At 38.3% G+C, this 66,312-nt stretch overlaps 1 protein-coding gene across 1 annotated transcript; it reads left to right on the top strand.

Annotated features, from left to right (window-relative positions):
- Positions 1 to 20,404: 20,404 nt before the first annotated feature.
- Positions 20,405 to 32,117, top strand: TDRD15 (tudor domain containing 15). Its single transcript, XM_071440031.1, has 3 exons — positions 20,405 to 20,587; positions 21,768 to 21,837; positions 23,391 to 32,117. Exon 3 carries the CDS (start codon positions 23,396 to 23,398, stop codon positions 29,270 to 29,272), a length of 5,877 nt encoding a protein of 1,958 aa, XP_071296132.1. The 5' UTR covers positions 20,405 to 20,587; positions 21,768 to 21,837; positions 23,391 to 23,395; the 3' UTR covers positions 29,273 to 32,117.
- The last annotated feature ends 34,195 nt before the right edge of the window (positions 32,118 to 66,312 follow it).

The following is a 66,312-nucleotide window of genomic DNA, read 5'->3' as shown; positions in this document are numbered from 1 at the left end:
GTGATGTTCTCCACTCAACATAAATTACAACTGAGAGAAACTCAGTATTTGCTTGTGTTTGATATCTACAGTATAAAAAAGAGCACTGCTTGAAAGCCTGTGTCACAAGAACATGTAAGAATTTCTAGTGCAGTCTTTGTATGATACATTTCATATGATTATACAAGCTGTTAAAAATAGTTTTCCTGAACTAAAAATCATGTAGCAATGAGTGCAAAGAAATTTTTTTTACTGAGTAGCTGCCTGCCTTGCAAATGCTTTCATTACAGGATGGTGGTGGAAATGATTAGACAAAAGGTGATTACTTCACAGGCTTATCAGAACACTGTTAAAGGTTGTTGCTGCAGCCCCTGGTTAGGGTCACCAGTCTCCAAAGATGGGATTGAAAAAACCAGAAAAAACAGCTTATGTAAAAGACTTCTCCCTCTTGCTCCCCCTCTCTCTCTTTCTAAAGCATGAAATATCTTTTCTGTGGCACTTACAGGCAGGAAGAACAATTTTAAGAATCCTCTTTGATAAGAGACACTGAAAATTAACATGCAAATTCAACTATTGTATAAGACAATTTTCTTATTGGCATCAAATTAATTAGAAGATGTGCTCCTTTGAAGCAGAGAGAAAATGAACAGACCACTGCCCTCAGCCTCAGTTAACACCATACAAGAAAGATGTCCCCAGACCATATATGATTTGGGGTTTTTTTTGGTATAAAGCAGTTAATAGTGGGATACTCATCTCTAACTCAAACATAGACATAAATGCCAGCTATTTTGTAGCATAATATATAATTAATATATTATGGAAAATATATTAATTAAAATACTCATATTCTCTTGTATTTTTCAACTGCAATTTTAAAACTTTGACATTTTCATATGCGCTCTGTTAACTCCAGTTGTTATTTTTCACTTTCTCTTGGAAAAAGGTAGAGTAAGGACTGTAGAAAAGGAATCCAGTTCTCACTTACTTAAACATTAGAAAAAAGCTCGTAATCACTATAAAGTCCTGTGCCATTAGATATATAGCACCACTCTGCCACTTTTTCTTTATTAATTATTTCCTTTTGAATAGCAATCAGTGAATCCAGATGTTTGAACGTGAGAGATCTTAGCTGTGGCATCTGGATCCCTCACAGATTCCAAAAGTAAGTCTGTTATTGGCATTTAAACTGAATCACACTCCATGGAAGTATTTATACTGCCTTTGGCTTGCTGTGTTATTGGGCATTTATTAATAAGCTGGTGTGCTTACATTTGGACCTGGGAATACTCCATGCACTTTGGAAGAAATCCTATCCCCATTGAAGTCAATGGGAGTTTTGCCATCAACTACAAGAGAGCCAGGATTTCATCCTTTGAGTTTTTGTTCACAGAGAGCAATATAGCTCGCCTTAGGAAGGGCCTTCAAGAACCTTTCAGGCCTGTAAGATTTCATTACTTAGCCATTAAAAAAATCTGCTAAGGGAAGAGATTAAGCCAAAAAAATCCCAGTTTCTCCATTTTTGTATTATCAGCACACTCAGAGATCTCTGACTTGGACAAGGGTTGGCACAGAACATGCTCAGATTGAGCCTCTCAAACCAAATAGGTGACAGCAGGTAAAGGCTACTGAAATACAGTTTTTGGCCCAAAGTTACACTCAGGGTCTATTGGGATTACAGCTCTCCTAGAATCCTCTACCTAAAGCAGTTATGTGCCATGCTGCCATGGACCCTCCCAGTGGTGGATTTGCATTTCTGCTCCCTTACAACACTATGCAGGAGCCACAAATATTTAAAGATGCATCACAAAAAAAAAAAAAAAGAGCAAAACCACAAAATGAAACCCAAATTAAAAAACCCACCCAAAAACCCAAAGCAAAACACTAAACTCGTATCTTTTAAACTGAAATTCACCATGTTTTTGATGAGTTTTTAAATACTTTCTAAAGACAGAAAACTTTTCCTAGAAAATTCTCTACAGACTTAAGAAGAATTTCTCATGAAAACATACTAATAGAAAGCAAAGTGTTTTGAGACTGGAACACTTTTTCTTGAATTTTAAACTATTGTTTTCCATGAAAAGGGAATGAAAGGTGCTGGGAAAACTTCTGTGTGTTTTTCAGCGTCCTGGTTATTTTGCCAAAGAAATCTAGGGCAAATTTATTTTAGTTAAACATTTATTTGGTGACCACTGTTTCTACAAAGCTTATTTTGCTATCCTCACCATTAACCATTTGTTTCTATGAGTGCCAGTGAGTACCACATTATTCTATCTACAAAGAGGTGTAAAGGAAGTATTGTCTGTTAAACATAAATTGCAGAACCAGTTCTCATTATTCAAAATCTTGGGGTTTGCAGTTTAATATAGTTTAGGTCATGAACCATTCCCACTGCTCTATAGTGAATCATAAAGCATATAAATCCCTATTATCTTAAAGAAATAATATGCAACACACATGGCTGTAAGGTTTTCTCATATGACTGAATGCTTATCCACTAGGAATAGAATGAAAGTTTGGTTGAAAAGCCAAGTTACCAGAGTAATTCTCCCTGTGCTCACTCCCAGCTTGCAGCAAATGCAACTCAATGTCAGGTTAAGTTCACATCTCCATAGGGTTAAGCATATATATGTCAACAGCAAGATCAGCTTAGCTGACATGAAATAACTTCTACTTCTGAAGCCAGTATATATTGAGTCTTTATCAGAGCTAAAAGCTGAACACTCATATTTAGTTTTTTTGTTTTAATAAATACAGTATTTTGCTCAGGGATTTCTTAGGTGGACCACAATTTGATTACAATCCTTATGCTCTATCTGCACTTTACATCTACTACTCCTAAAAACTGCATAAGTGGTAAAAAATGGTCACCACATTCCTAACAGAAAAAAAAATTATGTGAGGGCACAACAAATACTAAGGATAGAAAGAACTTCATATTAATCTTTCAAAATGTTACTCTTTTGGAACTGAACCTTGGATTTGTCACACATTGACAATCAGGAGAAGCAGGCTCATGTGGTGCCTAACACAAAAGTAGAAAAAGTCCTGAGATTAACCGATCCTATTCAGCCTCCCATTCTTGGACAGTGATCTGACAAATCTTTTGAGATTCAATTATAGACATTAGAAAGATGTACTTTCTTCCTGGGCATTTATCATTCTACTCCTTCACTTGCAAGTGCTGCATACCCAAAGCAGTGACCATGCAGACCAGAACTGCCCATGCTGGGGACTCAGCAGCCATAGCAGGCATGTTTGCAGACTTCAGACCAGTTTTTATCGGGTCTCACAGACAATGCAAGGACTGGAGATCTTAAAGTGCACTCCTGCTTTAATCTCATTTCAAAGGAATCTAATTTGTGCACCCCAAGACAGCTCTGATGTGAATCAAATCAGAGTAAGGGGGGGTTTTCTTTAGGAGCACGTGCTGCTCCAGATTAAGAAGTGAATGTAGTTGCATCTTCAGATCATCTGAAGTTATTTATTCCTTTTTAGAGTATCTACCTGCATCACAATCCATTTCTCATTCCCCTGTCTCTTCCTCATAATAGAGATAGCCAGAACAATAGTTAAAATAAGTGTCTTGTCCTTTTATCCCTTAAACACTGGCAGCTGTCACTGTGGAAGTTTCATTATTCGTGGTTTGGCTATTTTGTTTCCTCTTATTTTCTTTTGTGGTTTTTTTTTTGTTAGTTTGGTTTTGTTTTGTTTTGTTTTGGTTGGTTGTTTTTTTCCCTATTTATTTTGGTTGCTTCTTTTTAATTTCTTTGCTTTTATTTTGCGCACCTAGAAAAGTAAAAGGGCTACAGTGTCTTCTCCACTAAAGAACAAGTAAGATTAAGTATGAAGTAGTATTTTAAGCTAAGGTTAATTCAAAGAATCAGTATGCTATCACTATTATCAACACTTCCTTAGAAATTGAAAAGATGGTGGCAAAAGATAGCCTTCTGCCAATGCTACCTACCTTGGTAAGAAACAAAGCTTAGCCTGGTATTCTTTGCTTGCCTAACTGCTTATCTAGGTAAGAATTTTGACACAGCATGCAATGCTGGGCTATGCTACACCTAATATCTGAATAAAAATAAAATTTTCTTCAGATTCATTTTCTAAATTATTGAGTAAGAGGAGTGGTAACTGGTTTGCATTACATGTTTGCCTAACAGCTAAGGGCTGAGCAGTCACCTGGAAGCTGAGAAAAGTCAGATAGAACATGTATTGACTGAGGAGAGTCTGGAAATCCTAACTCCCATTTCCTGGACAGTTGGTTTAACTCTCTAGACTGTTATACACAAGTCTGATGCTTCCTCCAGCTGTACTCTTGGATGAAACTGTCTGTGACTGCTGTACTTTGTGTTGAAATAAATGCTGTCCATGTGAGTTAGAGGTGTCGGGAGAGCACTGGTTGAACTGACCTCCCAGAGAAGCTGAGGTTGAAATGACTTGTTTGGAAATCATAAACAGCCTGAACAGAGAAGCCAGGACAGGGATGCTTCAGGGAACATAAAGCATTTTGGCACCAAATTAAGTTTTCACTAAAATAACAAGCACTCACAAAACTGTAGGTGAGCAGATAAGATTTATATAAACAACTCTAATGAGCTCTGTTGCTTAAAATCCTACATGCATTCAATATCATGTACCCAATGGTGTTTTTTTTTCCTTGCCCTTTGAGAGCAAATGGATGAAATTCAGGCTTTGGGCAAATCCAATGCACTTCCATAAACAGTATTCTACACAATCTCCCTGTAAAACATGAATGTGAAAAATAACCAGATAAGTTTGAACACTGGGTATTAACAATGTGAATATTTCTGAAATTTACACCTGATTTTTTTTTGTTTTTGTTTTAAAGAATAATGTTTTGCTAATAGCTTGCACTGTTTTTCCAATCTAAAACAACGAAACCAAAGAAAAGAGAACAATGGCTACAGCCAGTTTACAAAAGCATTTAAGAATCTTGTGGTACATAAAGGCACCTAATGGAAACACCAGTTTATGTTTTCCATTTATGCCACTACTTCAAGCAATCCCACTTATTTATGCTGCCTGGATGCCTTAAGGAATTGTCTTCCCAGGGCAGCTCTCTTTAAAATTCCAACTCTTAAAACTATAAAATTAGGTCTGTTTACTTGACTGAAAAATGCAAAGGTGACATTTATTGAAATATCACATGAATTTTCTTTGCTCTTCCCAGGGGCAAAAAAAAAAATTAAGGTGAAAACAGATAAAATACAATTTGAATTATTTATCTGGTTTTAGTTTTCCAAAAAGGGCATCAGTCCAGCATTAGAGTTGGCACATATTAAGTGTTTTTTCTGGGCAAAAGGTCCTTTTTTTATTTATTTGCATTTGACTTTCGTGTCTGAGTAAAATTCAAACATTGCTATAAAGCTCCTATTAATTAACAGTACTGAAATACAAAGACTTTTTTCCTCAATTAATTTCTTTATTCAACAAATTAGACCATATATATTTTCTGTAGAGCAGTGTTTCCTTCTGCATTTAAGTGTTATTGTACATGACTAATTTCAAGTAATGTCTTTGTTTTTCTGTTACTGACTCCCTGAGCTCAGTGCCACGCAGCAGACATATTTATTGTGCCGTGCAAAGGTTGCAGCCAACAGAGATTTGTTATGTGCAAAGTTCAGGTATCTGGCATCTTAGCAATTAAAGCTAAGTAGTATTTCTTGCTTGCTGCTTCTTTATAATCCGAGTGAGTTCAGGTGGAACAGCTTCTTTATAACCTCTGTGATAAGGGCTGGGGTAAACAGGAGGTGCAGGCAGTCCCTGGTTTCAGGCTCACGCTCGTTCACTCATGGACCCAGTTTTAACCTACATGCGCAATCCTGATAAACGGCACCGGAGTCAGCACTGCTGATAAGGCTCCTGCTCCCTGTACAAATACTTCACAGGCCTTGCAGTTGAGAAAAACCACTAGGCTATTTGTCAAAATTATTTTCAGCTAAAAATCTACTACACTGCGCTTGCATCTACAGTATTGACTCTGCCTGGGCATCTCCACATCCATATAACTGAGAGGAAGTACCAGGAGAAAGTGCTGGGAATGTTTTCAAGAAAACTGAATCTGAACCATTGTGTCTAGGGTAATTCCGTTGTCTACCATGAACTAGACACCACAAGTAATCATCTCACCTCATTTTCCACTGGATGATAAAACTAAGAAGAGGGAAAAAAAAAAATCACAGAGGGAATTATAAACTCTAGCCATAAAAGTGAGATAAGCAAGTCAGCAAGTATACACTCATCAACAAGAGTTTAAACGCACTCCTGACTAAGTACAGAAAAGAAATCACTTACGTTCCACTCCCAGATAATGGTCTTAGTGTTACCAGGAACTAGTACAAATTTATCAAAATCTCATTATTATCATGCCCATTTTTCAGTTGTCAGAGCTGCCACTGTGATGGTTGCTATTAACTGCAAGACCATCATACTCTATAAATAACTGATACTGATCAGGCTCCTTAGGATCACATCCAGATGACTTCTGAATAATCTCGAAGGCTGGAGATTTCACAATCTCTCTGGGAAACATGGGCTACCATTTCATCATGCTGAACTTTCTTTTCTGGACATAACTGGAATTTCCCTTGCTGCACTTCATCTCCCTCAGTGTTTCACTGTTTCACCCCTGGGAAGTGGGCAGCTCCACTTCCTCAAAGATGTATCCATGAGGTAGTCGGAGGTAGCAACAAGACCGCTATGTAGTTCTCTTTTTCCAAGGCTGGACAAAAACAGCTGTCCCACATCACACATAACATGCTTCACAGTCCCAACCCTGTTATCAGCTTTCCTCCAGACTCTTCACTTTGTCAGTTCCTCTCTTCTACTTCAGAGCCTCAGGACACTGTATCTCAGATGTAGTTTTAAGAATACTCCATGAAAAGGAATAATAACTCCCCCACACCTGATACCATGATTAAATGCAGCTTTTTTTGTTAGTCTGACTCCTGGAATAAGTATAGGCCAATAAATCTAGTATTTGTAGACTAAATCACATGAACAAAGAGTGCCCATGTATATAATGTCAGGGTCACGATATCAATGTGTAAATTTTTTAGGGCAACATTTATGTTTTTAGCTCCATAATATCTAATTGTTAGTGGTTAAAAAGGCCCAGGAAGGTAATGAATGCATTAATTAACAGCATTGCATGGTAATAATGTACAATCATTAGCAATATAGCAATCTCCAAGATAAATTCAGAATTTCAGATTTCTAGATATGTGAAATTTCTAGTGTGATTCAGCAAAGAGTTACAGCGTGTTTACCACTTGAGGGAAAGTCTTGCAAGTTTTAAGGCGCTGTTGTGTAGACTGAGCAATTTTCATTTGTTCTGCTTTATCATTGGATCAATTATATTGTCAATCTTCAGTGATTTACTTCCTAAAATTACCATGGCTATGACTTATTGATTCCAAGGAAAGGTTATGTGAGAAGTCACATGTATTAACCTAATTTCTCTTTAGCCTATTTTCTGTAGTCCTGTTGGTGAAGTTTGCCTGTAAAAATGTTGAGTTTTTTCCCTTGAAAATTACCAATACATCTTTACCATTCATTTGTTTGCAAGGACCCTTTTCTCAAACCACTGTTTTATTAGTTTTTAGAATACTGTTGAAATGTGGCCTCAGTCCATCTGGGCAAACAGACTAAGTAGCATACATCAGCACCATGAAGGAAGAATAAAATAATCAAATAAATATGTATGTCACAAGCAGCTATGAATTTCTTATCCAGTAAGACTTTCCTAGAGCAGGAACACTTAAGAGATGCCCATCATGAAATCCTCCTCAATTCTGAAGAAACTGGAAACAAAGACATAGAAAATGGATCTGCGCACTCCAAAATTGTTTTTAGTTTGATAGAAAATGACAGGTGCCAGTTTACATGGCGCTAAGTATCACTTGCTTTTAGTTCTACAGGATTTTTTTCTATTTAGGGTGAAATAAAGGTTTTGAGACACAATTTCAACTCAGTTCATGAAGGTGGAAGGCTTGTGAGATGAACTTCTTTTAAGAGAACCATTGGTACCACAGTGCTGCTCTACTCCTTATTTAGCAAGTCAGATTTCCAATTAACTCCAAGTATCATTCAAGTTTTTGGCTAGGTATTAGAACTGTAAATGAAAATAAATTTATCAGAAGTAGCTTGTCTTCAGCTCTGTGATTTCAATGGCATCTATGTGAATGTTCTTATTTTAAGGCAAATAATGTGATAAATGTTAAGTTTGATGTGGCACTGTTAAAGAAATCAAACATTGGTCTGCTTAATAAAAAATGAAAAAAGATATCGTAAAGATAAGTTGGCATTAAAGGTGCGAAATAGGCCGCATTTATTTGCTTAAGGGAGAAACATGGAAAGTCTGTGCAACCTCAAAACCCATTAAGTTGCAAAGTTTTATGTAACTTCAAAACCTGTGTCAGTGTATTACCTACATTATCATCATTTTGGACCAAAATTTTTTGTGTCTCACTCTAAGCATCAAAGCCAAGGAGAAAGGCAGATCAGGACAGAATTCTGAAAGAGTGTCAGAAGTTCAGAGCTATTAATTACTATTCATTGAAAATTTAAAGCTAGGAAAAATTCCTAATAATGATATTTTTATTTTATTTAGCAGAAAATATCCCAAATCTGTTTAAGTTCCTGGAAAGTTCTAGATTTTAAAGAAAATAATGTTTATACTTGTGTCTGATTTTCAGCTTTAATAACTGAATTGATTCAATAAATTAATTGCTCCCAAATTGCTCCAATTAATGTTTTGGTTTGGTTTTTTTCGGGGGGGTTGGAGGAGGAAGTCCCCAAAATGCTAAGACCATTAAGAAAAACAAAAATCTTCAAAACAGTATTTCTCACAGAAACAATCTGGTTCCAACTTTTTTCTTCCCTTTTTTTTTCTTTACACATTTTTTAACTAAAAGGACCTGGTACATAGTTTGACTTTCAGTCCTGCTATTTTTGAGAATTCACAGCAGCTTCTCTCTATGTCTGTTGACACTGCAACCGCATGTGTGACTGCAGGGGAGAATGGTCCAAGGAAGCACGAAATACAGTATTTGAAGATGATGTCAGAGTAGAAGAGGAACCAAAGCATGTGCCTCATGACCCCCATGCACTTGCACAATCCACAGTGAAGCCTGTGCAATCACCTCTTTCCTGTTTACCTATGGTAGCCAGTTCAAAGCTACTGAGCTTATAAGCTTGCTTATATTCAATACATATTTAAATTCTGATTTCTGTTTTGCTGGATATGTGCTCCCAGAGGCATATCATAATTTGATAATGCTATATTTTGTCAATTACTTATTTTTCTGCCTTTTAGGACTTGACTATTCTTGCTACAAAAGATTCCCGATAAGACCTTTTGGAGGTATTGCGCATTGTGCAATTCTTGAAGTGGAGGAGGGTGGAGATGGACAGACATGGAGAATGATAAGAATTAGGCAAAGCAAACACTTCAGGGCTCAGATCAACAGATAATGCTCAATTTCAGACCACACTGACCTGTTCATCTGAAAGATCACCCTGACACAGAGCACATGAAAGAAAACTATTCACTTCCATGAACTGCTATGACCATTTGAATGTATGTAACTCTCAAGCTCCTCCTACTTTTTCCAGTTCCATTATCCCACGGAACAAAGAAAATTGCAAGGAGAATGAGTAATTTCCATTTTCAATAACCCTCCTTTTACATTAGGTGAGTGACAATGTAGTTTTTCTAATGAAATATCTGGAAAAATCTTTCTGTGCCATTTCCAGACAAAAATGAAGGCAGATTCTTGGAGTTTCACAATAGCATTATTTGAGAAAAGAGATATTCAGGATTATTTTGCTGATTAAGATATACTAAGATATATTATATATATACATATATATACATTATATATACAAGTATCTATATCTATATCTATATACACAAGATACATTGCGCTGATTAAGATATATGAATAAGAGTCTCATTAAATATAAAGTATTTGTAATCTGTGGCCTTATAGTATCTATAATAGCATTACAATGTTCCATTCATTCTCAAAACCAGAAAGTGACACAGCAGGCATCGACAACAATTTGATGTAGTGAGACCTGAAAATCTCAACTTGTAATAAACATAGATCTACTTTTCCTACACAGATTAAGTATCATTAGTTTAATTTACTAATGCTAATTTACTAATGCATTGACTAGAATAGAAGAACAATATCTTCTATTAACTGGAAGCCCTTAATAAAGCAGAAAATATATTGCAATCAAACATAGAAAAGGAAAACTTTTCACAAATCTCACCTAAAATCCAGACAGAAAAGGTATACTACAATTATAAATATTATTATATTTTCTCTCTGACAGAGGTAGGTTTTGTAATAGTGCTATAAAAGTGTGAACTTCCTTTAATTGAAAAGTAATTGAAATTAATTTAACTTTATTTGCTGTGTTTTAAACTAAATTGAATTTCATGTTCCATAAATGCAACTATCAAGTAGGGTAAAGATTTCTTATCTCACACCAAAACAAACCATTTGTATCTGAACATTTCAAGAAAAACAGCAGAAGGAAAAAAGTCCTTCAAACCAAATACATTTCATATGAAGTCTGTAGGAACTGAGTCATGTGTAAGACAGCTGGTGGAAGCAAGAGACTGGATTTGATAGACCAGGAGGTTCCTTTCCATGCCATGCCCTTATTTTCAGAAGCATTCATTATCAGTACTATATTTTCTTCATTCCTCAAGTCTGAAAAAAACCTCAATAGAGTATAAATGCAGTTTGCAGATGAGTTTTTTTTTTTATTCAGCTCATGTTTACCTCCATATGCCATAGATACAGCAATAGCGATCTTAGCAGATCATCATCATTTACTACTTAAAACCACACTGACTATCTTAAATGCCGGCCTCAGCACATGAAGGATTTCAAATTGATATGTTCAGCAGCATGTGGGAATTAGAGAGTGGTTTAATTTTATGCACACAGGGGTTGTACATGAGCTGTGGATAATTGCACCTTGGAAATGCACTCATTTTGAAGATGAGCGGCTGCCTCAGTACTTGGAATCCTACAAGTGAAACACTTTGTTAACAACACCCAGTAATTCCTTTGGACTTCTTAGTTTAGAACAATTCCCTGTTACTGTATAAAGAAATTTATACAGAAAAATAACTATAGTTATAAAAATTAACATGGAAATCCATGGGGTAATATTTGGAATGTTTGTTTGTTCAGCCTTTTTTAGGTAACCCTCACAGCACGTCTATGTAGAGCATAAGGGGACTTGGTTTTACACGGAGGCAGTTGAGCTGGTGAAACTTATTGTGTACAAGGTCTGAATGTGTTTTACATGGCTTAGACTGCAAGGAAAAGTAAAGTGTTTTGAAGCAGAAATCTCCACCTGCCCAGAAATACCATTTTACATGACAGAGAAGGGAAAACTTAAGAGTAGACTGAATGCTGGGAAAAGAGCTTAGCAGAAAACCTGGATGGGGAGGTGCAATTTACATAATCTTCTGGATGTGGCCAAGCCCTGGGTCAAGTGTGAGTGAGTTTCCAAAGAAAAATTATGCTACTGAATACATTCTGTCTTTCAACTCTGGCACTATCATCTTTGGAGTGTTGATCCCACAAACAATTTCACAGCTGAAAATTTCAATGAGATGCTGACAGGCACATGGATGCCCTTGTATAAGTCTGCCTGTGCAAGCAGACACCCAAAGTGAAAACTTTCTTGCTCTGGGGACTTGAGGATCAAAATCAATCTGCAGCACAAACAATGAAGAGACAGACAGACAGTGAAAGTGTCTGCTTTTTACTATTCATGCAGTATTATTAACACATGTAATACTTTTCTTGTTGTTTAAATGCATGGAGTGAAATCCATGCCTCAGTGGATTCAGTGGGAGTTCTGCCACAGACTTCAATAAGGACAAAAATTTCTCCCAGGGCTGGTGTGATTTTCAGCCAGTCTTTTTCCCTTTAATACATGTGATGACAAAATCCTGTACTTCCATTCCAAGGATGGATCAGCACCCCACAGTAATTAAAACTGCTGTAGTATATCATACTCACCCAGTATATTGTCTGAAAGACCATAGTGGAGAAAAATTTTTTACTTTATGTGCTATAAATAACTAAAATTTACCAGAAAAGATTCTCAAACCCAAACAGTTTTGAGACATTTTAACTTAAAATCTACTTCTAAAGGAATCTCTAAATGGACGAAAATATGTATGCAGGTATGCAGTATGCAGGGTGCTTCCTCTGCCTATCTGAAGGTAGGATTTGATCACTCATTAAAAAGAGAACTAATGCTAAAATCCATCCATACACATATATGAACATCTCAAATGCTAACATGAAAGAACAGGTTGTGCTGAAAGCATGAAAAGCAAGTGTATGTTGTCATGAACATTGCTGAGATTTGCAGGGAAAGGGGAACCTCAACCCATTCCATTCTTATCAGTCAATGGATCAGTCCCATCAAGAGATGCCAAGAGGCTGGAGAGCAATCACAGGTCAGCTGCAGAAGAGCAGCTGAAGAGCAGCACAAAGGAATTCCTGCCACTCCAGCCAGTAGATCTGCTTCACCAGGGTCTCATTTTAAAGGCCTCTATGAAAATGCATATAGGGCAGGAGGAGTAAATAAACAGGAGGAGTTAGAGATGTACACACAACTGCAGGCCTGTGACCTCATTGGCATCATGGAGACATGGTGGGACAGGCCCCGGGACTGGAGTGTTGGAATGGAAGGACAGGCAGGGGACATGAGGAGGAGCTGTCACCCTCTATGCCAGTGACCAGCTGGAGTGCACAGAGCTCAGCCATGAGCCTCAGCTGAGGAGCCATCCAAGAACTCAGGGGTCAGGATCAAAGGGAAGGCAGGGACAGGTGACATTATTGTGGGGGTTTGCTACAGGCCACCAGACCAGGAAGAGTGAGTGGATAAGGTACTCTACAGACAGGAGCAGCTTCCCATTCACAAACCTTGGTCCTCATGGAGAACTTCAACCACCCCATCATCTGCTGGAAGGACAGCCAGCAGGGCTTAAGCAATGCAGGGGGCTCCTGAAATTCATTGATGACAACTTCCTTCTCCATGTGACAGAGGAGCTAACAAGGAGAGGTGCTATTCTGGACTTCATTCTCACCAACAAGGAGAGATGGGTGAGAAATGTGAAGCTCAAGCACAACTGGGCTGCAGTGACCAAGAAATGGTGGGATTTGAGCCTCTTAGGGCAGTGAAGAAGGTGTTCAGCAAACTCAGTACCCTGGATTTCAGGAGAGCAGACTTTTTCAGGGAAACTATCCACTCTCATGAGACCCCACCTGGGGTTCTGCATTCAGTTCTGAGGCCCTCAACATAAGGATGTGGAACTGTTGGAGTGAGTATAGAGGAGGGCACAAAGATGATCACAGGGATGGAGCACCTCTGCTACGGAAACAGGCTGGGAGAGTTGAGGTTATTCAGTTTGGAGAAGAGAAAGCATTAGAGAAACCTTATTGTGGCCTTCCTTATTATATACTTGAACAGGGCCTATGAGAATGAGGAGGACAAACTTTTCAGCAGGGCTTGTTGTGACTGAACAAGGGTTAACAGCTTTGAACTGAAAGACAGAAGGTTTAGATTAGATATAAGGAAGAAACTCATTACTGTGAGGGTGGTGAGCCACTGGAACAGGTTGCCCAGATAAGCTGTGGATGCCCTACCCCTGTAAACAACCAAGGTCATAATGGACAGGGCTCTGAGCGACCTGATCTAGCTGAAGATGTCCTTGTTCATTACAGGGGGGTTGGACTAGCTGACCTCTAAAAGTCCCTTCCAACCCAACCTATTCTATGATTTTGTGATCTTTAAGGTCCCTTCTAACACAAACCATTCCATGATCTTATTCTTTGCACTATGATTTCAGATTTCATACAAATGGCCAATGATAAATATCAGAAAAGAGTTTTAGAGAACTCATGCTGTTTGTAAACAGTGACAAGATGTAAAATATTTAACAAGCTGGATATAATGATTAACATTGCAGTCTAATATTGTAAGGCTTTTGAGAAAAAGCTAATACTGGACTAGCTTAAATCATGGCTCTAAATCGAAAAGATTTTGACCCATGCTACAGTAGGAAATTGAGATGTTCAACATTCCTAAACAGAAAGGCCTTTTCTTAGATTATAGACCTGCACTCTGAGATGGAGAAACTTAAAAATAACAGAGTCTTCTTATTTTCTGACTTATGCTTTCACGTTTAAATAGAAAACTGAGTATAGAGATTCCAGGTAAAACTATGTTCCTTAAACATTATGTGTCCAGTGCACAGATGCATGGGCAGTGTCCTGAGCAAAAAAATATTCTTTTCTTGAGAGGGTGGTAAGTTTGATTTTCCTTTAATGTCTAAAATTCATAAATAGATTTAGTAAGATTTTAAGGGAGTAGGAATTAGAACCACTTACATGCTGTCAGATCTGCATAATCCAAAATGTGTACCTGCACAGACATCCAGAGTGTTCATTAAAGTCTGTAAGAGGCTCTGGCTTTTTCTTCACACAATATCCTGCAGGTTTGGGGCTGGAAGTTAATTAGCTGATATGATCCATAGAAAGGAATACTGTTAGAAACCTGTAAGATCATTCAGTTTGTCTCTTCAGAGAGAACTAGATGATTTAGCAGCTTTTGTTTCCATCTCTCAGCTCTTACTAAACAACCAAACTTTTTGATCTATAGAGCTTCACAAATAAAGTATTTAGAACAAAAAATGGAACTATATGAACTTGAATAATTGAAATTACTATAGTTCTATTCTGAAGAGGGTTACTACTTTTTCCTGTATGATCATTCTATTGCTCTATTAGCTCTATTCCTGCACTGCCATGCTGAAGGAAGGAGAATTTACCCATGGAGTGCCTAAGTCTAAGCTTCCCTCTGAGGTGCTTTTACATTAGTTTTACTTTAGAACAGGAGGTGAATCTCCCTACCATTCCCACTTAGCCAGCTTTGGTCAGCACTGCAGCACACAAATTCTTTGGAATTAAACTATCTCAAAAGCTAGCAGACATGCAGGCCATGTGACTACACTAGAGCTAGTCTTAAATAATCCTCCCTCCCTTCAAATCTGTTGACATCTCAGGACTCTGCACTATGGACCTAAATGATGTTTTAGATGACAGAGTGATGTGAACTTATCCCACAGCCCCATCCATACAAACTGCACAGCAGAGAAACTCAATCTCACCACTAATGTGGGTCTGTATTTGCACAGCAGTACTGGTGTGCTATAATCTCTATGGCAAACTCATCTATTTTAGAAGGCCCTTACTAACAATTTCTACCATTTACTTTGTCCCACTATCTGACAACTCTCACTTTGTTCTTTCATCTGTGAAATGGCCACATCTTCTGATGTAAAGGGCAAACCTCTCTGCTCTGACACTTACTGTGACTGAAATGTGCAATGTCTATTTTAAGAAGCAACAATAAGTACTTAAAGGTGTCCCTGCCTATGACAGGCGGGTGAAACTCGATGAACTCCACGTTTCCTTCCAACCCAAACCATTCTATGATTCAATCATCTGCTACTGAAAGTATTTTGTAAAAGTTGTTTCTACACTCTGCTTTCTGACACATAAGCTGCTGAATTACTGGCCAATTTCATGTAAGTGATGATATTAACACAGTTTAAAAGATGTGGAGGTGGTAAAACTGACCTGTGATTTAGTAAACTATCTGAGATGAAATTCTGACTGTTTATTGAGTAAAGAGGCCTTGTAAATAGATTGAAAATATTTCAAGAGTTACTTTAGGTTACCTAAAAACACTGAAAATATATCAACACTGACCGTGTGATAAATGTGATGACTCCTCTGGTGAAACTCTCCAGACATGCACCCACATATCTCATTGTGGGTCACCCTGAATTATCATTCCTGTGCTCCTTCCTTCTACCATGGAGTACAAGTGGATTTCCAAGCATCCGGCTGAACTTGTGGCTGTTCCTGCCACCTCGTGGCAACTGTTCAGCTTAACAGAAACACAAACTAAGAATGCATCCAGGACACACTTTCAAAGGCAAATTAGGAAAACAGGTGCAAACTTTTGTTTTGAGATGACTGTTTAGAGTCCCCTCTTTTTTTCAAGTTTGTTGAACTTTTCAAGTTTGTTGACTACTACAAAGAAACAGCAAAATTGTCAGACTAACTTCAGAAAAAAAAAATAAAGTGTCATACAGGTTCTTGTTATATGTTTCAGAAGACGCTGAATTTTCCAGGAAAACATAATAGAACAATATGATTATTTTTGCATCCCTAATTTCTAACTATAAATTATAATGTTTAAACAATTAAACTGGGGTGATCTGGATAAAACAACCCATTTATGGTGAGATTTATCTTAGGCAGAGGTGCCTTTACTCTTCATTTTCAGAACGCTGAAATGTTATGAATTTCTGCTGTCACCACTCACTCAGAACCCTGTTACCTACATCTTCCCTTTCAAGGCTATTTATTTAAAAGATAAACATAAATGCTATGACAAGGAATGCTGCAGTGCCTTTTCGAAAAGCAAATGGTTATATACAATAAAAAATGTTTCTGGCAATCAGGAATCACTGATGTATTTGTAGGTTTGCACAAGAATTAAGCTGAGAGGAATGGAACTGAGGCATGGAGTGTTTCCTCTTCTTGTACACTTTAGCATGTCATGAACCAACCCAGTCCCACAGGAGACAGTTTCAAAGTACTTTGTTATGACAGATGGTCCTTCCTAAAAATAAGGAAGTGTAAGTTATCTATTTGAGAAACTATTTTGATTTTAATATTCAGAAACAATCTTAGCAAAACTAAGGACAGATCCCAGAATAGTTGTTGGTTTTTAAAAGTAGGATATTGGTGTAGCTTAATTCTCTCCCTGTGGGGAATGAAAGCAGTTATGATCCCTACATAATTATTTGTGAAGGTCAGGTGCTGCAAATGGGATTCATTCCAGTCAGCACACAGAACCAGTTCCATGAATGTTCAGCTCCTTAGTCACCCCAGGAGTCATTAAGGAGAAGATTAAGATCCAAACCTTCTCCTATTTCTACATTGGGGAGACACTCTCATCCTCTTGTAGTTTGTGCCTCCTGCCTTCCTTGGAAACAGGTGGTTACCTGATTTTGTTTTTTTGGTTTTTTTTTTTTCCCACATGGAATTCAGTAAGACTCACTTTTAAAACAAAACCCTAACAGAAGAGGCTGATAATTCCCCTCCTCCTTTTTATATGGTATCCTACAGCTTGCAGCCTTTATCTGCCATTTTTCTACTGCTCAAAGCAAACACATATTTACCACCAATCAAGAACAATTTAAGAAGTCTGCAGACTACTTTAAGTGTTTGGACTGGGTGATGAATGTCTACATTATCCAAAACCCATCCTTTGGGTACTATTTTTCAGTATGCTCCTCAGTTTTTGCAACAAATAAAAACTTTGCCTTATGTTCCCTTCCCTCAAAACCAGTTTTCCAAGATGTTGGAAATTAGCTAGAATGGTGATCAGGTATTATCTGAGCTCAAAAAGGTGCTCACTCATGCAGTACTATGTTCTACATCCTGGCAGGCAGCTGGCAGCAGAGCTTCATTTATGATATCCTGAAGAAAATTTTTACTTTCTTAATACTACACTTCATTCTTCCATAAGCACAGAAGGCTTTTTTAATTTAGGGTTTTATTAGCTATTTTAAAGCATTTACAGAATCACAGCAGAATTTTCCTGGTAAGAAAGTATTTCTGAGTGGACACAGATATATTTTGGAACACATCCTGTTCAGTAGTTTGATACAGACAAAGAACAACCTGAGGTTCACTTCTGAGGTTTTGTCTTAGTCAAGATTTGTTAAGAGAGTAGAGCCTCACATGACAAAATTACGTTTCAATTGCATTTTATTTTTATGAATGAAATATAAAAATTCCTTACTAAAGTTTGTTAACCTTCCAAACTGGATAAAACAGCAAAAATACTTAATGAGTTCCTCACAATAATGACAAGGAAGGAAAACATTGGGAATAGCAACATAAAATTTTCAAAGTTCAAGAAAGTGAAAAAGATGAAAACTCAGAGTTAGCCCCATTATTTTCATAGTACACAGCACTGGGAAAGCCCCTGAGATCTAGTATTAATCAATGTGGATTGTGTAGTTGCAGCAGCATTTTAAAACATCTGCAATTCAAATGTAAACACTGAGTAGGTTTTGCAAGTTTGCTGAAGTATTCGATAAGGATGTTCTGGGGTATTGCAACACTGATTTCTGCTTTGGGCTATTACATGCTTCCTGATTGCTTCCAATGACCTACAGTGACTCTTCATGGCTTGAATGTTATTGAAGAACCTCACTTCTGAGATTGGGCAGTCTTTTATGCCTACTTGACATTTTCCAATGTGGATATCAAGCCTGGGGGGAAAAAAAATAAAAATCATACAAATTCTGAGCAAAGAGTATCAAACACCACCCTCACCCCACCCCAGTGTCACAGAAGACATGTTCTCTCACCAGCTGTAATTATGTAAATTTCAAATAAATTTTGGAACAAACTCACAGTTAGCAAAAAAGTCCTTTTTTCCTTTCAGAAAATGCAAGAAAGCTCCAGCATCCTATTGTACCTGTCAGATTGTCTGGTTATAACTTCTGTTTTTCCCTCCCCACCATGTCCCCATCCTACATCCCAGCACAACCTCAGGCAAGCAGGACACACTTGCTCCACCATGGTTAAGGCATGCTGAAGGGAAATGGTGCATGATTTTAAAACCAGCTCAAGCTGCAAGATTACATTTCTGAGTGTTCTAGCCAGAAGGTCACTGTATTAGAGCTACCATCACCACTGTAATTTTAGTAGGAAAAAATGTAGGTGTCTCTGCCTTTAAAAAAAATGCAATGGTAGCACTCTGCCTTTAAGACTGACTTCAGCCTCAATTACCAAGAAAAACATAACCATACCCCACAGCCTGTTGTAGTATTTTATAGTCAGAAGTTCTGGACCTTATGCAGTACCTGAGGCTTCTGAATTTCCCAGTCTTAGGCAACCCTTTCCCTTCACAGTGTAGAGAATGCTAATACAATATAGAACCTTGGGTTTCAGATTTCAGGCTAATGTTCCCATCTTGCAAGAATCTAACTTCTTCAAAAGATCTGGTTTTATTTTCCCTCTCTTAACATGGTACAAATGAAACCCATTCTTACATAACTCTGACTAAGTAGGCTATGCATGTATAGTCTGATCATTGACACCAAGCAAAATTACAAAGATAAACTAGACATTTTACCCAAAAACATGAAATTGAAGTTCCATCAATGATAGACTTCTATAACCTTTATTCTGAGTAGCTCTTACAAATACTTGACCCTGATAAACACGATGGTTTACCCACAAAATCAAGGCTCCTGTAAATGTCAGGATTAATGCAAGTAGCTTCATACCACTTTAACCACATATTATACAGATTTTAATATAATAGCTGTCTTTGGGATACAGAGGACTGGCCACAAAAACTGACAAATTATACTATATCAAAATCAGTTAAAAGTAATTATAAACTGTATTACATCAAATTTATTGTGATTAATAATAATTTGCAAAAGTTAACACATAGCAAAGAAAACAAATAATTCCACAGCTACTCATAGCATTGGGGATTACTACATCTTCAAGTATTGCAAACCCAGCATTTATTTCTCTCTCTTTACTTTGCAAAGTGTAGCTATGGTGCAGCAATGCTGACATTTTGAGAAAACAAAGTGCAAAAACTGAAGATAAACCCTTACAAATTATTATCTACAGCTGAACTCTTTCTAGAGTTCTATCAGTTACAGACATAGCATCATGTTGATATTTAGAGGAGTATACTTCATATCAAGTTTTCTTGTTGTGATCACCTTAGCTTATACTCTTTGTAAAAACAACCCCCAAATAAAATCAAAAAGCAACACTGCCTCCAAGTCCCTAAGAAAAATAAAATCTGATGTACATGCAAAAACAAGTGGGGCAGCACTCTGCCCTCTGTTAAGATGTACTTTTCTCAGCCTAGAGCATTTCTTCTTGCTAATGGGAAAGAATAAGAGCTCTTATTAAATCCTCTTCGGGCAGCTCCAGTAACTTCTGTGACCCACGGGCACTTTTCTCACGTGATATCCTAAAAATATGACACCTGCAACATACAAAGGCAAAGGAAAAACAAGGAGAAGCAAGCACAAGAACAAACTAATAAAGCACAACTCGAGAAGAAAAGCGAACCAAGCCGCAGCGCCCGCGGGAAGGAGGCAGCGGGACTCGAACCCGCGGTCCCAGAGCTCACCCCGGGCTCTCCCGAGCTCCACCCCCGAGGCGCGAAAGTGCCGGGCGGTGCGGCTGCGCACGCGCGTTCTCGGGCAGCACGTTCCGGCCGCGCTTCGCGCCGCCATTTTGGGCGTGCGGCGCCGCCGGGTCCGGCTGGGTGCTGCTGCCCGCGGGCGGTGAGGCGGCTGCTGGAGGCTGCTGGAGGCTGCTGGAAGGCGCTGGGCTCCGCTCCCCCATCGCCTTGGGCGGCCGCAGCCTCTGTCTGTGCCCGCCTGCCCGTGCCCGGCTCCTCTTAGGTGAGTGCCGCGTCAGACAGCGCCGGCCAGAGCGCCTGCTTTGGAGCGCAGGCAGCTCAGCCTGTATCTTGTGTCTTGCATTTGGTTGCATTTAAAAGTCCTTTTGTTATGGCATGAATTGTCTTTAAGTTAGTGGTGCGTGATGGAACTCTGCGTTTTGATGGCTGAAATGTTGCAAGCAAATGCAAATGTGTGACCACTCCTGCTTAGGAAGTAGGTGGTGGGTGCCTGTGTGGTGTTCCTCTGACTGGTTTGGTTTTTTGAGCTTCAGTGAGGGAAGTATAGCCAGACTGTGATTTTAGGAGGGTGGATTCAGGTTTTTCAGTTTTGTGATTTTGCTTTCTGTAATCTTAAGATTGTAGTTCAGCTAAGTATGAGGAACTTTTCCACGGTGTGTTTATCAGGCAGGAGGAGGATTTAGAGAATTGCAGAATGGTTTGTGTTGGAAGGAGCTTCAAAGTTCATCCACTTTCAACCCTCCTGCCATGGGCAGGGACACCCTCTATTGGAGCAGGTTCCTCAGAGTGCCGTCCAACCTGGGCTTGAACACTTCCAGGGATGGGGCAGGCACAGCTTCCCTGCACAACTTGTTCCAGTGCTTCACCACCTTCACGATAAAGTATTTCTTTGCAATATCTCTTCTAAATCTACTCCCTTTCAGTTAAAAGACATTCCCCCCTTTTCTATTATTCCATGCCCTTGTAAAAGGTCGCTTTCCATCCCCTTTAGGTATTGTAGGGTACTATAAGCTTTCTGTGGAACTGTCCCTTTTTCAGGGTGAACAGCCCAACTCCTTTAGCCTGTCTCCATAGGAGAGGTGCTCCAGCCCTCTCATCATTTTTGTGGCCCCTTCTGAGCTCGCTCCAACAGGTCCATGTTCTTCCTGTGCTGGGGACCCCAGAGCTGGATGCAGCCCTGCAGCTGGGGTCTCGTAGGGCAGGGCAGAGGGACAGAATCGCCTCCCTGAGCCTGCCGCCCACGCTGCCTTTGATGCAGTCCAGGTTGTGTTTGATTTCCTGGACTGTGAGTGGGCAGTGCTGGCTCATGTTGAGCTTCTTATCGACAAAACCCCCAAAGACTGAGCACCCCTTTATCCTCAGGGGTGTTCTCAGTAGAAGTAGTACAAGAATTTAGTTGATGTGTATTTTTCTAATGATTTTTCTACCGTTTTTCCTCATAGAGAGATACGTATTTGTCAACTACTGGGCTGTGTTTTCTTTAGAAGATGTGTTACTAATGAAGGTGGAAAGGTGAGTAAACAGCAAAAGGCCATTTTGTCAACTGTAGAAATGTGGCTGTGTCAGTGTGATGCTGTTACTCAGACTGTGATAACAGACAAGCATTAATGCACAAATTGTCTTGTTTTGTTATGTGTTAGTGCAAAGAGAGCATAGTTTCAGTGAAGGGGGGAAAAAAAGGGAGCAGAGTTTCAGTCAGGCCCCTTCTAAAGTTTAAGTCTCTGTAGTGATCAAATGTTTCTTCCAGGCAGACAGGACCAATTCCTTAAGGCTGTTCGCTTGCATGAAAATCACCCAGATTTTCACTTTCTGTTACAGGGGAAGGTGGATAAAAGGGGTCTTGTTGAAGCAGGAATTTGTCAGATCTGAGTTTAATACTGCTTTTACTGGGAGGAGGCTTTTTTTTTTTTTGGTGTCCAGTGGTTTTGATTTTTTGGGTTTGTTTTTTTTGGTTGGTTTTAGAAGTTATGCATCCTTCATCCTTCTGCCCTACTGCTTTACAGTAGGGATGTTAATTTATTTATTAGAGGGAGTTTTTTGTGTGTTTTTTTTGTGGGAGGGGTTTAATTTTTTTTGTGAACTAGAATGATAGGGATCAGTATTTTTTCTGAAGACAGGTTATGTGTTCACTAGCTGCTTCATGTTTGGTTGTGATGAAAACTATCATGACAGTTTTACTAAAGATTTTTTGCAGGCTAAGGGGATCGCCCTAAATCCCTGTAGTTGAAACTGAAAGTTTAAGTTCCAGCTTTACATAAAAATTCATAAATGAAGGTTTTCTTTGTCCAGACTATCCTTGAGCATTTATCCACTGTGTTTGCATTTGATGTTGTCTACCTCAAATTACTTTGTTAGAACAGCAGTTCATTTAATGGAATTTTGCTTGATTAAATTATCATCATACACAGCCTTTTTAAACAGTGTGAAGTCACAGATTCACTAAATCATTGACCTATGAATTAAACTGGAAGTTGTGCTTCAAGACTGGATTACAGATCAGAAAAGTGTCTGATTGTTTTGAAGATACTTAAACTGTCACACTCGGAGTGTTGAGACCATACAAAACACAGCTGGCACAGTTGTTACTTGATGAGCAGTGTAGAAATGTTGCACATAGATGATAATCTCAGTATGTCCTTGCAGTTATGCGAACCTTAAATGTGCTATTGGTACAGACAGACAGAGTAAACAGTAGAGCATGGAGTTATAAATTGTCAGTGATTTAGGCAGAAAATGCAGGGTAAGTAGGGGATGGCTCCTTGGTCTTTTACATATTAAAAACAACATTTTGCTTGAAAATTAATCTCAGGTGATAAAAAAATCTGTTGCCACGGGAGCGAATCCAGAGGTAGTTTTTTTCATGTTACGTGAGCATGTCTTTTATAAGAGAATTGCATGGAGTGTATCCCAGTTGCCTAAAACATGACATTCTTAAATGTTTAGTATATGTTTTAGCCAGAATTTTAATATGCTGTTAAACCATTTTGAAAACAAATGTCATGTAAGGAATTGGAAAGAAAAAATACAGAAAATTATCAAGATGATCATTCTCTTTTTCTTTGCAGACAGGATGGAATCTCTGACTCCTTCACCAGACTCAGTAGATAAGAAATTGAAGATAACTCATGTAGAATGCCATCCTGAGTGCTTGGTTATAGTGTTCCAGGCTCAGTACAACATAGGATGTGAGCTTGACTATTTCATACTACAAAATGAAATACAGCGTGTGTTCAAAGTAAAAGATGATGTCTGTGTTGGTGGATCTTGCTTGGTGGAAGACACAGAAGGAGAATGGCATAGAGGAAGAGTTCTGAGAAAAAAAGGGAATATCTGTGAGACTTTTCTTATAGACACTGGACATGTGTTGGCTGTTGAGGAAACACATCTTGCTGCTGCTAGTGATAAATTGTTTCAGCTGCCTCCAAAGGTGGTTTTGGGTGTTTTTGCAAGCATACTTCCTCTGGGAGAAAGATGGGGTCCAAAAGCTGTTAACTATTTTTCATCTCTGGTAGGATTACAGATCACTGGTCATGTGAAGGCTGTTACACCATATCAGCTGTTTATTCTAGAAGTGCCTAAGATTATTACTGATGTTCTTGAACTGCAGCTAGGTAAATTTATTGATGGAGATTCATTTTGTCTTGTTGTAGAAACTTTAAGAGCATTGCCCCAAGGAATGCTTTGTAAGAGAATGCCACAACTGTTGACACAGAAGTATCCCTTCAGGGAGTTACTTACCTTAAATAATTCTGAGAAACCAACAGATTTTTGGCATGTTCCAGATCAACTCTTTCCATGTCTACCTGTTGGCAGTAAAGAAAATGTAAAAATAACTGGTGCAGTAAGCCCAAATAAATTTTACTGTCAGATACAGAAATGGCAGAAAGAGCTGGAATGTTTGACAGGAGCTATGCATTTGTACTATGAAGCTCTTGTTGGAGAAAATACCACCTCTTGTGATAGTTTCGGGCTGCTCTGTGCTGCCAAGAGGCAAAACGGACAGTGGCATAGAGGAGTGATAAAACAACTTCTCTCTGACCATGTGGAGGTCTGGTTTATGGATTTTGGCATTATTGAAGCTGTGCCACCTAGTTGTATTCGAAAACTGAAAGCTGAGTTCATGACATTACCAATGATTTCATTTCCATGTACGCTGTCTTGTTTTGGTAGTCAGGATGAAGCAGTAGTAAAATTTCAGCTCAAGGAACTTACACAAGCCTTAATAGGACAAACTTCTGTGTGTGTCCAAGTTGATTTGTACAATAACACCGAACGCTTGTATTATATAACGCTGCAGAAACAAAATCTTGGAACAAATGCTGAGCATCCAGAAGACCAGAATGAGACAGCTGCACTGTGTGTCTCGCTTTTGGAAACAAAACCCAGAAGTGTCACACTAAACCACAAACCAAGTCCTGAGAGAAATTCGTCTAAGAATTACTCTGGAAACAAAGATAAAAAAGCCTGCTTACCTGAACGGGACATTTCTTTCTCCAGCCACTGCAAGAGAGTAGAGATGCAAATGAACTCTTTTTATGGAGCTTTTGTAGTATATGTCGTAAATCCATCTGACTTTTGGATTCAAACTTGTAGATACCAGAATGAGTTTCACACCTTGATGAAAAACATTGCCTGCACATACAGTCAGTGTAGAGATGATGAGATGGTCCTTAAAAAGCCAGAACCGGGGTTGCTATGCTGTGCCCGGTATAGCAGGGATGGGTGTTATTACCGGGGTGTTGTCACAAAAGTGTTTCGTGTTAGCATTATGGTTTACTTTTTGGATTTTGGAAATACAGATACTATACCTTGTCACTATGTGAAAACATTGCTTCCCGAGTTTTCTGATTTACCAGCTTTAGCTGTGTGTTGTTCCCTTGCTTGCACATTTCCTGTTGATGGTGTGTGGGTCAAAAAAGAAACTGATTTCTTTAAAAATGTGGTGTTGAACAAACCACTGCTGCTTCATGTTGTTGGAAAGCAAAACAACAAGTACGTTGTTAATGTGCAGTGTCATACTGGTTTCCTGCAAGGAAACGTTGCCACGTGCATGGTTCAAGCTGGTTATGCTGAATATCGCCTGAAGCCACCAGAGCCTGTTGTAAAGGCAGCAAAAAAGCGGCACAGCGGAAATCACCTCAAATGTAAAAAAGAAAAAATCAATGCAGAGAGCACCAGTAATATTTGCAAAAATAAGGTATCTGGAAATGGAGACATGGTTCAGAAGGAAAAATCATTAAATGTGCCACCAGTGCCTAGAGAATCTGTTGTGCCATCCTGTTCAGGAGAAGGTGCTGTCTCTAAAATGCATAGGTTGGTATGTGAGGAAAAATTAGTTTATAAGGAGCTTGTGTTTAAACCAGGAACTGTTCATGAAGTGGTGTGTTCTTGCATCTTTTCCCCAGCAGATTTTTCATGTCAACTGCAAAGCAAACTGCCAGAGCTAAATAACTTAATGGGAAAAATTCAGACATATTATAAAGATCATACCACTCCCTACAAAACTGGACAGGCTGCCTGTGTTGTTAAGTATCCCAAAGATGGGAAGTGGTACAGAGCAACTGTTGTGCAGGAGGTATCCACAGATGAAGTTGATGTGGTTTTTGTAGACTATGGTTATCAGGAAAGAGTTTCACTTAAAGATGTACAGGGTGTTCTTCCAGATTTCCTAACTCTTGAGAGTCAAGCATTTCGATGTGGACTTAAAAATGTAGTCTTACAAACTGACTCAATCAATTGGTCTGAAGAAGTGCATCGACAATTTGAAGACTTCATTTCTTCTTCTAGAGGACCACTGACTTGCACCATTTATGCTCTTGTTCTTCTGAGCCCCAGCTGTTTATGCAATGTAGTTGACTTACAGACTCCACTTAATAGTGTAGAAGAACTCCTCAGAGAACATGGTCTCACCCAGCCTGAATGTGTTGGACTGAGAAACCTTTCATGTTTGGGTTCTTTGTACAGTTTTTGCTATTCTTCTTTTAATATAAAAGTTGGAAGTGAGGAGGAGGTTTATATAACTCACATAAATAGTCCTTCAGAATTCTATTGTCAGCTTAACCGCAACTCTGAAACTCTTGAGGCATTGATGAAGAAGGTTAGTGACGTAAGTCAAATGTCAAGTAATGTAAATTATCATGGCAATGCACGACTGTGTATAGCCAAATATGTGGAAGATGGTCTCTTTTACAGAGCTTTGGCTTTTCCTGTGGAATCAACGTCCTTTCTGTTGGTTGACTATGTGGATTTTGGAAATAGGAGTATGGTGGAGAGAGACCAGTTGATGCCTATTCCAGATTCTGCCACTGACCTACTATTCACACCCATGCAAGCTATTAAATTCTGTCTGTCAGATCTTAGGGGGGCAAAATTTCCAGCAAGAATTACTACGTGGTTTGTGAAAACATTCCTTGGTAAACTGCTGAAGGCTGTAATTTTATCCAGAGAACCAGATGGAAAGGCTGTTGTGGAGTTGTATGATGGACAGCTCAAAGTAAGTCAGAAAATTAAAGAAAAGGTATTGGCAGAGTTGGCACAGCAAAGCCATACGGAACAATTTAGAAGTAATGAAGGAGGGATATGTCACATGGAAGATGACAAAGAAACTAATAAAGTTAGTGTTAAAGATCCTGAAATACTTAAATTGAAAACTGAAGTGAAATGCCAAGCCTATGATGAGTATTTCCAGGCAGATACTGGTGAGAATTTTGGAGATGAAGAGCAGACTGCATGTAGCACACCAAATTTGTGTAGTGGATTCTCAAAACAGCAGACTTTACACAACAGCAAAGAGCAAAGTTTTAGAAATACTTTCAGTGCTCTTCTGGAGAAAGGAGAGGAACCTTGGATTGGACAACCTGCTTCTCACTCCCTCTCTTATTCTGCTTTACATTTAAAGGAAATAACTGTAAATGCTCTCTCTGAATCTCAGAATGAAAGACCAAATTGTACAGGTCAACAGGAAGGGAGTCATAAAAATACACCTACATTAAGCAGCCTTCCTCAACGTGATATCCAGGTGAATACTGAAGTAGCAGGTTATATTTCTCATATGAATAGTCCATCAAGTTTCTATGTTCACTTTGCAGAGGATGAAAACTTAATAATAAAATTAGCAGATGATTTGAATGAAAGCTTGGAGAATAGAGGTTGGGAAAATTGCTTAAATGAGCTCATGGTAGGGGATCTCATTGTTGCAGAGCACGATGCTGATTGTTTTTACTATAGAGCAGTTATTAAAACTCTGAAATCGGGAAACTCCTATGAGGTAGAATTTATTGACTATGGTAATACTGCAGTTGTAAGTTCGTCAAAAATCTGCAGGATTCCAGAAAAGTTCTTAACTCTGCCAAGGTTTAGTGTTCATTGTTTCCTTAGCAGTGTAAAAAGTGTTCCTGGGGAAAGCTGGACTAAAGAAAGTGCTGCATGTTTTGCAAGAACAGTAAGTGACAAGCCGGTAGCTTGCAAGTTCTTACAGCAGCATGGAGAAAAATGGGAAATAGATGTAATATGTGATGGAAAGTCTTTGTCTAACAGCCTTTTGCATAAAATAGACAACATAAGGTGGAATAGCACGTGGGTATTGTCTTTGGAAAATAAGCCTAAACAAGATGGTAATCCTCGAAAGTCTAAGAACAGTTTAGGTGGCCAAAAAAAAACAAAGGCTTCTGAGATGAAAAATATTTCTGTAAAATCCTTAAGTCTCCTTCATCAGGTTTTAAATTCTGGACAAGTAGAAGCAGCAGAAGTAGTTAATATTTCAAAGAGTGGAGAATTTTATGTACAGTTACTTAAAAATCTGCAAATACTACATGAGTTAAATGTAATGCTTGACAAAGAAGCACAAAGAAGTGATTTGATTAGAGTGGATGACATTGAACAGGGTCTGGAATGCATTACACAATCTGAAAGGAACTTAAAATGGAATCGATCAAAAGTGATAAAGAAATTTGTCAGGGAAAAGTTAATGCTAGTTTTTTTCATGGATTATGGCACGTGTGAGATGGTGTCCTTAAATAATGCAAAGATGCTCAGTGATGAGATTAAGAGGATTCCTAGACAAGCTGTTTATTGTAGGTGGATTTGTTTTAAAAACCTGAAGAAAATTCACTTAGACCATGTAGTAAATGCACTTCTAGATTGTGAAATAAGGATCTTGTTTTTGAGATACTTGAAATCATCTGATATCTGGGAGGTAGATATTTTAGTAGGACAAGTTACACTTCAGGAGTATTTGAACCAGCTCTTAAGTCATTGTTGGACAATTGTTGGACCAGAAAAATGGACCAATACAAACTGTAAGGAGTTTGATACATCACTCAAGATAAATTCAGTCATGTGGATGCTGCTGCGTAGTGGCAGAACATATCCTGGGTGTGCAACTGCCGTTACTGATCCTTCAAACTTCAGCATCCAGTTTGAAATCTTCTTTGATTGCATGCAAAACTTGTCCTTGCTGCTCTCTGACCTTCCTGACAACTTGCCAGCTCTGCCAGAAGAACTTGTGATACCTGGTGCTAGCTGCTTGATCGAGTTTGGGCAGGAAGCAGAGTGGTACAGGGCAGAAATTAGTGAAGTAACAGATCAGTCTGTTGTTCTTACGTTTATTGATTATGGCTTTCTGAAGACCATACCTTATTCTGAGATCCATAAACTTAAAGTTGTTCCAGAAAGTCTGTTATACTTGCCACGCTTGGCACACTCTTGCTCTTTGCATGATACAGTTCCTGGGAAGGGGGAACATTGGAGTGAGGAAGCTATACTTCTGTTTCAGCAGCTTCTTCATAAACCAGGTCTGATATTTCATTTTATCCACTATGGCTCTGAAATGAAGTTAGAGGTGGATGTTTTGTGGGAAGATAGCAATCTGTCTGATGCCTTAATTGCTGCAGGCCACGCAGTCTGCTCTCACAGTAGGTGCTGTCCCATTGCAGTTGACAGACTCTAATCAGAAAAAAGAATTGCAAGTGAAGTGGCCAGATTCTAGTTACTATGCTTCCCTTTGTGAACTAGTATAATTATGATAACAGTTCTGATTTTGCTGACAGAAATCGGGCAAAGAAGAGAAACCAAAAAGCCTTTTGAAGCACAGCATTAGCTATAAAAAGTTTCAAAGAAGAGAGTGTGATAAAGTGGCTGCTGGAATACCATTAACAAAGGATCTGAGTTTACAACACTGAAAGGAAGGAAAACCTACAAAAGATGGACAGTACTGTGAGGATGGGATTTTTTCAGCATTATGATGACAAGAGAAGTTATCATAACACGAAGTAAATCTGCTACCAGAAGCACTGGTTGAGGCTTGTGATTCTGATGTTCTGCAGTCTGGAAGGACAGTGTGTGAAGCTACTGTCAAAGAATGAATTGAATGATCAGTAGGTTGCAGTTAGAAAAGCACTACTTCAAAGCAAAATAACCCAAACAGCCTTTTTGTTGGAATGCTCTCAAAGTTTTTGTATGTATAGATATAATCTTTATTTGCAGTAACATCTGGTTTAGAGGGTGATGTTTCCATGTTTTGGATGTTCAGAAAACAAAGATGCCAGACATTTTCTTTGGTTCTGATTCCGGAGTTTCCATGTGAGAAAAGTTTCAATGTTCACAATGATTAATCCAAAAACAGGGATCCCCATTTATGGGAGAGACATGCATTAGGTTGTTTTCAATTAGTTCTTGGTGTAGAGATGCTATTGCCCCTTCTGAATGTTCTCTTAGTATCTGAGTTGCATCATTTTGGGATTTTTTACTCTGCCAAGCATGTGTTCCACTGATACTTCTCCTTCATCCTCCTCCCCATCAGAATGAAGAGAGGGGCTTTTCTCTGAGTGCTTAGTCAATACACTGTAAAGTCAAAATATTGTTTATATTTTAAAGGGGAACATTCAGAACCTTATATTTTTTTTTCCTTTGTGGGAGGAAGAAATTTCAAAACTGAAAAGTGATGGTAGTACTGTGTATCTTAGCGGGGTAGTTTTTTTCAGTATCTAGTCTTAAATGGTAAGAATTTGTCTGTTTTTCTGATATATTTGTTTATTTATTTTACTTTTTGCTCTTACCTCCTTCCTCTGTTGTTTGGACAAAGTATGAAGTGTCCTGAAGCAATGAGGGGTTTCCTTTGTGTGCTCTGTGATAGTTTGAATTTCAGTGAGAAAATGAATACAGCCCTAATGGTAGACAGCATATCTTATGCATCTCTAGAAGTAAACAAGATTTAACAACACACATGCCCTTTGCCCCCCAGTCCCCCCCTCCCACCCCCTCCATATCACGATGTATTTAATTCATGTGAAAACCTGAAAGCTTTATCTGGAAAACAGATTTTTTTTTTTTTTTTCAGTAAGAGAGACTTGTCTGGGAAAGTCAAATAAGAGGTGAGCCAATGCCAGCTGATCTTTACAAGGTTCACTCTGCTGGTGAACTATTCTTGAAGCTTAGATTATTTTCATAGTACAAGTGAAAAGTGCCCATTACTAACAAATCAGAAAATGTGTAAGATAAAATTGCTCAAGTAAATACTACTTAAAATATCAGTAATGCTATGTTAATATAGTGATTAAAAAAAAGGGGTGGGGGTTGTAACCATTTTTGATTGTTTTCTTTATGTTGCATTGTTTCTTTATATTTCAGAATTTCAAGGTTTTCCTGCTAAAATTGTAAGCTTACCTGGCACATTCTTTGTCAATAGTTAGACATACTGCTGGCTGTTAGTATAAAACACAAAAGTTGTATTGTGCAACATTACTCATGTTGAGTGATGACTTTACACTTGCTGTGCTGGTTCATTGTAGTGCCACCTAGAGGCACTGACACTTACATATTAATTAACACTGATTCTAATTTCTGGCTGTGTTTCAGTTGGAAAAGTAGGATCTTGGGCATCTGTTCTTTTTAAAAATCATTTGGATACCCTAAGTGCAGACATGTTGTGTACAGTAATACACAACTTGCATATTTTAAGTAGGTTAATTTTTTGCTTATGTATATTGTGCTTTAACTTGTATGTAGTTGTAGAATATTGCTTCTCTAATGTTCCAAAATGGAGCCTAGAAATGATGTATGAATAAGAAAAGAAATAAACAGCTGTGTGTACTATTTTTATGTTTCGCAATTTGCAAATGTTAGATTTATTTGCAAGAACGTGTGTTTTGTTTTCAACTTGTAATGAGACTAGCTCGTGATAGTAATTCTTTTACTGAAGGTCTGATACTCAAAATGCTTCAAGTAAAAATCAGATAATTGAAAGTATTTCAGGATTATACTGCATCTGTAAATATAAAGAATGTCTTGTTGCCTCTGTTGATGCTGATTTTCAGTAGTGCATTACAAGGATGTGTTATGATTGTTAGATTAAGTTGCTGGGAAGTCTGGCTGTGTATTTTATGCCCAGTCTTTTTTTCTCTGGTGTGTAACTCTGCTGTTAAAACATTTTTCTTGTAAGGAGAATCTATGCTCAGAACCTAGTTGGAAGAAGTTGTCAATTATTTAGGATGTAGAAGTTTAGGTATGTTTTCCTATTTGTTCTTGAATGAGCATAGTGCTGAACAAATGCAGTACTTTCTGTAGTAGTAATTTTTTTGCTGAAATTTAATTAGAAAGTAATGCTTATATTTTTATATTTTTATATTTATTTATACTGTATCATTGATGACTGTGATTATTTTTAATCCACAAAAGTGATAGAGAACCAGTTTCATTTCTTTGGAATTCAAAACTTTCATGTGTATACTGCCTTTTTGTCATCAATAAAATGAATGCTAAAAATAATAAATAAAATGCATATCTCCTCTGTGTAACTTGCCCTGCCTAAGATATTCTGAAGTTTTCTGTGACCTTTGCTGCTAGTGAATGCATTGGAAAATATCTGAAGCTACATAAGTATGTATTGCATGGACTTCTAAGTGGATGTACCTCTTGCTGATTTTGCTGAACATTTTTGGCTGATTTAGGAGTAACTTTGCATTACCTCCAGAGGAAATGTGCCACCAGAACCAACTTGAGCCACCAGAAATTGTGGGCCTGAGAGTTGGAGACAAGATCCTGGAGTATTCATGTAGGAAGAGAGGCAAAGAAGGAAAAGGCGTCACTGGCGGGTAGGAGATGGGTGGTTCAGGTGCTTTGAAAGGGGTGAATAGTTATTGAATGTTTGTATGAGTCAAGCACCATAGAAGTGTAAGCTTTCAGGCAGAAATTGATGCTTTAGTGCTAAACTAGTGTGTTAAGATTAGTTTTCAGTAAAACATTAGGAAATCAAGTGGGAGTGTAGTGTTCGAGGAACAGCTCCTACAAACTAACAAATTATCATCAGTTTCATAAAGGCAAATTCAGGGGTGGAAAAGAGCCTTTGACAGTGCTTTTAATTGCTTGTAATGTCTGCAGAGGACTGTGTGTGCATGCTTGAGGGTGTTGTGTTAGCTGCAGACCGAGGTCTGGGGACACGTTTCACTCTTGCACAGACAACTGCACTTCCTGCCCTTGCTTCTTTGCTGCCCCTGTGCCTTTGCCCACATTCCTCCCAAATAAACAGCCTGTCCCAAATGTAATGGATGCATCTGGCCATGATGCCTGCATCTGAAATAGTGGACTTGGGTCCACAGACAACACAATAACTAAGGGCTAATCTGAGCCATAGTGCTGGTCAAGGCTGGACTCAAACCAGGTCTGGAAAAAACTAACTGCTGTCATTGCTATGCAGTTAAGTCTATGAGTCAGTTATCTCACTCCACATAAGTGGAGAGGAGTGGAAAGCCCAGGGCCTGTTGAGGCTGCATGCCAGGATTGCCTCTTGAGTAGGGACCTCTCTCCTGGTTACTGCTCAAGGCTGGGAGATTGCTTCCTGCAGCAGCTTCTCAGTAAGTGAATAATAGCATGTTGAACTTTGGAATCTTAGCTATGTGATACAAAGGCTTGATTGTGCACGTGCAAGCCTTTAGACATAAACCATTGACCAAGGCTGAGATTAAGGCTGGATCCAGCTACAGCTAAACTCCCTTCTGAGAGGGAGTTGGAAAGCGGGGGGGTCCCTTTCTGAGGCCCATGACTCAACAGTAGGGTCTCCCTGTCAGGTCTGTCTGACTCTGATCTCTATGCAGTAAATAATCAAGGATATCTTGTCGTCAGATTTTGTTAAATCACTCTTAAATTGTCAAATGTTTTTTATCTGTAAACATTTTACTTCTGCTTTCTTAAAAGTGAAGTGCATCACTCTATCTGGAATAAGGAAGCAATGGAGTAGTTGTCCATGAAGTTTTTACATTATACCAAGTTGTAAGAACCAGCTGATAGACACCTTAAGGACCACAGGCAGCAATCCAGAGGGAGAGGATGGAGAAGCAGGTCAGTAGAAACACAATGAAATGTATCAGGAACAAATGGCCATACATTAAAATGAAAGGTTTAGGCTGGAAAGCACGATCTTTTCAGAATAAGGACAGTCATGTGTTGCAGAAGGTTGCCCAGAGAGATACACAAGCTCATCCTTGGTATTTCATTTTGTATCTATCACCCAACTGGATAAAGTTCTGAGAAACCTGGTCTGAGCACACAGATGATCCAGTTCAGGGCAGGAGGTTAAGGGAACTCTAGAGGTGTACCTCTCTTCACTTGAATTTCCCTGTTACTGCTGCAGCTACTCTTTGTACCTTAGGAATATCCAAAGCCTTGCTTTGACTACTCAGAAGAGGTCAGGGTACTTCTTCCCTGGCAGATTGTGTTGTTTCCCACTTACAGACAGCTCCTGTGTAGACACTGCAAAGTGTATGTGCTACATGCAGGTACAAGAAGAGGGCAGAAAAGATTTCTTCCTCAGAAAGCCAAGGAGTTGTCTCCAGATCCTTTCTGAGTAGTCCTGAGGAACAGGGATTCCCAAAAAAAACCTAGCTCTGATAATGTAAAAAGCTTTACTTGGCTGATTTGAGAGTAGGAATAGCAGAGGCTGGGAAATCTGCTCCAATTACAGCTGGGAATAATTTTTAGCATCCAATGTGTGCAGGGCAGCAGGAAACACTTGACTTGAGAGAAGTTTGTGGTATCAGCTTGACTGCTCTCCTGATTGCCCCAGGAGGTGTATGTATGGTGGCAGTGTCCTTAAAGGCACACATTGATGTGGTGCTGCTCCTGCCTGTGTGTGGGAGGTGGATTGTTCTGATGGATCCTGGGAGCTGCACTGGCACCTGCTGGCCCTGTGGTTGCTCCTGGTGTACCTGCCGAGGTCACCCCAGCCTTAAATGTCTTGTAAGTGAGGATCTCTCTGCTTATGTTCTGAGAAATGGTGAAACCTGGAGCAGAACATCCAGCTCTCCACTCTTCAGCACAGGAAAGAGATAGGCCTGTTGGAGCAGGTCCAGAGGAGGCCATGAAGATGCTCAGAGAGCTGCAACACCTCACCTCACCTGTGGAGACAGGCTGAGAGAGCTGGGGTTCAGCTGGGATAAGGAAAGGCTGAATGGGAACTTTATAGCAGCCTTCCAGTACCTGAAGCATAAAAATGATCAGGCTGGGGAGAAATGTTTTAGCAGGTCCTGTTGCAATAGGGCAAGTTCTAAACTAAAAGAAGGTAGACCTAGAGTCATACAAGGAAAAGGTTTATTGCAAAGGGAGTGGTGAAACACTGGCACAGTTTGCTCAGAGAGGTGGTGGATGCTCCGCCCCTAGAAACATTTAAGAGCAGCTTGGACATGGCTCTGGGCAACCTAATCCAGTTGAGATGTTCCTGCAGGGGGATTGGACTAGATGAGCCTTAAAGGTCTCATGATGATTAGGCAGAGTAGGATAAAAAGGTTGGAGATGCTATTTTAAGGGACACCTGATATAAGAAGCTGTTTGGTGGTGAATTCCTGTTATCTGCAGAGAAATAGATACTGAATTTGTGGCTGGCTATTCAAAAGCACCTAAAAATGCACATTTCCACTAATGATCTCTAAATTTCTGTTTCTCAACTGTTTACACACAGTTTAAAATCTCCTCCTTTTTTTTATTTCTTTCAACGATCAATTTTTCCAGCATAATAAACATTGTGAAACAAAATCATGGAAATATTTAGTCAGCTCTGAACTGACTTTAGGGACAGCTATCTTGATTCCTGCAGTTTTAATAAGAAAGTTTCTAGGGCTACTGTGTCTAGATCTGCATAATGAAGGAATTAAAATGGTGATTGCAGCATAATTTTTAGTGAGCAGTAAACATTAGGAATCCTACTGGGTGACCCTGAAATATAATTAGGCCCAGTTCTGTGAAATTATTTTCCTGCAAATATAAAGAAATGGAATAAAAGTGGGGTTTAAATGGGTTTAATATTCTTTTTATTTTTGTACTTTAAAGGAATACCAGGGTGTTAAGAGGGAAAACACTCTTTGACAGACTTTGATTCTGATTAATTCTTTAGTGTTTAATCACCTTGATTTCATTGGAGTTTGAACTTAACACATAATATATGATCAAGCCCTTTAATTATGTTCATTTTCTTTTAAGCCATGAAGCCATTGATCTCTAATCTGACATTCCATATAACATGGAATTTCACTTACTTTTGCATTAAGCCAGTATTCCCCCTTCTGCCTCCAAGGGTTCATGCCTTCATCTCTCATTTCCCACCTTTGAGTTAAAAGCTTCTTGAAGCTGTTTTACTGTACTAAAAAGTATTAAAGAGCTGTGATATGTCTCTCTAGCCACAGGAGTCAAGCCTAGTAACTAGACAATTTCTTGAGCAGGGGAAAACCTGCTCCACTTTCCCCTGAAAGGAATTCTTAAGCATTTTTTATATGAAAAACTCATTGATGAAACAACTGTGGGAGCAGACATTAGGAGTTTCATAATCCTGTCATGTTCACTGCATTTTGCATCCTTTATTTCCCCTAATTAATCTTGGATCCTTTTCAGCAAAGCAGGACACCTTTAGCAAGAGAGAGGAAATGGCTGATAGCTCTTGGATTAAACCACACCTGAAAGAAATTAAAAACAAAACTAAGAAAAGGGAAAGACCAACTTTGGTCTGAAATAGAGAATTAACTTTGCATTTTCTTCACTTGGATTGAGTGTACCAACCTACTTCATGGTAGAATGTATCCTCATTTTCTGTTTTAAAGGATAAAGCATAGAGGAGTATGAGGCAAATTACACTTTAGTTTTATGAGGATCTACAGGGCTGTGAATGAGTGGATGGAAGAACCTCCCTGCAGCCTAAGTTGGCTAAAGAAGGGTGGCCTCTCAGGTGCCTCTAGGCAGCATTTCTGTTGGCTGACTCAAGCACTTCTCCCTTTAGACTCATGAGTCATTAAGAGCATATCCCAAAACATCTGCCTTGTGCCATGGGCTGTGGAATCTGCTCTGATAGCCAGATGGAAAAGTTAAGTGAAACTTAGTAGGCCTTATTTTGTGCCTAATGAGATGTAATGCCTTAAAACAGTTTGTGGCACTAGATCAGCAAAGGTCTTGTACAATATCTAACATTGGGGTTTTGTGTCCCAGGCACAGAAACCTTTTGGGAATATGAAAGCTTCCTGTAGTCTGTATGGGGGAAAGTCTGATCTCTCTAAGTGGGATTTAAAACAGTCCACATATTGGTCATAGAAAAACATGAGGATGAGAATGCATTTTAAGTTTTTCACCCTTCCAGAACAAGGTGCTTTATGTGGGGTATAAGTAGGAACATCTGTCTATGCAGTCTTTCCCTGACTTGCACATCTGAAAATAGCTCATGTGACACAATTAACAGTTGTTCATAAAACACCAGTTTTATCCACCAGTTAAGAAGATAATGCTCATTTTTCATACAGTGTGTGCTGTTTACATCACTTCCTCAGCTGTTGTGAGTTCCAATATCAAGTTCCTACTGAACCCATAGCCACAACCCAGAGAAAGTCCCTACAGACTGACATTTTGAGAAAGAGCAGTTTCCCTTCTTTCTGAAGCTGTGCAGCAAGGCATTTGGAATTCCTTGTGCAAAAGAGGAAAGGATATGATTTGGTAGCCTAGCTGCTAGGGTACAGAATTAGAGAGATTAAGGTATGTGCTCTAAATGCTTGCTTCTCTGACCTGCTCATTACTTTGTCTACAGTAGAGCAGTTTCAAGAGGAGTGAATGAAAAGGTTACTTATGCTTTTATGGCTTGGTGATGGAAGGTATGTTTTTGGACACTGTCAAACTGAAAACATCCATTGTTTTCTAGGTGAATGATTTAACTGGAAAACTGCTGATTAGTGTTTGCTACCCTCTTCTCTGGCAACTCTTAAAATATAGGTTAGGAGCTCTAGCCCATATTTTATGCAAAGTGGTCTCTCAGAGAAGCTTTTTCATAACCAGGGAGCCTTGAGGGGCAGAAAGAACATCTCCTTTTTGGTGCCTGTCCCCTAAAGGATGTCAGGTGAAAAAAGCCCATGCCTGGATTCCAGCTGGGTATGTGGGAGCACTGAGCTGGTGAGACTGAAGTAGTTCCGGGCATGCTTGGGAGTATAGTTCCTGTTGCCTGGGAAATTGGAAAATCAGATAAGGAGGCAGCTTGTAATTGCAGGTGCCTGTAGGTACAGCAGCTGTTGAACAAGTTACTTAAAATAAGTTTGAACCTGGACAACACAATTCTGTTTAATGCTTGCTATAAGATTTCATTACATTTAGTCCATGCAACCTATTTCAGGCAGTTAGTTTTCTTCAAAAATATTTTAGTATATTTTTAAAATAAAACTGACTGGTGGTTGGATTTTTTCAATTTATACTTTCTCATATCTGAGGATGGATTAGGAAGATTGAGCTAGGGACCACTTTAGAGCAATGTGGACACACACAGGGCCAAGGGAGGGACATTTACAATGTATAAAAAGCAAAAATCCTTTTGGCATCATAGCAACCCCATACAACAGTACAAGCTGGGAACTGGCTGGCTGCAACGCAGCTGTGCAGCAAAAAGGGAGGTGTATCCAAAATCAGATGTTTGTGCTTCTGATGGATGATAGGTTGAATATGTGTTAGCATTGTGCCTGTGTGGCGAGGACATCTACCCATAGACTGGGCTGGGTTTAATTAGTTTTCAGCTGCCTAAACTGAAGGTACAGAGAAAACAACCAGACTCTTCTCAGGAGTGTGCAGTGGAAGAACAATGGGCACAACTTGGAGCAAGGAAAATTTCAGACAGATGCAAGAAAAAACAGTTATTCCTAGTGAGAGCAGATAAGCACTGACACAGTTTGCCTGGAGAGCCTGTGGCTTTTCCATTTCTTGGAGGTACAAATTCTTTACTGAACGTGGCCCTGGACAGCCTGTCCTGGCTTTGGAGCTGCCCCTGCTTTGAGCACAGGCTACTGTCACAGGTCAGCCTAGCAATTTGAGCAGGAGTCACACCAAATGGCCTTGGGAGGTCCAGTCTAGGCTTGGTTACTCTTGGGTAACTGTTATTTTCTTGGATTAGGCACAGTGTCTTGTATACAGACCTGAACTACTTTTAGGTGATTCAGTTTGGGAAGAGGTGGTTTCTCAGTGGTAACTAAGCTTGGTCCCATTTGGGAAACTGGATTAGTGCTTAGTACCAGACTTTATATTGTATTCATGCCAGCTGCTTCCCATGCTGATAATGCACACAGGTAGTACAGACATACCCAGTTGCCTTCCATACCACTCTCCAGGTACAGACATCCTTTACCAGAACTATCAAAAACAAGGAACCATCATTATGTGGTTGAACAATGTCAGACAATATACTACAGTACCAAAAAGCCCTTTTCCTAGCTTATTTCTTTCAAATTTACATACCTTCTGGTGTAATGGCTTTTTCCCAGCATGTGCCTTCTATAGATCTATATGATTAAGTGAGTAAATAAGGCTGAGCTAGAAGAGTTTATTAATAAACAAGTAGCTTATTTTGACAATGATTGTTCTATCTAGACAGTAAGAATTTGCACTGAGATTTTTTCCCTTCTCTGCTGTTCTTACACTCCAGGTATTTTTCAACAAGGAGGTTTTCAATTCAAAGGAATGGACACTCACCTAATGTATCTTCTTGATAGTAATAACCCTATTTTTTGAGTGGGTCATGTTTATATGATACCTTTCAACATTATTATACTTTATATATATCCATATCTGTATCTATAAACAATGAAATCTTTTTAATCAGTATACACTTTGTAACCTTTCAAGAAAATTAAATTAGTTTGAAAAAGAAAACCTTGTTGAAGTTAGTAAGCTTATTAATGATGGTAAGGGTTAGATTTTTACAAAGAAAAATTACTGTTTACTGTATTTCAAAAAGGTTTTACTGTATGAAGAATAATATGATATATATAACTAGAAGTAATGGGAGGAAATTAAAAATAATTTAAACTTCCTGAAAACGAGTTCAATTAGACTGTAGAATAAGTTCCCAGGGGAAGCTGTAGAAGGCTCATTATATGGCTTATTTAAAACTAGATTAGATGAAATGCCTGAAGGGAGCAAGCTTGGGCTGTTTCCTGTAAGGCTGAAGGAGATTACCTCAGAAGTATTTTTTCCTTCTGAAATATTTTATTCTGTGATGTGGTCTTGGTAAGTCTTGTACATTTGTATGTGGGAATGTTCTGTAGGTACTCCCCTTTCTACAATGCTTCTGTGAGATTTTAAAAATTAACTTTTTTTTCCTGTGGTAGGAGTTTATCAGTCTTCATATTGATATGTATCACACTGACTGTGAGTAAAAACAATATTTTTTTTAAATACAAGATCAGGAATAATTTGCCAAAGTGTGGATGCTTCCTTAATTTTTCTTTTAGAGTTAGAAATTTGCTGTTAAGGTGGTTGTCTTTATGACCTTGATTCTGCATATCCATGAGTGGTCTGAAAGTTGTGATTGTGGTGCTTTCTCCTGTGCACAGGGATGCAGCCCCTGGTGAGCCCAGTGTGTTTTGTGTGCTGGGGGTGACCTGAGGCCATGACCAGGGCTGAGCCCCAGTTCCCAGGGGTACACTGGGGAGGTCACTGCAGCTGCTCTGCAGAAACCCAGATCTGTCTGTTTGTCTGTTTGATCATTCTCTGTGCCAGTGGCTGGATGGATATTCCACACCGAGTGGAATAGCCCCAAAGTGAAAAGATGTGGAAGAATGACTGCATAGGCATTGTTGAGTAGCTCTCTGGTTTTCTCACCTGCTGTTCTGGCAAGAGCAGGACTGTACAGTTTCAGAGACATTCTCTGTCCATTTTCCATGTGTATACATGAAAACTCGGCAACATTTTTTTTTTTTTAATTTCTAACTTAGTCTCCATTATTAACTCATAAGTCATATATGATCTGAACTTTCCTTATTTGTCTTTTTTACTTACATAGAAGGAGAAAGTTTCTTCTACAGTGGCTTTAGGAAAGATTTGATACTAAGCAAAAGAATTGGCTGGTCTTTATAGTACTGTACTTGATTTTTTGGCAAGTACTCAATCAGGGTGGAAACTGAAAATAACTAAAGAACCAGTGGCCTATAAATTTACAATTCTACAGTGTGAATCCATAGTATTTGTTCCAACAAGTTATGATTTGATAGCTGATGCCAAAGGGAGTGTAGACATTCATTTAATTTTGGATCATTAGATCCAAAGCTGTCCTGGTGGTTATGGCACGCTATTATTTTTGTCCCTGTCAAAACCAATGAACAGTTGTACTAGTGATTGGCTTAGCTGACCAGAGATGCTCAAAACAGAAGATTAATGATGAAGAGCTGGACCATGCACAGAATGTTTCAAGGGGAAATTAACTTATAGTTTGAAATATATTAATATGAAATTGCATTAATGTTACAATATAATCACAATAGTTTCATAAAGAAAAACACCTGTAGTTTATAGCACATCTAAACAATTAATAGATTGTTATTTTTTACTTGGAATGTAAAATTTTCTTTGGCCAATTTTCTTTGGCCAATAGTTACATAAGTTCTGTTCCTGTAATAGAAAAATATTTTCATCACCAGAGACTATATTGTCATCCACTGCAATCATCATGCATGGCACATGTTTCCTTAAAATTATGATTAATCTCGTGGCTTCCAGTGGAACTGCTAGATAGAATTTTCTATTATAATGAGTTTGCATGGCAAGGTTTTGGTAGTGGGTGGACTACAAGGGTGACTTCTATGAGAAACTTCCAGAAATTTCCCCATGTCCAGCAGAGCCAATGTCAGCCAGCTCCAAAAAGGACTTGCTGCTGCCAAGGCTGGGCCAGTCAGGGATTATGGCAGAGCCTCTGACAGAGTTAAGGGGAAAAAAGTTATTGCACAGGAGCCAGGAGAGAGGAGTGAGGATATGTGAGAGCAACAACCCTGAAGACCCCGAGGTCGGTGCAGGAGGAGGGGCAGGAAGGGGCAGGAGCTGCTCCAGTCCCAGGAGCCGAGATTCCCCTGCAGCCCCTGGTGCAGCCCCTGGTGCAGCTCCTGGTGCAGCCCCTGGTGCAGCTGTGCCCCTGCAGCCCATGGAGGCCCACACGGGAGCAGAGATCCACCTGCAGCTATGGAGGACCCCACAACAGAGCAGGGGGATGCCCAAAGGAGGCTGTGACCCTGTGCAGGACCTGTGACTCTGAGGGGGAGCCATGCTGGAATAGCCTGTCCCCTAAAGGACTGCATCCTATGGGAGGGACAGACCCATGCTGGAGCAGTTTGGGCAGTCCTTCCATGGGCAGGACTCATGTTGGAGAGGTCCCTAGAGGACTCTCTCCTGTGGGAAGGACCCCACACTGAAGCAGGAATCCTCCCCCTGAGGAGAAGGAGCAGCAGAGGCAACATGTGATGAGCTGACCACAGCCCCCATTCCCCATCCTCCTGTGAAAGAAGTTAGGGTGAGTAGAGGGAAGGTGTTAAAAAGCTTGGTTTCATTTCTGATTATCCTCCTCTGATTTGATTTGTAATATATTCAGTAAATTTCCCCAAGTCAAGTCTATTTTGCCCGTGATGGTCACTGCTGAGGGATCTCTCCCTGCCCTTGTCCCAGCCCATGAGTCTGTCATTACAATTTCTCTGCCCTGCCCAGCTGAGGGGGACAGTGACAGAGGGGCTTTGGTTGGAATAAGGCACCACACCAGAGTCATCCCACCACAGTGAGCTTTATTTGAATAACTGTCTTTTCTTCTAATTGCCGTTTTCTTTTAGCTTAGAGGTTGTCCCATTCCTTATATTGAAATCTGCTATGACAATTTTTTTGTTTCTGAGAGAAGATACTTGCAGAGTTTTTCATTTTAAATGGCTCACTACTCTGTTAAACCTTTCTTCACGTTTTTATTTACCTGCTTGGACTACTTTGGGATTGTGTATATTAATACTGTGATCACAAGAAGACACTGGCAAAAATAAGGTGTTAATCTGTGCAAAATGACAAACCTGGGAGGTACAGATGAATAGCATTGGATGGATATTCACTATATTAGGGATATTGTTTCTACATCCCAAAGTTTCTGCCCTCTGTTTAATGGTAACAATCAAATTTGAAGCAATGGCTTGAATAAGTAGGAAAGAGATCAAAATATTATGTTGACCAGACAGCAAAATGTTTTGATTTCCTTGAGATACATCTGGCCACCAGGTGGAGACTTTGCTTTAATTTTTCCTAAACCAAAACTGCAAAAGAAGATATCAGCCTAAGAAGCCATTTGCACAAAAATGTAATAATCCCATTTATTTTCCAGGTCTTCTTGTAGATAATTCTTGCAATGAAAAGTTTTCCAGGCTGATCTGAGGAGGCTAAGCCTTAATTCTTTGAAAAAAAAGAGAGAAGCATAGAGTATAGGATCTAGAAATATATTGGTGAATTGTTTCATGAAATAATGGAATTTGCTAAAGTTAAATATGTTCTATCTGCTTGATTCTTCTTTTTAAGTGGCAGGGAATTGACCAGTTTCGAATTATTGTCATTAAAAATGACCTAGTTATAAAAACTCTTTGGCCTTTAGAATTTGCAGCAGGTTTAAATAACATTTATCTTTGTGTAGCATAGTTAATAGCAAAGACATAATTGCATGCTTTTCTGTAAGTGGAAGTCCCTAAATGCAAATACTAATAGACAGTGTCATCTATAACAATCTGCAAATTTATGGAGGAAATTGGTTTTCCAGGCTAGCTATTTATTAATATGGAGGAGAGTAATATTAAATTGGAGCTCCACCATATTTCTTTACATTTTTATACAATGAAGAGGCTTCAGACAGAGGTGAGGACCCATTGCCCTGTAACTAATCTGTCTGCAGAGTTTCAGTAATGGAGCAGGAAAATAAAGCATTTTTCCTTTCTGATCAGCAATAATAACATTTTTCAGCTACAGACTGGTTGGAAAAGGGAGATAGGTGAGTAAATTTGGGGGCTGAGTCGCAAGTGAATAAAGGAAATAAATAAAAGGTTGATATCATGAATCAGATTATTTTGTGCAGGAGTGTGTCCAAAAAAAAAAAAAAAAAAAGAGGATGAATTGATCTAGTTGATCTTGGATAGGTAAAAAAATCCATATAGATGTGGTTTAAAAGGGTGCACATGACAGTACTGAGTGACAGAGCAATGAAAGCTGCAGTCAGGTGAGGAATGAGGCTGGTGGTGGCAGGTAGAGAGGTCTCAGGGATTCCAGCACTATTCTGCTATTCTGTACTTTAATGTGCTTAGTTTATTCCCTTGTTTTCATCCTGAAGACCTTTGAGCAAAAGAAGGGATGACAATCCTCTTCCTGCTTTTGGCATATTCCATCAGCAGATACATCTGAAAAATGTTCATTTGCAAGAAAGAACAAGTGGAATTAAAGCCTAAGCCATGGCTGGTGGCATCTGCTTTGGGCCTGGGGATAAACACAGTATTTGTCTGTAGCAGTGAGAGGGAGCTGTGGAATGGAAAGAGATGCTCATGTAGAAAAATGGTTATTGTTTAAAAAAAAGGAAAATTAAATTTATATAAATAAATAAGTACTAGAAAAACAGTTTTAAAGATTCCCAAAGAACTTTTAGGATCAAGTAGTGCATGGGAGTTGGGCAGTTGAGGAATTTCTTTACAGGTTTTGATTTGGTATGAAACCTGCAGGTACTTATGAAGCAGTGAGGGTACCCAGTGAGTTCTGCTGGGGTTACTGCTGCACTTAAATGTGCCTCCAGGCCATACCATCCCTTGTGTGCTGTGGAAAAGATTCAGGGTGCCTTAGGCAAGCTGGTCTGGATGGGCTTTCAGTTTTCAGTACAGAACTATTTTTTTCCCCCTATTATCCACATCTATATTCTGTTTTTTTTGAGATAGAGAACAAATTTTGGAAACGTGTTTCATCTTAATTTGAAGTCATCACATTAATTCATTCATCATAGATAATTGACCATTTGTCATTAGAAATGTGGATCTTTAGTTTTATTATGAATTTGCCTTTTTATATTCTAGACATTGGTGGTATTTGGTGTTCCTGTTAGCTTTCTAGGGAGTTCATTATGAATCATTAGAAATATGATTCACAAAGACTAAAAAAAAAGAGCCTGATAATTAATGATAAAACTGTACTTCAGTGCTGTATGAGTGGATGAGGGATGTGTGGCACTCTGAGGGCAGGTTCTCCTGGAGTGGACCATTTGTTTCATATGGGCTCATAGTTCCATGGTTAGAAGGAGGATAATCTAGCGCTCAAAATAAGATCTGGAAACTGCTTGATGTCCCTCATTTGTGAAAGGCAGTTCTTTGGGTGCCACTGCTAGTATGAAATATTATAGTGGGGCAGAGCTTGTGATCACATCTGTAAGGTTCACCCTCATTAGATCTTCTATGATGGTGCAATCCACTGTTCTTCAGGGTCAAATTTTGATTATATTACTGAGATTTGATTTATAAAAGAGGACTGTTACATAACCTGCAGGTTTAAATGTGTCCCTTAATATTTTCCTTTCTTTCTGAATTTATACTATATTCTTCTATGTATTTCAAAGCAAAAGACTTTCAGCCAGTTCTTTAAAGGGCAGTGAGGTTGCTAGAGCTTATTTAGTGATTGGCCATTATGCATAAGCCAAAGAATAGCATTAATTGCAGCAAAATATTAAGCCCCTTATTGAGATCTTTTTTTTTAATACAGCTTTAAGATTTGTTGAAATAATCAGACTAACATAGACTGTCATGGACATTATTTGCATTTGATCAATTAATGTGCTGGCCTAAGCTGCTGAACTATTCAGGCTGAAGGTTTTCACTATTGTCCTTGTTCCTGTAGATATCACAGAGGAGAAGATTAAGAGCATTATAACTTTAACATAAAACTCAGAAGTAATATAATAGGAAAAGATAGTCTACATACAACAAAAGGAAAATTTGCACAGGCTTACTTTTATCCAAACATTTGACCTCCAGCTTAGATGGCTTAAAAATGAGGAAGAAAAACTTGTACGCATTTGTCCTGGTGCAGTAATCTGAAAGTTAACACACTGGGAAATATTTCTCCCTAACTCTGAACTGGATGTGCAATTTTTTTTCCTTTTTGATTAAAATCTGCATTTCTCATTCCAACCCCCATGATGGCCAGCCTACCTTCCTGTTGGAAAATAATAACATTCTGCATTTATTCAGCATTCCTCATCAAAATATCTAGAAATCTGCCTTTCTGATATATCAGTTGTTTCGTTGTTCAGATCTTCCACTGGCTCTTTCTGTAAGCAGCACTGAGTTTGAACTGTCTTCAGAGCATTTGACAGCTCTGTCTCTGGTTGTATCTTGGATCCTGTGTTCTGTCAAGTCCCCTTGACCTGGCTTTTTAAACCTCCCTGAGGTTCAAACACTCATTTTCTGGTAACATCCTCACAGTAGTTTATGATTTTATCACGATGTCCTTCAGGAGAACATTTAGAATTTCAGTTTTTGACATAATATACTAGAGCTGAGTCTATAGCAATATAAAGTAAACTAAAGGAATTCTTAAATCTGAATCCCTCTAAAAGTCTTAAAGCATAGACATATGCCATTTCAAGTTGATAAAATTTAGCTTTATCTGGTTGTGATGAATTGCCCAGTGCTGAATACAGAATTGATGGTTCTGGAAATCACTTTCAGCTGGGCAGATCCTGCCACTGGAAGGTTAGAGGCGCCTAAGAAGAAAGGGGGATTGAAGGCATCATTTTTTTTGTACATATACTGTCTTCAGTGTTGTTAATTTAAAGAAAAGTTTCAGTTCCAAAAGGATGGTTCAAAATTTTATGTAAGTACTTATATTCAAATAATGGTACTGCTTGATTCAAGAATTATTGTATTAAGTAAAGAAAGTTCTGCAGGAGTCTAGCAAAAAGTACTCAGGTGGCAACTTCCCAGTCATCCTCCCTAGGCACAAAATTGGATCTTTAGAGATATGAATGTGGTCACCTCATTTCAATCTCTGCTTGTTTGAATCCATTATGTATTTTCTATTTCTTATTCTGACAAAGGCAATCAAATGGAATGGGAATGACATATTTTGGAATGGGAATGACATATTTAGGGCTGGTTATAGTAGCATTTAAAGGCAGTATAAAAAAAGTGAGTTGGTCTGGCTACTAAGTCATTCTAATAAAGAACAGCATTGCTTATTTTTATTTTGTAGTCTCCTGAACAATAACAACAGTAGCTTCTCCATTATTTTCATTTTTAGTGAAAGCAAATGTTCTGGAGAATAAGATGGAAAAAAACATCAGAAGTATTTAAATAATTATGCTAATATTCAAAACAATGATTTGCATGTCACTGCTATATAGAAAAATGCTTCCTTCTTTTTCTGATTTTTTTTTTAGATATAAAACATCTATCAAGTAAACAGGAAAGGAAAACTGTCTTTTTCTGAGTAGTTTCATTTCCAGTGTTTCTTCAGCTTCCCCTCAAGGGTCAGACTCAATAAACAGCTGTGCACTATGTGTGAATAAAATCAATGTTGCAGAACTGCATAGCGCACCAACAGAAAAGGGTTTTAATTCTTTTCTTTTTGAGTGTAACAGAGACACTTATGAGTTTAACTTTTCCCATTCCAGTATTTACTCTTGGTGCTTGCACCAAGGAAGAATTCAAAACAAGAAACAGCTGGAGCCTTTTCTTTACACTTCACCTGCTATTCACATCAATAACCCTTCAAAACACAAATGTGCTGGCAAGTCACACACAATTTTCACTGCACCCACTTTTGTATGGAGAACAAAAGTAGCTTCATCATCTCAGTCAGGATAATAAGTATTAGAAATCTGCATGGCACCATTTTCTGGAAAAACTCTTATTTCCTGTGTTATGGGACAAAACCTGATTCACACAGAAAGGATATTCTGATTTATATTTTTAAAAAGATACATGTATATTCTTTATTTGTGTGCATGATTTTTTTCTTCTTGGATCATGAAGAACAAGATACACCTGTTAATAGGCAGGAGACACAAACAACAGCAATTATATATGCAGAAGGTGTATTGTTTATGAGCCTTTTCTTCCTCAGTGGTTGTAAAACCTGGAGAGAGGTGCTTGACTGCACCACCCTTGGCTGACATGGTCTGCAGTGAACAGTCATGGAGGAGAGCTTGGGTCTGTGGCAAGTTTTGCCAGCAGATGTAATAAAAATATTGCCTGTATAACTGTCTATATTGCTTCCAATATTGCTTCCCAGGTAGTTGCCTGAGGAGGCCCTGCTGATGGGGGCAAGGACACAGAGGTGGATGGGCAATGGAGTGTTACAAATCCTCACAGATTTACTCTGGGAGGTGTAGGGGTTTCAGAGGAGATTCTGTATTTCATTCTATGCCAGGCTAGCCTGCAAACATGGACTGAATGAGTCCTCCTGGGTTATCAAATTAATCTTTCAGCTCTTCTAAGTCATCCAGAGAAATGGGAACAGTTTTGCACTGATCTTGCTGATGTACTCACAATGGCACAAGAGAAGTCTCTCTTCTTCCTGTTCCTATAGGATCTAATGTAACTGAAAGCAAAACTGTTTTTAAAGTCCTTGGAAGCTTTTCAGGACTTTTCTGCAAGTAAAACAATAGTGTTTTCTTACACAAAAATCCAAGTAGTCCACATGGAATAAAGTTTCTCAATTCCCTGTCTCAGAAATGAAAACTGGAGTAATGATGGTTTCATTTTCCATGGTTAGGATTCGTAAATAGAACATATCATGCTTTCATACATGTAATGATGTGTGGTATAATATTGTCATACACATGTGAGCTAAGTCATTCTGACATAAGATAATTTTGTAAACTAAGCTGCAAGAGAGTGTTCTGACTTCCAGTAGAGATCTTGATTTGGGTGTGGTAGAGGGTACAAAGGGAACAGAACCACAGCATAGCCATTCAGGTGTTAATTGAAACTGGCCAGTGCAAATAAAGTCATGTGATTCATGTAGGAAAATACTTGTTGCCCGTCCATGTCAGAAAACTCTCATGAGTTGTAATCTCAGGAATGCCAGCATTTCTCTTAGGGTGACATACTTTGAGAAATACAGAACTTAATTGACAACTGAGAAAACCACAGGTTGTTTCTTTTGGTTCACATTAAAAAAATAAATAACCAGACACAGATAAATTAATAAGCAAATAGGAACTTTAGTAATACCCATAATGGTCCAGTCAGTGCAAATAAGTGTCATCTTTCTTGCAGTACTATGTTTCTGTATTAACTTATGTAGCTTGATATATGAAAATGGGAAATGGGCTAAGCCAGCTATGATGACTTTCCCCTCCCTGAAACAGGCTCATTCAAAAGTTATCTTCTCAGCCAGTGGAGACAAATAAACACAACTAGGGAAGTACTTCATCTCATGGAATAGGTGTCCTGGGAGGTGCTTTAACTGTCTTGCTTTTGTGTGTGGACCACAGAGGTAGTTTAGAGACAGAAAACCTCCTTAAATGCCTGAAGTTAGGGTGGCTGTATCCTGTCTCTAGCATACAGCTCTGAGCTGGGCAGGGCCATTATTCAGTTGCTGCCCTGCTCCATAGGGCTCCACAGTGGGAGTTCAGGCTGCTCCCTTGGAAGCAGCTCTACCTTAAGAGCCCAAGATGACTAACTCACATTTTCTGAACCATAACACTAAATCCTGGCGTGTCATTTTTGGGTGTTATCTTGCTTTAGTTTGTTTGAGTCTGACCTCCAGCCTCTAAAGTGGAAAAACTATACCAAATTTTATTCATTTATCTATTTAATTCAAACTGGAAATTGGTTTCCTTGTGGCTTGAGCCTTGAAGGAGGCAGGAACCTTAGGGTGAGTTGTCAGTGGATCACAATAAAGTAGCAGGGCTCCCACTGCCAGATCTGTCTGTGCACTTACAGAATAGGCTCAGGGACAATTTCTTCTGCACATTTGACGGTTTGACAGACATGATTTTTTTTTCCTGATCCTTAGAAGAAACAAAAAGATTTTTTACACTTCCTAAAGATGCTGATTCCCAAAGCTCTGTATTGTGAGTTTTTTTATTAAAGCATTCCAGTGTCACAGCATCCAGACTCATGCTGTCCTAGTTGATAGTCAAGGGGGATGTTTGTAGGACTGACTGCACACTGACCTCAGGTTTCCAGCAGCAGCAAAAATGCCTCAGGGAAACTCAAGAGATTTATCATAATGCTGTTTGTTTATAGGAACTCTCAGGTACAACAGAGACTGACAAGTACTGTACCACACAGCTTAAACAGTAAAGAACTTAGCAATAACAATATAGAAAGACAGGCAGTCCAATATTTACATCATATACCAAATTCTTCTCTGCTCAATGATGTTAAGCATTCCCAAGAGCTGTTTTCCTTGATATGCTGACATTGCTGGGCCTATAGTTCAACACACTGTACTGGGTATAAATTCACAGGGTTTTTTGTCGCTCTCTCTCATTCCTTAAGACCAGTCAAACTTTGCATAAAGTTAAGTGTTTTAAGGAGGATTTGGCTTCATAGACCCATGTGATTTTTCAGAGGCACTACCCCAGCCCTGTGATACAGAGGTAGAATAAGATAATGAAAATTTGCTGGCTACAGTTTGGCTTTTCTGTTTACCCTTCTGTGAACGGGAAGGATAAAGCCCTCACTGGTGAGCTGAAGAGCTCATTAGCTGTAAGGCAGATTCCAATTAGAGACTCTCAGTTTTCCTTTGATATGAAGACCTCACTTAGGTACCTACATTGCCCATTGCTGTGAAATCTGAATAAGTTACAGAAATACATCTTTCTCCTAAACTTGCCATGTGAAAGTTGTGAAAGAAAGAGAAATGTTTGTATCCTTGCTGCTCAGATAGTGTTCTGAGACTAATGTCCTAGTCCAGAGACCTTTGTGCAAAAGTTGAATTTTAGGAAATTGAAATGAAACACTGAATTCCAAGTGCAGAGTAATTAAATGTTTTAATACCCCGGGCCTTGTACCAGGGTGCCCAGGGAAGTGCTGGAATCACCATCCCTGGAAGTGTTCAAAAGGCCTGTGGATGTGGCACCTGGAGACATGGTTTAGGAGTGAACACAGTGGTGCTGTGTTAATGGTTGAAATCAATGATCTTGAAAGGCTTTTCCAACCTTAAAATTCTATGATCTAAATATACAGTTTTTTAACTTGAATGGCTGTTCAGGTCTTAGAGTTGGATGAATTGCTCCCTGCATATTCTCCACTGGCTACAAACGGAGCATCAGCTTCTAGATTAGAACAAGCACTGCCTTGCATGGCTCTGAAGATGCACAAGATTAATTTAGATTTATACAGCTTGGTCCCAGAAGGCACCTGCTCAGACACCAGTCCTGCCTTGGTGTTTGCTCTTGGGTGTTCAGGTAGCTCTGGGCTCAGCACACATCCCCGGCACAGCTACTGATGCTCCCTGGCTGTAAGCACCTAAAAGTCTGGCAAGTAATTGAATGTAGATCACATACCATAAAGTTCCTGAATTCAAGATAGGAAATTATTGGAATATTTTTCTTTCCAGTAATTTCCACAAATGTTTGGGGAACTTGTTTCAAAATATTATGCAATCATTAGGTTTTTTTTTTCCTTTTTACTTTTAACTCTCAGGGCAACTCAGATTTCAGCTCAGATTTCATCTTCACAAATATATCCCTCAGGTTTAGTTACTTTTTTTTAGAAAATTTCTTTATTTACTGCTTTTACAGGGTTTTTTTTGTTGTTGTTTCAACAACAAGTTATTATGTCTTTACCTGCAGGTGACATCACCTTTTTTACTTCTGTGAGTTGAATAATGGTATACCTATGCAAGTTACTACTGTTCGTGAAAAATGAAATAGAACTGTACATGAACTGAACACTGCAGAGTTTATACTCTCCCAAGCAAGGAAAATAATTTAATTTACAGGGTGTGTGATAGAGGATAATAAAATAAATAAATAAATAAATAAATAAATAAATAAAACCAAAAAACAAAACCAAAACCAAACAACAAAAAATCCAAACCACAAACAAAACACAAAACCTGTAATTCAAAAGTCAAAATTTTCCGGATTTTTTATATATATAGATATATATATATATATGTACGCATGAGTATGAAAAACTAATGCATAGTCTCCTGATCAACCACCCTTGAAATAAAATATAAGCAAAAAGGACACAGAAATTACACTTATGGCAGCTGATAATACTCTCCAAAGTCACTCCCCCACTATTGGTCTTACAAATTGGTGGCTGATTGAAGTCTAGACTGCAAACCACATTGGATTGTGCAGCTCTCAAACCACACAAGAATGGAAAGTATTATAGCAGCTGTTACCATGGACGTTGACAGAAATCTGAAAAGTGCAAAGGATAAACATAACAAAAAATAAAACCTTTCCAGATGGCTGTACAGCTCCCTAAAAATATACACTGCCACTGAAGGCTGTCTGGATTGAAAAGATATGTTGTCTAAAACAAAAAGGCAGTAGAAGCTGCTGTATGTAAAAAAAAAATTAAAAAAAATTGCAAGATGTTGGTAAGTGAATTTTTTGTCTCCAGTCTCTGTAGAGCTTAACTATGCAATATAAAGCTGCATATGGGAGATATAACTAATATTAGTGCATAGATAATAATGTAAGAACCATTCTGGATGGATAGTTAAGTAATAAATGCTATTTGGCTGCATTTTGATAAAACAATATTATTGGAGTAGGAAAAGCAACTAATCCCAGTGTTGACAAGTCTGCTTGCTTCTTTTCTATCCAAGTCTCACCACGCATGTCCATGGCAGTGTCACCTCAAGATTAGACTAACGTGACTGATTTATAAGAGTCTGGTTTTGGTATGTGGTCCCCAGCAAGTAAAAGAAATGAAGCTGGAACTCATGCATGAGAGCTTGTCAGTGTCTGCAAATTGTACTTCCCCTGAATAACTGCCTGCTGTTTAAGATGAATGGCAATTCCATATATCATGACACATAGTGAACACCATTAGCAGATTTATATCTGGGTGTCAAAGTGCACCTGATTACCTTCTACTTTCAGAAACTTTTGCCAGTTGGGCTGAAAGTTCCCTCACCCATTTTTCTGCAGGAAAAAGATAAAAAGGAGATAATCATCACAACTCCTCCCTTTTCAAGACTTAAAGGACATAGGGTTGCATTGCATGTGATTTAAAATGAGAAGCCAATCGGTGTTTTGCAGTGTTTCAGCATCAAATTATTGTGACAGATTTCTACTACAATGATCTCATACCAAGATTATTCTTCAGATATAAATATTTATTCCTTTCTTTTTGTTGTATCATCTTTGATATATTTCTAATCAGCTTCTACTCGTATTTCATTTGACCAAACAAACCAACCAGCCCTCCTTTACTTACCTCTCTTGAAATCTGTTCTCCTTTCCTTGATCAGCCTTCTCTGCATTTCTCAGTTTGATCAACAGCCAGAGGTGTGGGTATGACATTCTGCTTTTGGTCATGCACTGGGAAACAAAGAAAGGAGCAAAACAGCAGCCTGACACCTTAACTTAAGAATTGTAATTTTTGAGCATTTAACTGTGATGTCTTGACGTTATCTAAACATTTTCGGTAGCATAGAGGCACATGTAGAGCACAGAGTGATATTTCTGAAACAACTGTCTTAATTTCCACTGACTGTCAGTATAATTCCACACTCTATTGCTAATTTTAATCTAAATTGCTTCCTTTCAGGCCTAAACCCATGCAATCTAAATAATATATTAAACATGAAGGATCCAAATGAAGCCTGGCAGTCAGTCAAGGTGAGATTACAGGCTGTTTAAAATGAGCATGTGCTATTTTAGAGGCAGGTGTCTCAAAGGTAATTGTCATCATCTTCTCCTTTGGATTATTCCAGAAATCATCAGGAAGATTGTGTACTTCCATTAGCCTCGACAGCTGGTTCTGCTGACGCCAGGATGTCATAAAAAGTGTGGTTAGAGTGATGCATTTCTCATGGAGAGCACATGGTTTCACCTAAGAAATGCTGCTCTGAACCAGGAATTTGTCTGAGTGACTCCTTCCTCCTGTTCTGATAGAACAATCACAAATTATTAAACTTGAAAGAAAAGATGCCATCTGAGATTCTGTCCCAGCTTTTATAAAGTGCCTTGGATGCAACCTCCAGATATAATTTCTTACTGTACAGTCCCTCACAGGAAAATGGTACAACAGATATCTCTGTTCAGATCATGGGCTCTGCTTTCCTAACTACATTTCCTAGCCAATCAACAGAGTAATAATTTAAAAAATGGATTTAAAACATGCCTATGATTTTATGAACCTATAGACATTTTCTACATTCTTCACTCTCTATATCATTCCACAGCTAAATTAGGAAGTTACATCCTGGTTTGGTAAAGTACTCACACAAAGAACAATTATTTGCACTATTTATCATGGTTGCTTAGGTGTTCCCTAGCTGTTTTGATTAATTAAGCCTCCAGAAAGCCTCTCTCCCCAACTTTAGCAATTCTTGTTTATTAAAACTATTACAATCCTTTCTCAGGATCTTCCTGTTGAGCTGTAATTTCATTATCTCAGTGTCTGGCTCCACTGGGGTGTTTCTGTTTAAATGCAAGAAGATTAGAATGTTAACCCTTTGTTTTGTGCATTGTACATGGTCTCTGATATAGTTATAAATCAGTCATTGTAACTGCTCTACACCCAGTAGCTCTAAGCAAAGCAGGAGCAGCAGAACAGAGCTCTACGGAGCAAAGATTAGATTGCTACGTGTGAAAAAATCCAGATAATCTCCTTTCTAGACTGCTGAAGGAATCTAGTACAGGAAATGCCAACTCCAGCAGCAAGGTTTTTTAATGGACTTTAAGGATTGTATGATTAGATAGTATCAAAATTAGTAACAATTAAAAAAAAAATAATTCTACCTCCTCCCCCCAAACCTCTGTTCTCTTGCTTCTCATCAGAGCCAACTCAGGGCTTCTTAAATGAAATTTTGCCACTGCATGGGTGAGCATCAGGGACATTTATTTATTTATTATTGTTCTGGGGTGACATTTCAGTTTTGTCGTGGAGCAAAGAAGGATTTTGGGAGGACAGAGTAAGCAATAACAAGCTTGAAGGAGCTTTTAAAAGCTCTAGTGAAGTAATAGCAAATGGAGAGACTGGTCTGAGGAGCTTTTCCTCTGTCCCTATCCTGCCAGCCAAATCTCTGGTGTCTTCCAGAGAGAGCCTTCACCCCATAGAAAGGATGCTGGCCACATGCTCAGGACATAGATCCCACTTTTCTGGATGTTGGAAGTGAGGAATATCTTTCCCACACGTGTCAGCTCTCCAGAGCTGCTTCTTTTGTTCCCACAGAGCCCATTAATGAAAAAATTATATATGTGTCCCCCTTCCCTTCCCTTCCCTTCCCTTCCCTTCCCTTCCCTTCCCTTCCCTTCCCTTCCCTTCCCTTCCCTTCCCTTCCCTTCCCTTCCCTTCCCTTCCCTTCCCTTCCCTTCCCTTCCCTTCCCTTCCCTTCCCTTCCCTTCCCTCCTCATAAGATTTATTTCCATAGGAAGTTTTTCGTTCCTCATTCTCCAGTCCAGGAAAAGACAGAGTCTCCTGCACCACCTCTAAAATCACCTTCTTGTTCTTTTTTCATCATGTCAGGAGAAGGATCTTCACCAGTGTCCGCAATGGAACCCTCTCAGGTTTCACCCTGTTCCCAGTTTTCCATTCTCCTGTGTTCTTTCCTGTAGCTCCAGCCATCACTTGGGATTGAGAGCAGGAGCTGGTCAGGCATGAAGGAAAAGGCTGGAAGTGACACAGTTTTCTTCTCCCTTCTCTCAGCTCCTGCTTCCAAACAGGGAAGCAGAAACAGGAGAAAATAGGGACAAAGCAAGCAGGCACCAAAGCTTGCCCTTGGCAAAGGCCCCGGCCTCCCAAGATTATGCTTGAAACCAATCCTGCTACTAGTCAAAGTATTAAAAAATATTTTGAAGGAAAATACAAGCTTTATATAACATCACTTGTTATCAAAGGTATTTTTTTGTGTGATCAGTCTATTATCCTAGTTTTGTTTGGTTTAGCTTAGTTTAGTTTTGGTTTTGGGGTTTTTTTGTTTGTTTGTTTGTTTTTTTTGTTGTTGTTTTTTTGTGTAAGGTTAGACTTTATCCCTTCAAATGTTAGAAAAAACACTTTCTACAATTCTGTGTAGAAATTTGGTTCTGCAGGTGGAGATGATGGCAATTAATAGAGAAAGTAGGGTGGATTGAAGAGCTGTTAGAAGGGCAGAATGTGCAGAAGGGGATACTGGGACAAAGAAAGGCCACTCTTGATGTCCTCAAGGGATCAATCTGGGACAGATCCTCTTTAATGTATTTGTTAATTAAATATATAGAACTAAATATGGGATTCTGAAATTCAGGAGTGATCATAAAGCTGGGATGTAGGGCTGAAACAGAGGGCTGTGGAGGGAACCATCCATTAAAAGAAGGCAGGTGGATCAGATGACAGGCTGCTGAAATGAAAAGCATGAGATGAAACTTGAGAGTTTCAAATTACAATACTTGGCCCTCAAAATACTCAATAGTATTTTTTTTTTTCTATAAATAGAGGATTTCGAAATTGGAAAACAAAAAGGTCATTCATTAGATGGAAGATGACTATGAGCTTCCAAGGAATTTACTTGGCTTCAGGTGTTTTCCATTCTAAAAAGCATTATTTAAACCTTAGTTGACAGAATAAAAGAGTTTGCCTTTTTAACCTTACCAACTGAGTTTCAAAAAGAATAACTTTCTGCAGATACTTTTGGAGAACAAATATCAAACAGGAAAAAGGTTCTGAAATTAAAAAAATTAAATTTGGTCTTCATGAAGTGTAGGGGAAAAGAAAAATAAGGAAAAAGGGTGAACTACTGGAATGATGTTCCAAATAGCCAACTGGAGAAGGAATCAAAATTGTTTTAAGATGATGTTTGGTAAGCTACTGAGGGGGATTACAAATTAAAATAAGGGAGTTTAAGGTTGCTTTGGATGAACAAGTCCTTGGACGTTTGATGCCTCTGACACAAGATTATATCTTATCACTTTATATATTAATGACTTCTTTCTGGTGTGGAGGTTGCTTGCAGGAAGAGGGTGGATTTTCCCTGCTGATCCAGAGAGAACTAGTGAGGATTGTGTGGGGAGAGTTGTCTTCCCCGATTGTTTTGCAAAAACAGAAATATCCACCTCCAGTTTTTCTGGATATTTGCATATTCAAGAGACTGCAACAGCTCAGGCTGGCAGATACTAATTTTAATCCACTCTTCCCCACTGTGGGATGTGCTTGGCTTTCTCAGTTCATGTGCTTTGTCTGAGTTTACACAAAATGAGTTAATCTCAGGGCAGGTAGACAGAGAAGGTTGAACCTGAGTCATGGTAAATTTTTATTTAATAAATGCTAAATAACAATAGTGCTGTAGGGCATTGATAGCCACACTCCATTTCATCAGCTGCACTCAGTAGCTCAGGTGATCCCTTCCAGTCCCATGTTCTTGATTAAATTTGGTTGAAACGTGAAATCTTTATTCAGGCAAAACTTTTCTTGGAACTGTACTGAAATTTTAGTTCTCTTTAATATTTCTTCTTCTTTGAAGATTCCCTGCTTTCTTAAACATTTCTTTTCCCTAAATACCAATCCATTCCCATAAAAAAAAAAAAAAAAGTGCCAATAATGTACAAAGGCTCTAAAAATTTACCAAGCAGGACACATCTGAAATAATTGTAAAGAAACCTAATGATACAGGAAGGCCCTAAGAGATAGGAATAGATAATTTTCCATTCCTTTTATCAAATAGCAATAAATAACTTCTTTTCTCATCAAGTATCCATCAAAACTTATTTTGTTAATATCTGTGTTTTACTTTAAAAAGAATGAATGAGAAATAAAAACTCAGAAATGATAGTAAGGACAGAATGAAATATTACTGTTCAAAATAAAAGAAAACATTTTAGTTTTGGTTAAAAAGCAATACTTTTAAATAACTAAAAAATGTAAATGATGTAAATGTACTCAAATATATTTCCAGAGAAATATTTTTTGCTGGGATATGGTGTTTTCTGGTTGTTCTATTTTGTTGTTGTTGGGATTTTTTTTTTTGTTTGGTTGGGGTTTTTTGATTTTTATTGGGGTTTTTTTCTTTTTTTCCCCTAAACCTGTAATTATCTTTATTTAGTTTTAGAAAACTCCTAAACTAAGTTTGATTCAGAGACTGATTGGACAGGGAAATAGATAATGTCAGCATTCAATACACCACTAATTAAAGTGATCCAGAAGATGCATTTCCAAGCATAGCCCAAGAAGGTTACACTATTTCAAAAGAGAAAGTATGTCATTATTGCCTTGTTTTGTGTATTCTTACATATTTTTTAAGTTAGTCTTTGCTGGCATCTGTTTATTGAACCACAGAGACCATTGCTTTCACCTAATATTGCAACTCTTTTGATCGTAACTGAGTGATTTTGAAAGACATTTTTTAAGTATAGACTTGAGTTCACCATGGTCTGAGGAACACAGGTGATTTAAATTGTTTCCTTTTAAACAGGATTTGGGGAGTTTAGTGTCATGTGTATTACAAAAGTTTTCTAAAAAGTCTTCTTTCCCAGACTTTCCAGACATTCCATTAGTCTGGTAATGTGATTCTAAATATGACCTTCTCTAATTTTGTGTGAAGAAAACCAATGCCTGCTAACTCTATTTCCCATAAGCAATATTCCTTGTTTTGGCACATCTTGTGTGAATAAACATTTCCTGATACACTTTCTTCTTTATGAAACCCTTTAATTTTTGAGACCTCTGAAAGCAGAAATGAGGAGACACCTTTTCACTCTGAAGAAATAATTTTCACTCTGGGATTTATGGTTAGTCTGTCCAAGTGTTTGAACAAATCAAGGTCAAGGGACCAGGTATTGTAATTTGGCTGGTTATGCTGCTGTATGGGACAAGGATTCTTGCATGCCTCTGGCCTGAGCTAACCAGTGCCCTTCCAGGCTGCTCCTAGGCATGGTTTAGGAGTGAATTTGTGCCATGGAGCATTCCTTGCTGGCAGTTTCAATGTGTTGGAGAGCAAGGGAGCTTTTTCAGTGTGGGCATGGAGAGGATTGTCATGGGTTGGTTCATTAATACTGCAGAGTCATAGTATCCTGTGCCTGAAAGGCAGGAGACAGAGTTTCTCTTAGACAAATCACAGAGTGCCTACCCATAGAAACATGTAGGTGTAAAATTACTGGGTAGCTGAGAGTGCTGTAAAAAACATGACCAGGTTAAGTGTAATGACAAGTTCATATTCACCAAGAATATCAAAGTAGAAAATGTTTCTGTCAAAAAGAAACAAAATAGTTGTAGGGCCACAGGAAGTGTGATTGCAGATAAAAGTGCCAGCTACATAAAATTTAGGTTATGTGGGAGTAGGGGTGATAGACTGAATCTTGGAAAGACATTCAGAATTCAAAGAATTTTTTTTTTTGAAAAGGCAATAGAATTACTGGTGGAAGATTAAAGCAAAGGAAAACATCCTTACAATACTTTTGAATAGACCATGAAATAGTTTTTCAGGGAATGTAGAGACAGCCATGCCAACCACAGATTGTACCACTGTCCTGTTTTTAGCTGATTGAGTTAATTTTCCTCATTGTATCTTGTATGGTGCTGTTTTTTATTTCTGATGAAAACAATGCTGATAACACAGTTTTAGTTATTAGTGAACAGCATCAAGGCATTTTCTGCTTCTGACTCTGCTCCCCCAGTGAGGAAGCTGAGGGTGCAGAAGAAGATGGGAGGGGACACAGTCAGGAAAACTGACCCCAGCTGACCAAACACCATAGGACATCAGGCTCAGCAGTAAAAGCAGAGTGGGGGAATTTTGTCAGGGCTGCTATAACGAGGGAACTGGCTGGCATTGGTCTGCTGGAGGAGGGGGATTAGAGTTTTAGCACAGCTTTTTTTTTCCTTGGTTTTGTTTTTCTTTGCTTCATTTTGCCTTTATTTTTAACTTTTCCCATTGAACTGTGTTTATCTCAACCCACAAGTTTTCTCACTTTTACCCTTGTGATTCTCTCCCACATCCTGCTGCGGGGGAACGAGCATGTGGCTGTGGGTGCTCAGCTGCTGGCCAGAGTTAGCCTGCAACCACAACTAAACTGAAAAAGAAGGAGAAACTACACTGCCTGGAAAATTCTGCCCTGAGAAGCTTGTCTAGGACTGCCAAAGACAGTTAGCACGGTACCTTCATAACATGTGAGAAACACAGAGGTGAATAAACTGAACCTCAGAAAGTTAGAAAAAATGCAAGATTATTAATCCTAGGCATGCTGTCTGGATCACAAGAAAAAAAGTCATTAATATCATTAGGCTGTATATTGAGAGTCATTGATATTGAGGGATAAACTTCTGCAGATTGCACAGAAAGAGATGAGAGTGCGTTTATCATTGTCATAGAACATTGAAAGAAAAATTATAATGTTACCAAAAGGTAATTATGTTCATTCTACAGATATACTCAACTGGTGTAAATCAGCAGATTTCTTTTGCAGTGAGAATTTTGGTGATTTATAAATAGAGGAGATCTTAGCTCACTGTTTGTGTTCCTGTGCTGTCCTTGTAACACTGTTTGGACCAGAAACATTCATGCTCATGTTTTCCAGAATTTTTAGATGCTGGGGTTTGTGGAATTGTTGGCAGCCTGAGAAGTGCCATCTAATCACTCTTGTTAGCTTAATGGAAAAGCTGTTTGACCACACCAAATACTTCACAAAAACAATAAAAAGTGAAAGACATTTAAAATTCCAATGAGCAGGAACCATGAGCTCAATCTTGAAGGTGCAAAAAATGCATTCCTTTCCTTGGAAGAGAATAGGGCAGATCTTGCATGGAAGAAAGAAGCAATTTCTCTAGGGCTTGTGCCTAAACTGAGCTGAAAATCTCCTAGGAAGTGTTGAGTGCTCCAGATTGCTACTGAATTCTTATGATTTTGTCCTTCCTTCTCTTAATGCTTAAAACAAGTATACAGCATTGTGTTTCTAAATCTGGAGACTGGTTGGGGTATTTTTTTTGTTGTCATAATGATGTACAGTTTTATTTTCATTTGAAAATACTTGCTTTTAAAAACCGTAAAAACTTGTGCTTTATCTGACAAAATGAAACTAATAATTTTGTTTGCTGTTAGTATCCTCCAAGCAGTAATGTGAACTGAGGTATCAAATATTTAGTACTATGCAGCACTAATATGGATATGGTGATTTCTCATTAATACTAACAACTTCAAAACTACTTCTCATTAGCTTGAAATAATTATTTAGCTGCTTAGCAAGTGATTAAATTCAAACAGAAGTATATAATAGTTTGCAAAAAAAAAAAAATTGGTTGAGATTACAAAATCTTAATGGCTTTATTCCTTAAAACTTATTATTGGATTGGTCTATACATTTAAGGAATATTCTTAAAACTGTACACTGCCTTTTTATTTAGTGCAGAAATTGCATCCAATTTGGAAAAGCATTTTGGATCTACCAGCTACAAATTAAGCAACAATCACAAAAATAATAAACCCCCAAATAAACCTTAGAATAATGTAATTCAGATTTTAATGGAAAAATAAAATTATTTGCCCATAATTGTTTGACTGAGCCTGTTCCTATTTTCCCTCCATATTTATAATGTTGGCATTTAAATGTTGGAAGTAGAGTAGCGTAAAGAAATAATTTCATAAATGCAGAGCCCAGAAACTCAACAGTAGGAAAGGCTAAGCCTCCTAATGCAGACATGAATTTTGGGTGGGACAGTGTCTGGTATCTGAGTTTCATCTCTCTGTTTGAAGGCTTGGACCTTTTTGTTGATGGAGAAGCCTTTTATGCATCTTCACTTAACTGTCAGGTTTTAGAACTATGTGATCAGCAGTCAGGAAAAGGATTGAGAAGCAAGTGTGAAAATGGAGTGGTGAGAAATGTTCTCTCTTTGTTATAGCTTCCATCTTGGACAGTACACAGGGAGCTTAAGTGAGAAGCTCAGGAGCAGATGCATGGATGCTATTAAAGCTCATGTGCCAAAGCATTAAAACTAGAACTGTTCCTCTCCATAAAGGACAGAAAAAAAGAGAGGGCCCTCTAGCCATAAATTCGCCAGTAAAATGCATGTGCACTGTATCATTTGGCTCAATAAAAAATGCAGCATGTGGCAAAATTTTAGACAGATAAATGTAATTAACACTGAAAGGCAGATGGCAAGGAAAAGGGACAAAGAAAGAAAAAACCTATAAGGATGGGATGCAGTGACACACTCTAACATTATAAGTGCATTAGGAATTCCATCCTCATAGAAGACAATATTTAAATGCTTTCTTAAACAGAAGAATATAACGCAATTTTTTTTCCTGAATTAGAGCCTAAATTTTCAAGTGAGGATCAGTACATATTGATTTATGCATTCACTGTAGTACATTGTTGTTATCCAAAGTATAAATTTCAAGCATCCTGGTGTTAAGAAATGTGTTTAAGAGCGGCAGTTATACCATTTCTTAGAGGTATGATAAGAAGTGTCAGTGCCCTGCATAACAAATCATGTTTATGTTACAGTAGAAAGTAAACATTTGCATTTCAAACCCACACAAAACATGGGTAATATGTTAAGGTTGCTCTAAGTCAGCCTTGCAAAAAGTTCTGGAGCCTGAGTTCTGGGCAAGACTGTGAATAACTACCATGTATTCATATCAACCTGAGCAACCTCTGGTTGAAAGTGTCACACAGTGGGGGGTTTCCAGCACTTGGATTTAATGGAGAGATAATGGCAAGAGGAGCATTAGGGAAAAAAAAAAAAAGGAAAAAAAAAAAAAAAAGGAGGAGTGAAGTGGAATTAAACTGGGATTTTAAAAAATGGAAAATCAAAGTATGAGGTTTCCAGGCCTGTCAAAATGTTTAATTCTTCTTGTTCAAGCTGCAGATGGTTTGAGTCATCTTGTGCCAGAATTAACTTGGTGACACAGTAAAATAACCTTTCAGAAATACGTTCCCCATATTTTATTCATTGTTGCACTTTAGCTGAACCTATTCTTTGCATGAATAAGGTATTTGAGATCAGATGCCCTCTTCATACTTGCTTGGTGGGAATTAGAATGTGACTTGTTAAGAGCTAAGTCTAATTATGGAATAAAGGCATGAAATGTTGCTTTTGCTTACATTGTGTTGTGCATCTTCATCTGTCTATGCAAAATACTTATGAAGTGTGCTAAAAACGAAACCCTGGTGTCTACATCCTGCAAACAATCTGGAATGCCACCTTCTGTTATATAATAAATGCAGACTTGTCTATAGAGAAGAAAAATAAGCCACATGTAAAACTTGTATGGTCGAACTGCCTGTTTGATTTATGACAAAAGGGTTGTTTCTACCATTTGGATGGTTCTTCAGATCCCAAAGCAGCGACAAGAATAAAATAAAAATTAAGGTGTGGCCGTTGGAACACTCCTGGAGGTTAGCAGGATAAGGAACCACCTGAAAAGCTGGGAGTGGAGGTCAAAAATTGCCTGTTTCAGAGATAGCATGCTTTGTCCCTTCTCCCAGGCAGGCAGTTTACAGTTCTGCCAGGGGCAGTGTAGAGCAGGGAGCATTAGAGCAGAACTCTGTACAGAGTCTGAAAGCTGCCCTTGATATCTCAGAGACAGATTTTGAGCATGTTTTTTACATTGCTTGAATCAATTTTGCATAGTGCAATGCTTCTCTTTGCAGTGGAATCTAGTTTTCTCATAAGCATGCACTCGAAGAACAGCATCTACTTTGAACCCTGAGTATTACTAGTTCAAATGACAGGTAATGGAATAATGTGTGCATATATGTTTTTACAATCCACATATCTCATTATAAAATTAATTTAAATATGTGCATAGTTATTCAATGGAAACTGTGTACATATTTTAGTGGTCTCAATAAAAGAAATATTCTGAATTTTAAATTAATTTTGGAATTTTTTTTCTATATACAAAAAGATTTTCTGTGCTTCAAATGAAGGATTTTATTCAAGCAGATGACATCTTTCAAATCAGAAGCAGCATTTTAAGTTCAAGTGCTACATTTTGGTCTGAGGCAGGTGATTACTTTTATAAATCAGCTGTAAAAGGTAATCCTGATAGCTCTCCATAAATAATAACCAAGACTGAAAATTTCTGTGTAGGGTGTGTGTATAATGGGACAAAAATAGAGATGAGGGAAATGGAGTTGAGTTTAAATGACTTTCTTCATGTAGCTAAATGGGCATTTCTTCCATGGAAATCAAACGAGGGCTATACATATGGAAAGAGGGCAGGATCTCGTACCAGCTTTGCAAATGCTTCAAAAAATTATGCTGAGCAGCCCAGCCTGTTACAGCTTTTGAACAAAATCTGGAGGAGTGTTCATAACAAGTATAGAGCAATTTACATTTTTTTTCAGTTGTCAGACACTGTGTGCCACAAACTAACAGGGATGACTGGGTAGTATGGAAATCTGCTGCTGAAAAATTGTCCAGATAGATTTCAGTTCAGCATGTTCTCCCATTATTGTCTGGGAACATTTGTTCAAGTAAAACTTTCTTTAGAGCTGGTGAAATGTAAACCTTCACAAAAGGTTTATTTAATTTGTTATTTTTGCCAGTGTGGGAAATAGTTTAAGCACAATTAGGTCACATAGTCAGGAAGCAGTAATGGTATTTATTGCATGATATGGATAATTATTCATGAAGCTGCAGTAGTGAAGTCTTAGTTTTCAAGCTGATACAGCCAACCATTGCAATTACATACAGATCAAACAGCCTTGGAAGAAATTTCTCTCAATTTTCAAGTGATCTACTTCTGAAATTCTGAAGAATGCTTTCTATTTTTCTTGTACCAAAATATTATAAAATTGTAAATAAAATAATTCAAATAGAGTTATTAGGGCTTGGTGTCATTCAACTGTTTTATTGAGTAAGTATGAATATGGTCATCTTTAATCTCTCTGACCACTTCATCCATGAACATAAAGGCAGAACTTATTAAATTAATAATTTTCTAAGCAAATATTTCAGTTATTGCTTCTTCGCCACGAATGCAATGTTTCTCTTTAAAATTTAAGGAGAAATATGGGAGTATTGTGTTACTTGTCATGTATATATGGATGCAGTTCAGAATAAATATAAGAAGTGAAATCTTGACCTAGCTGTATAAGTGTAGCCTTACAAAGGATCCTCGGCAAAACCGTGGAGAAACTCCTACCACTGTTATATAAAATGTTATTTTCACACCAAACATAGTGCTTTCTCCTTCAGGAGAAGGTATCAGCATTTTCAGTTTCCCCCTGTCTCCGTCTGGACTTACATTAGTAGAAAGATCCAAGAATGATACAGAATGCACATTTTCATATTGTAGAGACTAATGAGAAATTAAATGCCTTTTTTTTTAAGCCACAGGATGTTCCTTATTAGGACTAATGAGAAGATGGAAATTATTTCCCTTGAAAAAATGTGTTAAGAAAATAACCTCTAATCAAAACAAAAACTCAAGTCCACAAAGTTTTTGTGGTTAAGAACTGATGGGAAATTCCATTTCAGAAAACTTCAGTGGGATTTTTCAGCTTTCCAACTGTGGCCATGGAAACATTTTATCAACTGGGAGAAAGGGAATGGGCAGGAACCTTCCAGAGTGGAAGCTGGGGAGTCAGCATTTTGTTTTTTCTTGAAGGAAAATTATTATAATTTTTTCCAATTACAAGTTTCAAGAGTGCTTTATTTATTATTGTGGCAGTCAGAGCTGTCCCCTCTCAGAATTCCTCAGTCACACTAAGGGATGGACACGGATGCAGGTTCATTTTCCAAATTGCAATTACATTTTCTTGGTGTGGTACATTCCTTATTGTGCAAGCCTCCAACAACATGCAGTTTTCCTTGTGTACTCTCCTTTTTTAACCCTTTAACCATCTGTTTTCTATTTGTTTTGGTCACCACATTTGTGTAGCTCACCCTTTGTAGATATTTGAGTTGTGCGTTCCTTTGTTCTTGTAGTTTTCTTACTTTGCAAGGGTAACAGCTTCATCACAGCAGCTCAAAAATATGAAAAAAGATCATAAAGAATTTTCACTGTGGTGAATCATGAGGAGTTTCACAACATTTAAAATAGTGGCCAATCTTAAAACTGTTGTCACAATACAAGTCATTAACTTCCTTGCAAAATGTAAAAATATTTTTGTCAAATTCCAAAATTATCAACAAAGGTTAGTTATATCTATGGCCCTAAAAAAGTGGTATCATTTAGTTAGCAGTTTTTAAAACCTCAGAGATAAACTACTTGCAAGTTATAAAAGGTTTAAGGTAAATCCACATTAACAGATTTAAACATGAGTTAAGAAAGACAAAGTAACATAGAGATATCTTAGTAAAATTTGTTTTAAATAATTTTCCCTCTGGAAGATCATCTTTTTGGTGCATATTGATCAGAGGACTTATTCTGTCCCTATAACAAGGTGATTTTCTTGTTTTAATGTCAGAAATTAAGTTCTAATGGTCAGATTTCATAGTTTCACTGTCAAATCAATGCCTTGTATCTGTCAGATGTCAAAATGATGACTAAAAGTATGGCATATTCTCTAATGCAATTATTTTGCCCAGCATCTTGCTCTTTTAATAGAATCCACTGGTCACAGATGTAGTAATTGAGTGCCTAAAAAATTGGATATCTTTCTGAAGA

This window comes from Agelaius tricolor, unplaced genomic scaffold (assembly GCF_023055355.1).
Source record: "Agelaius tricolor isolate 1412-34295 unplaced genomic scaffold, bAgeTri1.0.p SCAF_1, whole genome shotgun sequence".
Taxonomy (NCBI): Eukaryota; Metazoa; Chordata; class Aves; order Passeriformes; family Icteridae; genus Agelaius; species Agelaius tricolor.
The sequence above is the reverse complement of the archived record's forward strand: the minus strand, read 5'-3'. Positions and strand labels throughout refer to the sequence as shown.

Bases quoted from the DNA above. Each gene is read 5' to 3' on its own strand.
- TDRD15 (XM_071440031.1), top strand. From the start codon at position 23,396: ATGGAATCTCTGACTCCTTCACCAGACTCAGTAGATAAGAAATTGAAG.